General features: G+C 43.1%; 2 protein-coding genes across 3 annotated transcripts; both read left to right on the forward strand.

Annotated features, from left to right (window-relative positions):
- The first annotated feature begins 23,736 nt into the window (after positions 1–23,736).
- Positions 23,737–28,135, forward strand: gsx2 (GS homeobox 2). Its single transcript, XM_061779394.1, has 2 exons — positions 23,737–24,177; positions 26,155–28,135. The coding sequence occupies exons 1-2, from the start codon at positions 23,811–23,813 to the stop codon at positions 26,511–26,513; spliced, it is 726 nt and encodes a 241-aa protein (XP_061635378.1). The 5' UTR covers positions 23,737–23,810; the 3' UTR covers positions 26,514–28,135.
- Positions 28,136–34,165: 6,030 nt separating this feature from the next.
- pdgfra (platelet-derived growth factor receptor, alpha polypeptide) lies at positions 34,166–56,858 on the forward strand. 2 transcript variants are annotated; one of them, XM_061778341.1, is made up of 29 exons: positions 34,166–34,370; positions 37,401–37,474; positions 37,851–38,144; positions 38,917–39,177; positions 41,909–42,048; positions 42,687–42,849; positions 43,051–43,243; positions 43,895–44,010; positions 44,662–44,958; positions 45,041–45,307; positions 45,385–45,515; positions 45,594–45,762; positions 45,858–46,047; positions 46,171–46,286; positions 46,396–46,522; positions 46,595–46,791; positions 47,138–47,232; positions 47,348–47,480; positions 47,843–47,947; positions 48,071–48,181; positions 48,350–48,503; positions 49,911–50,080; positions 50,346–50,461; positions 51,290–51,412; positions 51,484–51,595; positions 52,111–52,210; positions 52,314–52,419; positions 53,762–53,997; positions 55,519–56,858. In XM_061778341.1, exons 2-29 carry the CDS (start codon positions 37,414–37,416, stop codon positions 55,664–55,666), a joined length of 4,431 nt encoding a protein of 1,476 aa, XP_061634325.1. In that variant the 5' UTR covers positions 34,166–34,370; positions 37,401–37,413; the 3' UTR covers positions 55,667–56,858. The 2 variants fall into 2 exon arrangements, with proteins under 2 accessions (XP_061634325.1, XP_061634326.1); XM_061778342.1 differs by lacking the exons at positions 34,166–34,370; positions 37,401–37,474; positions 37,851–38,144; ... (3 more) ...; positions 43,051–43,243; positions 43,895–44,010 and adding an exon at positions 44,171–44,547.
- Positions 56,859–68,190: the final 11,332 nt, after the last annotated feature.

Genomic DNA, 68,190 nt, shown 5'->3' on the forward strand with positions numbered 1-68,190 from the left:
CCCTCATTTGCAACACAAAGCCGGTCTTGAAAGCATCATTTGAAAGCCTAACCCACACTTCTGACACGGATATGAAATCTTAACACAGGCTTGTAACCCTCAAATAAGTCTTGTAACCCCTTATTTGAAAGCCCAAGCCAGACTTGAAACCATAACCAAAAGATTGAAACCTTGACTTGAAACCCGAACCCCGGCTTGAGACCTTATTTTCAACCATTACAATTGCTTGTCTTTCACCGCAGACAGGCTCTGTTTGAGTGGTCGTCATCCTCTGACACAACATGTCTCAAGTGACCGGGGGCCGACACAAGTGGACGGCGAGGTCCCGCCGCTTACAGAACGGACACTCCGCCTTCTTCAGTCAGAGGCCATTGAGAGGATCAGCAGCTGGGAGTGTTTGTCTCCTCATCGCAAACGGGGGGGGGGGGGTCACGGTTGGGGTCAACGCACCCAATGGGTTTAATTGACACGGAGCTGGCCGTCACCTGTGACATCCCCGACAAAAAAGACAAGAAAGCTACTCTAGTCTTTTAATGAGCAAACACGCGCACAATGGCGGCCTTGTGGGCGGAGGATACGACGTGAGGGACAAAAGTATTGGTACGGCCTGCCATTATGCGGACAGGAAGTGAAGAAACGGCCTCCATTCTCAATCGAGACTTTCTACAAGATGTCAGAGTGTGTCGAAACTCATTTAAGCATGCCTCTATTCAAGCCCTAACCCAGACTTGACACCCTAATTTGAATCCCTAACTCAGGCTTGATACCTTAACCCTGCCTCTAAACCCTACTTTGAAAACCCGATGCCTGACTTGAAACCCTATTATGAAACCGTAACTATAGATCAAAACCCCAACCCTGGCTTAAAAAGCTCATTTGAAACTTGAACCCTTTTTGAAAGCATAACCCTGCCTCAAAATCAGAAATTTAAACCCTAGCACTGTCTGGGAACTAAAAACCCTAATCTAAAACCCTGGCTTGAAACCCTAACCTTCCTGTTGAAACTGAGCCAGTTTCAAAACCGTTCTTTGAAACCCTAATTTAATTTCATTTCATTTAATTGAACCACTGTTTGAAAGCCTCCTTCGAAAACCCTAACCATTCCCCAGAACTCTACTGTGCTTGAAAACCCCAACCCTGATTTGCTAATTTATGAATTACAGGGCTTGCACTTGAACGAAAATCCACTACAGATTTCGCCCAAATGAGCCCTAAGTAGAAGAGGTACTGAAGGTATCCCAGTTAGAAGGTTTTTTTTGGACAATTATTCTCGTGTATTTGTTTGATTTGAATGAATGAATCGATTTGACCTGCCTGCAACATATCAGGAGGTTTGAGATGGTTTTGATCTCGTCTCGGAGCATTTTGGATTTTGTTTTGCTGGCGGCGAAGACTGACAGCGCACCTGTGAAGGAGCAGGGCCTGAAAAGAAGCTTCCTCAGCTCAGCAAACCACTTCAGTTCTCACTTGAGTGCCTCTCTTTAGGCCCAGACCCCCGTAGCCCCCCATCACCACTTCCCCAATCTAGCCACTGCTTCTGAAATTCCTCCACTGGCCGAGTACTGCGGACCCCCCCCGACATCGAGGGGCATTCAAAACGAATTAACACCCAATCAATGGGGGAACGGTGAAAAAAGGGCAAAAAGAGAAACAGGGAGAAAGGGAGAAATCTCCTTAGCAACATAATCTAGGCGGTCTGGCGAGAGAGGAGCGCTGAAAGGAGGAGAAAAGGAGTCTTGTGGGCCGCGCCGCTGTTTGGGGAGGCGCGAGGAATCGGACACAAAGGCGGCGGCCACAAAATGGAAAATGAACACATAAGAAACTGTTCCCTTTTTACTCTCCCAGGAAAAGGAGCACAATTGGGCACATTCAAACCGAGGCAGGCCTCCATCTCGTCTCCTCCTGCTACGCCTGCGGATCAAACCACTAACAGTCAAAGTCACAACTCGCTCAAGAAAATAATACTGTAGCTCATTGAAAGTTCCCCTTAAACAAAAATAAAGTCCGTCATTAAAATTCACCAAAACGTTCTGGGAAAACATGATGACTTCAGTTCTATTTTTGTAATCGTTATCTATTGATCTTGCACTTCCCTAAAAAGAAGACAAACTACAGTATTGAAGTTGCACTTTCCTAAAAAGAACGGGAAAAAAGGAGCGGTTATGCATCCATCAATCAATTTTCTCTTCCGCTTATCCTGCTGCAGCCTATCCCAGCTATCTCCGGGCGGTTAGCTGTTTTATACGTTGAAATACTTCTTTTTTCATTTTATTGCATACATTATTTTGTTTGTTTAAGAATCTTTTATTTATTGAAGAGTTTCCTGCTAGCAGTTTGCAGTTTTTTTTCATATTTCATTCTAAATATCAATAAATGTGATACGGTTTACACAAAATAAAACAATAAAAAAAGCACTATTATGCTTTGCATTTCCTTCCCCTACATTACCCAAAGTGAACCGAACCGCAATTTAAGGCTGTTTAAAAATGTGCTTGAAATGTGTTTGTACATTTTTAACATAAATCATATATTAACTAAAAAGTCAAATAACTCCAAATATGACCTGTAAAAATACCCTAGTCCGTTTTTGGGCATTTTCTTTAACAGTGATATCAGTGACAATTAGCCAAATGGGAAAATGGCAGCGGATCCCTCCCAAAAAAGGAATTTATCGCAGCAAGCGGTGGGAAAATGAACTCAAAATAGGAACAAATCAAAGGTGGAAGAGATTGTAGTCACCGTATTTGCACTTACCTAAGCCTTATCTTCAAGTGACTTGTGGGGGGCGTTTACGGCGTCTCGTCTAGCCTTTAGACAAACAGAGTCTGATTTCAACATCTCCGACTCGGAGTCTGCTGCAGGACAATGTAAACGCTCCCACGCGGGGATCCAACAAGCCGTTAAGGTGCAGAGTACGTTATCCCCCAGCGGTGTTATGATATTGTTTCCATATCGAAGCACAATTAGCGCGGGGGGCAAGCCCCATGGCCACCAGCCGCCCCCCGTAAGCGGCCTTTGACCTCCCCTACATGATCAGCCCATTGAGAGGAGGGTGGGCTTTAATTAGAAGGCCAATAGCCCGCCTGTTCTGTTCCTTTCTCAGGAACAGCAATCATGCCACTGGGTCAGTTTGACCCGGGGCATGTTTAGCTATGAAAATGTGCCACAAATGACCCAAACAAAAAAATGATTGGAAAGATCTAAATGCACAATTTGTAATTATTTATTTTAAAAAATGATCACGCGACACCTCTTCTGTTCAGGGTCAAATTGACCCGCTGAATTGGAATCAAGATAAACGAAAATTTGTATTGAAGCTAGGGACCACTTTTGAACAACAATTAAGTTAATTACAAGTTTCCTGCAAAACACTTTATTTTAAACTATTTACTACTAACTACTTACTATTAACTTTAAACAAGGGTCAATTTGACCCACCACATGATGCAAATGAGCCATGAAATGTTTCGTTTTCAACAATGAAAAATAGTATTAATTAGGCTTTATACGATCAGGATTTTTGGGCCCGATCACAGATCACCGATCAGCGAGTTTAAAAAAACAATAACCGATCACCAATCCGATCACAAGATGGAGGAATGAGTCTATTTAAATAACCTGTTCATTTACTGTATATACGTGTGCACTTAATTGCTCAAAAAATTCTATTTACAATAAATAATGTATCTTTGTTCCTCTATTTATGCCAGTGAGGCATAGTGACAGACAGAACAAATTATAAATGGTCTTCTATTAGATGGCAGGAAGTAAATACAGTAATTAACGTATCCACTTTTTGTGCCATTTTTGTTTGTTGGTGTGCCGTGAGATTTTTCAATTGTAAAATATGATCAACCAACATTACAACGTGACAGAAATAATAGGTGCTAACTTACTGGAATGAAATGACTTTATTTTTAATTCAACGACTTCACCCACACCGAAACTTTAGAGCACGATTCGACAGAACGGCGGCATGTTTACGTCCAACAGCTCGTGCTACCGCGAGCTTGCTAGGCTACATAACATTTTATTGCCTGCTTGTGAGCCGTATCGTATTCAAAGTACGGGAACGTACCTCAAGCGAGCCTTAAAGGAACGTCCTCTCCTGTCCTGACCACTAACACACGTTTTTCCCCAATTCTGTCCTTATAATACAGTTGACGCGATCCACTCTTGTCGTCGTAGCCACGGTAACGAGTGTATCCGGTCGCATTTGAGTTGACAAGATAAAGCCCAATGATCGTAAAAAAACGGGATGCGTTGGTATCGGAATACAAGATTTTATTGCAGTCGTCTGACACAGTGCAATCATGAAAGAGCATTTACGTGTTGTCTGTCTCAGACGTGTTGTCTGTTCCACACCGCCGACATGTTTTTTTTATTTTATAAATAATTTCTTTGGCCGTCAGATATTTACAGTACCATGTCAAAAGACACGCGACAAGGCTAAAAATAAACTAGCTTTTGGATTCAAATATACTGTGCACGGAGTTGGCGGCACGGTGGCCGACTGGTTAGAGCGTCAGCCTCACAGTTCTGAGGTGCGGGGTTCAATCCCCGTCCCCGCCTGTGTGGAGTTTGCATGTTCTCCCCGTGCCTGCGTGGGTTTTCTCCGGGCACTCCGGTTTCCTCCCACATCCCAAAAACATGCATGAATTGGAGACTCTAAATTGCCCGTAGGCATGACTGTGAGTGCGAATGGTTGTTTGTTCCTATGTGCCCTGCGATTGGCTGGCAACCAGTTCAGGGTGTACCCCGCCTCCTGCCCAATGACAGCTGGGATAGGCTCCAGCACCCCCGCGACCCTAGTGAGGAGAAGCGGCTTAGAAAATGGATGGATGGATGTGCACGGAGTTAATGTCTTTTGCGGAGCCGATCAATCGGCGAATTATGACATTATGCCTAAATATCGGCCGATACCGATCAAATCGGTGTAAAGTCTAGTCTAGACGACTGGTTAGAGCGTCTGCCTCACAGTTCTGAGGACCCGGGTTCAATCCCCGACCCCGCCTGTGTGGAGTTTGCATGTTCTCCCTGTGCCTCTGTGGCTTTTCTCCGGGCACTCCGGTTTCCTCCCACATCCCAAAAACATACATGGTAGGTTCATTGACAACTCTAAATTGCCCGTAGGTGTGAATGTGAGTGCAAATGGTTGTTTGTTTCGATCTGCCCTGCGATTGGCTGGCAACCGGTTCAGGGTGAACCCCACCTCCTGCCCAATGACAGCTGGGATAGGCTCCAGCACGCCCGCGACCCTACTGAGGAGAAGCGGCTCAGAAAATGTATGGATGGATTGATAGATAAATTGACAACTTCAATCTGGAATTTTTTTCCCAAAAAGATTTCCAACAAAAAACATAAATTTAACATGGGTCGATTTGACCCGCCACATAATATGAGGCTCCCTGCGACCCTTGTGAGGATAAGCGGCTCAGAAAATGGATGGATGGATGGATAATATGAGGCTTATGAGCAGAGATCCATACACTGGACAGGAGTTTGCTTTGCTGTACAACATTGAATTAATGGTATTTGAGGGAAGCAAATTTACAATTTGCATTCTTCAAATCTACTCTTAAGAAAAAAATATTGCCTTTAAATGGGTCAATTTGACCCGGTGCATAACAGGAGAGTTATGAGCCAGCCTCCACACATTGGACCAAAATTGGCATTGATAAACTACTTTGAAAACTAGTTTTAAGGGATCAAAAAATAACTTTAAGCATGGGGTCAATTTGACCCGCAACAGAACAGGATTAAGACCAACCTGCCCACTTCAGACTATTGAGAAGGTAAATTAATGCATGAGAGTGGAGTGAATTGAAAATTTGCATTCGGCAAATCTACTTTTAACCAAAAGTATGAACTTGAAACATGGGTCAATTTGACCCGCCACATAAAACTAGGGCCAAAAATTCAAGACAATGGACAGGGGTTTGCTGTTATACGACATTGAGAAAGAGCATTAATAGAGTGGCGTAAAGTGGCATCTCTTTTTACAAAAAATAACTTTAAGTGTGGGTCAATTTGACCCGCAACATAAGAGCCAACCTCCACAGCCCACACAGTGTTTGCTTTGCTAAGCTACATTAAAAAGGAGAAATAATGCATTAGAGAGGAGTAAACTCACAACTTTCATACTGAAAAAGTACTTTGAACTATTTTTGACCCAAAAAAATAACTAAATACAACTTTGTACATGGGTCAATTTGACCCGCCGGGAAACAAGAGGACTGTAAGCAACACTCACACATGGGACAGGCGTTTTCTTTGATTCGCAACATTAAGAACGACTATTAATGCATGCATTAAGTTTTATACACTAAAACCACTTCAACTTTTTAAACAAACAATAACTTGGGGGCAATTTGACTTGCCGCATAACAGGATAGTTACGAGGCAAACTCCACACACTGGATAGGAGGTTCCTTTGTTAAAGGATGAATGAATGCACTGGAGTGCAGTAAATGTGACGGGAAATGTCAACTGTGACCTGACAGTGAGGAAAATCCACCTATTTTTCCTGTTTTTCCTCCATGTTCTACATGCGTGATGTGAAGGTCACGCATTAATAAAAAAAGAATATGAAGGGCAGGTCAGCACCAGATCAGAGCAAAGCGTCTAAAGAGGTGAGACGAAGTCAAAAGGTGGAGAAAAAAAATAGACGACAAGAGTGATTCTTCGCATTCAAGCGGCTGATTTCACACTGGCACAAAGACGCTTTGGGGACGTTTCATCCTTTTCACATTTCCTGCGCGTTTATTCAGCGTTTATTCGTCGGGCGCGGCGTCCGCTGGAAGGAGTTAGCTCCATTCACAGCGCTCTTTTATAAATGGCCCCAGCATGCAGTAGTAGACCGCGGCCAATCGGCCAATTACGCCCCCCCTCGGCACACCGGGGCCGCAAAAGAAGGCGGCACACAATGGGATCACAGGCCAGATAAACGACCCTTTAATGGAGTCGCCCCGCAAACAGGCCCAAACCGCGCGCCCCACTTACGTATTCCATCACGCCGCTGCCCCTCGCGTTTCCTCTTGCAGCAGGCACAGCTGGGGAGAAGCTAGCACCAGGAAAAATGACTCTTTCCCCTGGGCCCCCCCTGCCCCACACACCCACGGCCTCTTTCAGACTTTTGGCCGAACAAAAGCATCTGTTGCAATACTGTGCCGCTCCCCCTCCACCCCATCCTAATTCTTTTCGTAAGTTGTGGGGCAAATTGACCTGTTTAAAATGGGAAAAAAATGGGCGGGTAAATGCTCATTTTTGTTCTTTTCTTTTATTACATTTTTTTGTGTAACTTTTTCGATAAATTGTACTTGTCAGAGTAGTTTCAATGCATACATTGGAGAGACTAAGCAGCCGGTGCACAGGCGAATGGCGCAGCATCAACGGGAGTTTTTCTTTGGGTCCAAAATCAGCGGTTCATTTGCATCTCAAGAATAAGGGACATTCCTTCGAGGACAACAACGTCCAATTTCTGGATAGGGAAGAAACCTGATTTGAAAGAGGTGTGAAAGAAGCCATCGATGTCAAACTAGAAAAGCCGTCTCTAAACGGACGTTTGAGGCGTCGCTTATCGTCCGCCGATAACAATGTCCTGACATCTTTCCCCACAAAGATCGCCTCATTCAATGGCAAGAGTGGCCCTGACGCGCTGTTTTGCCACAAGGTGAGTGAACGACTGATAGGTACGCTGGACGGTGGTCTCGCAAAAAATGTTTTCAAAGTAATTCATTGACGTGAAACCTGGCAGAAATCTCACCAGTTACTCAGTACTTGAGTATTTTTTGGGAGAATCAGCGTCTTAGATAACCCATTCGGTAATTGAATAGGCAGACCTTTGCCAGTAAATTCATTTTTTGCCACCAATCAGCAATGTTGCTACCTTGAATAGTGTCTAAAATATACATCATGAGAATGTGTCCCGAATAAACCTGTCACTCTGTGACACTTACATGAATTTTGCTGTCCATAATGCACTCAACATGTCAACCAAAAATGGTTTTGAGAAAAAATATAATTTCAACATAGATTACCCATGATGTGGGTAATTTAAAGGACCATTCGAATTGCATCAACCATACTGCAAAAACAGAAATTCTGAAATGAAGGTACCAACTTTGTGACAGGCCCAGTTCAGTGGAACATCCAGTATAAATATGTTTATGCTATCAAATTAAAGTTTTAAAGGATCACTTTTGTTTTATCATGAGACTGATAACGTAAGAGTTCTTCGCCTTTCATGAAAAAATGTCACCCTATGACACAGAACACGGCTGTCACTTTCGAATCTTTTTAGAACCGATTCGCTGATAGAAATGTAGTCGCGTACTCGCCCCCCCGCCAAAATTTCTTCCTCTTTTATTTTTTTACTACTAACGTATTTTATTCTCATTTATGAGGGCTGGACTTCTATCTATCTGAACTGCATATGCTGGTACTGAGTGTATGGTAAATTGCACAGAATTTGAGACAACAAAATCAGCCTTTGCTAAAAGGCTAGCATTCGCGATTAGCATTAGCGCACTAGCGATTACCATTTTAGGCTAAAAAAACAAAACAAAACGCAAACTACCATTCAGCTCACTTACATCATGTTATATGTACTGTACATTACAATTCTAATAGTGTCTTAAAAATCACTTCCAGACACTCCTCTGTCTGTTTATCAGTGGCCCAACACTGCGTCCGTCTGCAATACATTTCCGTGTGAAACATTGGTTCCGGTGGCGCAAACGTGGTTCCGGGTGCAAGTTTTTCTTTTTCTTCTTTGGTCGAGGCAGAAATTCTGGACAAGGCAGAAATTCTCCGTTGACCTATTTTTGTAGTCGAGTTAGCAAAGTTATTCGTTTTTTTTTTTTTTTTTTTACCCTTCCCTAGTCATATGCTGATTTAACTTGTGTATTTAAGTTGTGCTTGTGCCCATTATAGTTTGAATTTTTGTCGAATACTCAATGTATTTTGCAGAAGTGTTTTTTGTTTTTCCAAAAAACATTTAGATAGCAATTTTGCCTTCATATTTTTCTAAATAAAGTCTATATTGTTTAGAAATGTAAGTAAAGAATGGCGTAAGAAAGAAGATGGCCTTGAAAAGGGACGAAGAAATAAATCCCAAAAGTCTTTATTTCTTTATCGATGATTAAACATATGCAGTGTGTCACTTTGACCCATGAACGAGCATAGCGGGAGGGCCACGATGCAGCACGGGGCCGAACGCAGCTGAGGCTCGCTCACCTTGCGCCACTCGCTATTGTGCGCCATCCCAGGAGTTTCTCATCTATCTTTGTGTCGCAAGCTCAAATAGATAGAAGTGAGAGAAAAAGGGATGGATTCCGAAAAGAGAGAGAGGAGTACAGCTGCGGGATGAATAGGAATGGGAACGAAGGGATGAGTTGGGAAGGGGGCAGCTGCAGGGTGGTCCCCCCTGCCCCCCCACACTTCTGGCCCCATGCCGCTCCGGCAGCGCTGCACTTTGTTTGGATTCACACGTCGTCGTACGACATTATTTAGTCATCACGCTACTAAATGGGAGTGTTAAAATGCTCGAATGCACAAGCAAACAGGATTGTTCATAAGCTTTCTTTTGACTCTCAGGTTTTACGATGTCTAATGTTGCCTTGTTGAATACTCTGCTTATTAGAAGACGTTTGATTGGCTGTCATTGTGATAAGCGTAGAATCAGAAATGGGACTTAGCGGGTGAATTTCTAACAAGTCTATGTCCTACTTTGGGCAACAATCTCCCATTGTAAGCTCGCCACTGCACTCGTTGTCTGGCAAGTCTGGCCAAATATCACGACAGGTTGCATAAGTGGAAATAAGACCCAAATTTGTGTCCTACATGTGACAATAATGTTCGATTAACGACACGTGTTTTGCTTTTTCATCGGCTTTTGGGGGGAGGGTGGGTGTGAGACAACACTCTAATATTCTTAGCATTATAAGTGTGAAAAGAAGTGAACCATCAAGAGTGCACGCTCCCTTCGTTGATGAATTTGGTGAAGAACAGCAAGAAAACGAGCAAGAGAAGTTCTTGAAATATTTGCAGAGAGAATATAGACTCGTGAGTATTGTTGAACGCTCCATTTGTATGTGCTGCTGCTCCTTGTGTGTTAAAGTAGTAATTGTTTGAAGGTCTATAACTGTGTGCTGATTGCTTTTAGCCTGTCTATGGCGTTTCACATTATATGTTAGCGTTAAGCTCGTGGAATTTGGTTTGGAGGAACATGTTGGTGTTGAAATAGCAATTATTATTTGTTTTTAAATCTCTTGTTTTATGTTACGGTTTAGTTTCAGTTTATTCAAGCAATAACAGCTGCACACACATCAGCAGCAGGATACTCAAAGCTTATTGGGTGGGAGCTTCAAACATAGAAGACAAACTCAACATAATGTAAGATACACCTACAATTAATATTTTATAAAAAAAAAAAATAAATAAATAAAAAAAGACATTGATCCCAGTCGGTAGATTCGAGCAAGTACATGGACAATAATTCCGTTTTGAATATCCTCTTGAAGATGGATTTTTTTTTAGATGAGCCATGTGCCAGTTTTACAGTCAACTTCAACTGGCAATGACAAATAAAACAGCGTGCGGCAAGCGAGCTTTGCCTCTTATTTGAAGACCTGTGAGAGCGAGTCTTCTTTTCATTTCTTTAAATTGACTTGATACCATAGACTCACATTTCTTGACGGCAAGAGACTAGAGGCGCTTAGTAATCATTTAACAAGTCTGTTTTCATAAGTTTAAATGTGTTTTCATTATTTGGGTGTTTTAATACGTTTCAGTTTGTTTAAGGCATGTGGGAAGGGTAAAACAAATCAAATCCAATGTTTTTTATAGAGTCTTTCTTTATTGCAGATTGTCACCTGCTTGGGGCGGGACTGGAACATATCCCCGATAATAAATGGGGGTTCCGAAAAGAACAGAACACTTTAATGAATGAATAAAGTGACAAAAGCTGCAGGTGCATATAAAAAGTGTCAGCAAGTTCAAATCCCTCCTCCACCACCCTCTCCCATGTCCGGCGGGTCGCACTCATCAGCCGAACCTCCAGCCTTCCTTCCACCTGCCGGTGGCCCCGAACACACCTCTCGGCTTCGACTGCGCCAAACATAAAGTCGAATTAAAAAGATCTTCTCGCTGGGGGAGGTCCGAGGCTCATTTTGAATGCGGGCCGCGTCCAACTCTACAGTACGAGATATCTCCATGTCGCACTTAAAACAAATTTACTCCTGGGGCCATTGTGGAGCTTCTTTTTCAAGAGCGTTTAGCATTCATCGAGTCTTTGTCCGGCTCGCTTGCTCTTCAAATCTCCCGAGTGTCGCCAATGGGCGTGAGGGGGTTCTGGCGGGATGGGGTGTGGGGGGGATCGATTTGATTCTAATCGGAGCATGAAAAGAACATGATCTAACTGCTTTCACAGGCGAGTATATTTAGGCCCCAGTCCTCGAGGCCGCCGCCCCTCCTAGGGCTCAACGCGGGGGCACAATGAAGCTGAGCCAATTTAAAAAAGCTTTGAATGTCTTGTCAATGACTTTGTGAATGCAAAGGAGAGAGATTTGGAGAGAAAGAGTGGTGACAGGGTGGAGGGACAGGGGGGTTTCAAAAAAATTAATGAAATAAAAAGGCCAGAGAGCAAACATAAAAATTCCAAGAGTTGTTTAAGGCGTGGGTGGGTTCATTTGCATGACAGCGCCTGCTGAATACGACTGACTCCTCTCGGACCGCCCCGGTGCTCGGGGCCGAGCCGCGGCCCGATGCGCACGCTTTGACCCGGCTCATTGACTCTGAATGGAAACTCTGTACGAATGAGAAGGGTGGGACGTGTGCACCCAGTTTGAGGTGGAAATCATTGAGTAACTTATGATAATACAGTGGAACCTCTCAGGTCGGACACAAGAAGTATCGGGATGGTGGTAGATCTCCCATTTGTCTGTCAGACTCAATTTTGCCTTAGAAATACAGGATAATGTGCAAAGGGTGATTGTTGTCACATGTAGGAAACAGCCAATATATACAGGAAGCGAATATGCATAAGAAGATTGTTGTCATATGTAGGATTCCAAATTAAGCTACATGAAGAGCTTTCGACTTTGGCAAAATATCCTCACAGAGAAGAACCAAACTTCGATGGAGAACGTGGCAGTCCACGTGCACAGGGAGACTGTTGTCCCATGTAGGACAAACATTTCGTTTGAATTCCAAATTATACAACCAGAAGAGCATTTGAGTTTGCCAAATTATGGTTATTCAGAGGAACCTCTAAACTTTGATGACGAACCTGGCGGTGCACTGGGACATTAGGAGATTGGGATAAGGGAGATTGTTGTCACGTGTAGGACAAAGTGAGTTCCGTTTTTCTAATTATTACTCTCACTTTAGATGTTTTGAGCAACCACTGGTGCCCTTCTGAGGCGACACCCCTACTTGCTCGCCAGGCCAGTGGGAAGATCTCCAAAAACGTTCTTATCACCGACCCCCAGGCCTGTTGTGAAGTTATTGAAGCCCGCTAACATTAATCACACTCCATAACCCCGCTCCCAACACACACACACACACACGTACATACGCTCGACAGGTGCAGCCGAGCTCTTGCACGTGCACAACTCGGTGCTTGTGTCTATGATTTAATGCAAACAAGCAGGTGAGACCGGGACATAAAGTGGAACCCCCGAGTGACGCGGCCCGCATACAAATCACCCCTTCGCTCACCCTCGCCCGCGAGCCCCGTCCCCTCGCCCTCATGCGAAGCGGTGACAAAGCTCAGACAGGGGCGCAAACACTCGCTCCATTCATGTGGACTGCGACAGCGCAGACAGGGGAGATCCTGACCTCGACCCCAGCTGTCTCCGGAATGCTAAATTCATGTACTGTCGTGACACAAACAAAAAAGCGACGGTCACCAGAAAAACGGCCCGCTGGCCAAAATACACGCAAGGAAAAGATGCACAATCGAATCGGATACAAAAAGCTTGAGAAGCTACATTTTCATGAATACAATGGAACAAGCTAAGCGGAGAACACATGTACCGATAATCGGGCCTAATTTGTCCCCTCTTCCGATCAAAGTCAGCAAAGGCATGTTTGTCGGATCTCTCTAAAAGATTATCATGAGCGATTATCCTGCGGGGTGTGTGTGTGATGTATTAAGAGTGAATTTCCTTCTCAGATTTGTAAGGTGGAAGACACATATACCGATAATCGGACCTAATTTGAGCATTTTATCTCCCTTCCGATCAAAGCTACTTTAGGGTCTTCAAATGATTATTCTTAGCGATCATCCTGTGGTGTGGGGTGTGTTAACAGTGAATTTCCCTCCCAGATTTGCTCTGAAAATGATTGGCCCGACAATCATAAAGCGGGGTACACACATATCAATAATCGGACCTAATCTGAGCATTTTCTATCGCTCTTCCAACCAAATTCAGCAAAATGTTGATGATCAGAGGTCTTTGAAAGATTATTCTTAGTGATTATCCTGTGGTGTGGGGTGTGTTAAGAGTGATTTTACCTTGACAATGGCTAAAGTAGGGTACACCCATACCGATAATTGGGCCGAATTTGATTATTTTCCTCTCCTCAGATCTGAGTTAGTAAAAGTTCCGATCGTCGCATATCTCTAAAATATTATCCTGCGCTGTAGGGTGCGTTAAGAGCAATGATCCCTGATCTGCTCGGAAAACGGGTGGGCTGATAATCGTAAAGCCGGTTACTCATATACTAATAATCAAGCCTAATTTGAACATTTTTATTCTCTTCCAAACAAAGTAAAGGGCCAACTATCGGATTTCTCTAAAAATTATCGTGAGTGATTATCCTGTGGTGTGCTGCTGCTTGGAAAACGGACTGGCTGACAATCGTAAAGCAGGGGAATTACATACCAATATCAGGCCGAATTTGAAAATGTTTCATCTTATCTGATAAAAGTCAGCAAAAAAGCAGATTATCAGATCGCTCTAAAATATTATCCTGAGCGATTATCCTGTGGTATGGGCCGTTTTAAGAGTGATTTCCCCCGCATCCCCAGCCCCAGCCCCATCCCGATCTAGAGCAGGGACCACCCTTATCGATAATCGGACGAATTTGTGTATCTCTCCTCTTTTCAGATCCAATTTAGTGAAGGGTCATATTGTCGCAAGTCTCCAAAAAATTATCCTGTTGTGTGTGTGAAGAGTTTTACCTCTCCGATCTTGACATTGGTTAAAGCCGGGTACACACATACCAATAAATGATAATAGTTTGAGATATCGTTATGTGTGTTGTGTTGGTCATCTGAAGCACACCATAAACGAAAAGAGCAGTTAGAACATATTGTATTTTTTTTTATTTTTTTATTTTTATTTTTTACCTGGCATGCGTGGGGTCTCTCACATTAAAAAAAATCGTTTTGGATGTTAAAAATCGTCATGGTTGAACAGATTTTTGGGGTAATTTGGTGGAACTTTATGAAAGTTTGCCTGTCCATCTCGTAGGCGCAAGCTCACAAAAACACAAAACGCTCAATTTTCATCAAATTCACATCTGATGATGGTCCGATTCTGGAATGTTAATGAGGAGGAATCCGTGTCAAAGAAGAAATGGAATGCCACCAAGTCAAAACCCTCCATCAAAATTGGAGCGATTGTCCCTTCATTGTCCAAATGAGCTGATGGACTCCACTTTTTTTCCTTCTTCTTTTTGAGCTTCTCCATCAGAGGAACACAAGATGAGCGATAGAGAGAGCAGCGCACCGTTTATCTGACCTCCGACGCAGGGTGAAGTGATAACAAGCGACCATGAAAATCAACATAATGACCCGCTCAATAGAACGTGACACTTGACCACATTCTATTCCATTGTGCGGTGTCATTTGCTTGAGTCACTGCAGTAAACACAGCAATACAACTGTACACTGTTACCTGTTACTTCTGTTTGAGTCAGGGACCCTAGAAATGCCAGAACAATGGCGGTTGGAACAGGCTCTTTAAAGGATCTTGGAACTGCCTGAGTGCCCTTGAGCAAGGCACCGAACACCCCACTGTTGCTGCCTGTGGGAATTGTTGAATTGTTGTTGTCGGCTTGATGTGATTGACAGGTGCGTGATGCCGATTGCACGACTGTTTGCTCGCTGTCTGATGAACAAGCGTGGCAGAGAGTCATCTATTCAAAACAAAAGACCGCGGACGCGACATTGCAGTCTGATTCTGCGCCAGCAAACACGTTCCATCGCAAGAATCTACAGCCACACCCCCACCCCAATCCCTGCCTCCGTCCCACTAGAACATCTCAGCTCCTTACGACTGTCGAACCTAAAATCCGTACTGGTACATAGTGTTCAGGTTAAATTTGAGAGCAATAAAAATACCCCAAATGTCATTCTTTCACCCTGAAATTGGAAGAATTTCCCTAAAGTGACCAAAACACATCAAAATGAAAACTATTTTAGAATGTCATTCTTTTGTACAGGTCCTACCACGTTTGTGTACACTGAGGCTATTCCAGGTCTACTAAAATGGATTTTAGATTTACCTTTCACTCAAGAAAAATGGTGCTAATGGTGGCAATCTTGAAACTCTGAAACTACACTAGCCATAAATGTGTTTAAATGTTGAAATGTGTGTGAAGACGCCGCTTGAAACAGTTCTGAGAACTGTCTGTGTTCCCACCACATTTGAACAGGTTCTCCAAGAAACACGTACCCGTTGGTCTTTAAAGGGTCACACAGCGAAAACAGTAAAAGAGACCAAGTCGTGTATTTCTCAGGAACAGCGGGGACGGTACCGTGTTCACGGGGGAGTTTGAAACAGTCGCGAGAACTGTCCATGTTCCCATCACATTTGCACAGAAAAACAGACTTGTTGCTCTTCGAAGGGACATGGGGAATCTTGAAATACTGAAAGAGGATACATCATACATACAAGATACTAAAAACTACTCGTTGATGTTTTTTTCCCCAAAAACAACTTGTGTTCAACAGAAAAGCAGTCCCTATTTTCTCTGAAACATTGATTAAGGATCAATTATCCATTTATTCATGTCATACAGGCTATTACTCAATTTTGAAAAGATTTGTAGTTCATAATTTGATAAATAGATAAAGATAGATCCAAACAGAAGAAGGGCGAGAGGCATTCGGGGTTAGTGGTGAACTCAAAGATGGACGTTTTATGCAGATGTTGAAAGATGAAGATTTAAGCAAAATGCCGCTCATTAACGAAGCTAAACTGGTAGCTTGAACCAGCAGGGAGCCCAATAGCGAGTCCTAGCAAGAGCTTCTCATTACGACGAAGGCCGGAAATTTTGGCGCGTTTGACAAGTGGAGCAAGAAAAAATTGAAATAAGGGCTGTTTTTCTTGCCGTAATTGCGTTTGCTTGCTCTGCCGGAAACAACCGAGGAGGCGGCGACGGGGGTGCGCAGCGCGACAATAAGCTTTAATGGCGACGCATTCTCGTGGGAACTTGACCGTGATCCGCCGCCATCGCCATCACTCGCCGTTTATCCTTGGATTTTTGTTGTTGTTTTTTATTTTTGCTAGGGCCTCGTTTAATTGCTAGCGATATGGGGGGGGGGACATTGCAGACGGTGTTGCGGGGTAGAGAGGGCACACTTCAGTCTGGAGCGTCGGGAACGTCCGAGCGGCTCGAGGAGGCTGAGGAGAGTCGTCCTAATTAGCGGGGAGGCCGATGCAAGACGTCTGTATGGGTCGCCCTTTGTTCGGCAGCCTCTTCTTCCTCTCGGGCTGTCACTTTACTTTTCTATGAGAATGAGAGACGGGCCCTCCAACCATCCTCCAGCTTACAAACACTACGTTTGCCAGGCATAACAATCTTTCAGGACGGCCCGCTACCCGATCTGTTTTCATCTATAGAAGCTAAACGATGAGCCGAGAGCTCAGGACACAATTGAAGAGTTCAAAGGCTCTCCATTTTTTGGTCCTAAATTATTCACATAACAATTAAATTACACTTATGGTAAATATGATGCTTTGTAAATGAATATTAATAACAGGTAAGTATGACAAGCCTTCATATCATTTAACCACTGTGCGTTGCAGATATCTAGAATTCAGTTTTGCCAAATCCAAAAGGACATTTTGGATATCGGTAACTACGTTCTTCCTATTCACATTGAGCATTTAAGATATCTGCTACATCATTTTGCCAAGGACAAATGACGCAACTTTTTCCATTCATGTGTATGGCCTTTGTCATTACGGATTCATTTGAAGATATCGTCTTTGTAAATTACGGAATTGTAGCTATCTCACACTCCAGTTTGAGATATGAACTCTATGTATGTTTTAATTCATTTCATCATAAGCCCATAACTTCATTTACTAACATAGCAAATTAATTTCCCTCAGTGAAATTAACTAAAAAGCCATTAATCTGTTTTGGCCCGCCAAAAATACTCTGTTGTTTTTACGCCGGGATTTGAACCCTGGTCGCCAGAACTGTGAGGCAGATGTGCTAACCAGTCGTCCACAGTGCCGCCTAGCACTATATTGTGAAACATAATATAAATCACATAACATATAACAAAACTCGACTAAAGTTTGCAAAAGTCACACACACACTGCACCACATCGTGTGTTGATGTGTACCTTTAAGGGGCGTGCCTAAGTGAGTGATGCCATCGGCCCGTAGTCAGTCCGGTTGTTCATTTTGAGCATTTCCTCCATGCTCCTTGTGAGTGTAGTCGTTTTGCATTTGTGTGTTTGACTATTTGACTGAAAGTGCGGCAACGACCGTGGCGCTCCTCGCCCAGACGTGAGGGCATCACAGTACCTTCAAGTAACTTATATGGATGGGAGGCCAAGCAAGCTATCATTCCAAACGGAATCATGGCAAACTGAAGGCTAACTTTTGGTGGAATTGGGGCGGGGATTCTTGTACAACGTTCGACAATGGGGGGGGGGAATAATGTGCTTACTTTCCAGACTGCTCCTGCCTGTGACTATAAACTCCTGTTGCGCTTCTCTTTGTCTCTGCCTTGGCTTGTCACTTGCATTTTTTGCAACGGACGCAATTATTTCCAACTCATTTTTGCATAGAAACCTAATTATTCACTGAGAACTAAATGAGATTTTGTACCCATGAAGCCATTCACCGTCACTCCCCCACCACCCCAACTCCTTCAATCCCCCCCCCCCCCCCTTTTTGGAAACCATGAGATGGAGAACGGCCACTGCAGCTGCTATTCACAGCGACGAGATAATTGTCAATGAAAAGTCATCGCGCGGCATTATGTTGTCGGCAGGGTCATTGTTCATCTCATTGAAGTCTATATGGCAGAGCAGAGTGTTTTCCTTTGAGTCGGGGGCATTGAGGATCTGTTGCCCGGTAACTAATAAAGGGCCCAATCACGCACTGTATTGGCCAAAGATGGGCCGCAGACTGGCCCCGCCTCGACAATGCCACGTTTGTAAAAAGGCGGTGATACAAGTTAATGATACTTGTTCAACAAAACATTAATGGGCTTCTTCACGCTCTAATATGGCATGGGATGGGCGGTGAATGAGGCGGAGAGGGGGCAAAGGGCGGGAGAGAGGGGTTTCACTTTAACACTTTAACAACTTTGTGTTTTTACTACTGGGAGGAGCTGCAAACACATAACGTGATCCACACAAATGCAGACAAAAAAGGTAAAAATGATGCTTTTTTTTGAGTTAGCTAACTTGGGTCCTGAATCATCTTTTCCTTAAAGCCCCCCACCCCGTTTAAATTGAATTTTCATTCGATTGAATGGGACGGTGATTAATTACCCATCACAAAGTGAAAGGGGTGAATAGTGGCGGCTAACCACTGCACTCCAAAGTTTAAGAGAAAAAAAAGGCGCACAACAGTGAAAGCGAAAAAGGAGGCAAATAAACGATGACTACGACTACCACGATGTGCAAACAAGAATTCATAGAATTATCGAAATTTAATAAATAACTATGAGAATATAGTCAAACAAAACCATCATATTGTGAGGAAAAGATTACAGGGTTAATAAAAAATTAGGACGTAAAAATTAGGACGTAAAAGAATGATGTCGTAATGTTATGGTAAAAGAGTGGCAGTGTTACGAGAAAAGTCAATGTTACATGAAAAAATTTTGGGGGGAAAGTTGTGATGTTACGAGAATAAAGTCTCGTAATGAAACGTCAGAATATGAAGTCCTTATTGGAGTTATCAGTATTGAATCTTTTTAGAATCGATTATCCTATAGCTATTTTGTCGAGTATTCAAGTAATCGCCTCACCCCCACCCAAAAAAATTAATAATCTAAATTAAAATAAATCTTTTTAATGCTCAAATGTTTTTTATTCCAATTTATGTATGCTATAAACAGAATTTGAGAAAAAAATAGACTTTGCTAAACCGTTAGGATTCACGATTAGCATTAGCGCCCTAGCGATTACCATTTTAGGTTAAAAAAAAATGCTAAGTACCATTCGGCTCACTCATACATTATGTTATATGAACAACACACATCTAACAGTGTCTTAAAAATCACTTACAGACGCTCTTCCGCCATTTTTGGTAATGCTTTTCCACTGCTTCTACAGTGCGTCCGTCTGCAACAAATGTCCCCGCTGTAAACATGGACATTGGCTAAATAGTTCCGGGAGGCGCAAATATGCTTTTATGTATTTTATTTATTGCATCGAGGTATACGTTTTTGCGTCGACCATTTTTTTTTTGTGGTTGACTTAGAGCCGAGTTAGACGTGTTTTTTTTTCATAGCTTTAGTTGTAATACGAAGAGCATATTGCCGGCATTTTTTAAAAAAGTTGTAGATAATTATAGCCTGCCAAGTCCCTTTGCATATTCCTGTACAGTAGGTGGCGGTACGCACCAAAGAGATGTAATTTAATTAAACTAAAGAAGAAGAAGAAGAAGAAGAAGAAGAAGGTGAAAGTTCGCTTTCAGTTCACGCAATTTGCGGCACATGAATATATCAAATTTGGATGAAACGCACGAATTGGAAAAACGAGTCCTTATCCATTTTTTTCATTTTGGTTTTACGAACGAATATTAAGAAAACAAGTCATTATTTCGTTTTTGTTTCTGTTTTGTTTTGAGAAATGAATGATACATGGATTTCTTTCATACGAGACACAATTCAAAACTATTTTTGTTTTTTAAACATGAGTACACACACAATCAGGAATGGATCTCGATTTTGAAATAAAGAAGGGCAGCCATGTCCCCCCGAGCAGAATAAAAAGGAATCATAGGATATATTCTTTCTTGCCCTTAAATGGACTAATTTTCTCCTTGAATTATGAAAGTAATGGCGAGGTAACAGCCTGTGCAGCTCGGTACCCGGCGGCTTAATGCCTCCTAAACCCTTCCACGTGGCTCCACTCGCCCTGGCAATTAGGCCTCATTATAGCCTCATAAAGGGCCTAGTTTGGGGGATTACTTAATAGACAATGAAATTTTATCGTGCAGAATTATGGAAAAATAATATCGTGTGTGATGGAAGGGGGGCGTGCGCCACGCATCATTCTGCATGGTCGGAGCGCTGCTCTCTCACACCGAAACACACGCACACTGTTCGCTTTGCAACAATAGCCATGTGTGTGTGGTGGTGTGTGCGTGCATGTGTGTGCATACATGTCACACACGGGCCTCGCTTTATTATAGCAATTATGTTCTGTGTGTGATGTGACAGTCGGATTTGAAAGGATTTTAGAGAAAGTTAGACGCAACATGAGTGCTTTCAAAATAATAATAAAGGACAGTTCTACATTTTAATAAGAAAAAGAAAAATCATGAAATATGCTAAATAGGGGTTGCCTTTTTCAAGGCGAATCCTTGAAATGATCATCACATCATGTTGTCAACGTTTCATGGCCTAGGCAGAAAAAAAATAAAAATAAAGGAATTTAGTATTGCATATCTGTCTCGGAGACTTCCTTGAGACTGCGGCTCGTTTGGGGGAATTCCCCAGTAGAATAACCCAAAATGGTGGTTTCAAACCAAAATGGATGACTTCCTTTTCAATTTTGGGCATGGGTTTTTCAGGTCCGGTTCTGACAGACACGTCCACCCAATTCCGTGTCAATCGCTGAAACAAGTGGCAGCGTCTGATTTTTTTTCTAACTTTTGGGGCTCGCTGGAGTGAGAAATCATTGATATGAACCAAAATAGCTGACTTCCTGTTCAATTTGGAGCATGGGTCCTTGAGACTTTTTCGTGCCTCCTGTTATGACAAACATGTCTACCTAATTTTGCGTGCATCGCTGAAACTGGTGGCAGAGGTGAGAAATAGCTGCTTCAAACCAAAATGGCCGACTTCCTGTTGACTTCCTCGAGACTTTTCCGTGCATCCCATTATGACAAACGTGACCACCGAATTCCGTGTAGATTGGTGAAAGAGGTGGTGGAAGCCAATTTTTTCCCCTAACTTTTCAGGGGTCGCTAATGAATGCGAAATGGTGAATTCAAACTCAAATTGATGACTTTCTGCTCAATTTCCAATATGGATCTTAATACTTTTTTGTGTGCATCCTTTTAAGACACACACGATTCAAACAAAAATGGTTGACTCCCTGTTCAATTCCGAGCACGGGTCCTTGAGACTTTTTCCTTTTAGGACAAACGTGTCCACCAAATTTCGTGGCGATCGGTGAAACAGGTGGCGGAGGCCAATTTTTTTTTCCAACTTTTCAGGGCTCGCTACTGAATGGGATTTTATTTTATTTGTTTTTTTTTTTTTTTTTACCGGGATACACTTCGTTGCAAAAACTGGTGAGTTTCCGGGCGCGATGAATCCTTCACAACGGCCATTAGAATAACAAATACACACAGAGTCCAAGCGGGCCCTGACAAAAATGTTACGAAATCAGACACGCAGAGGGTCCGAGTGGCTACTTGGCAGATGAAAGCAGAAGCCAAAGCCAGCAGTGACCCACCCGCCCCGGCTGCCTGCTGCAAGGAGTGGGTGGGTGTGGGTGTGGGTGGGTGAGGTGGGGGATCAAACCCGCTAATTATCGTCACAAGACGAGGGATTAACGCATTTCTGGAATAACTGCCTGTTTACCCCCAGTGCCGGCCCACCTTTATAAACACTTTCTAATTTAATCCTAATCGCTATCCAATAGCCCCAAGCAGACGCACCGGGCACGGCGCCACAAAGCCGGCAATGCTGGAAGTGACCCCCCCCCCCCCAAAAAAAAGTGCGATCAGAGGGCAGGTTAAAGCAATTCTGAAAATCGCATTTGTAATAATATCTCACATTCTCGAATTTTGGAGTGCTCGGTACAAATGCTTGGAATTACGATTTACATTCTTTACGGGACACTTCATTAGGTACGCCGTCGTAATGAGAACCAACGAGAACGGTCAAACTTTGCAAAGATGCTAATACTTTTCATTCCAAATCATTAAGGCCAACATGCTAATAAATACTCACTTTTAATTCAAATTCATTATTGGAGATGTTTCCAATATGTTTGCACCTCTCACGTGGCAATAAAAAAGGGGACCAGAATACTAGTAACGGTGTTGTTGTACACCACAGCAAACTACAACCATATTAATAAGCATATTGTCCAATGACATTTGGAAATTTAGATGTGCACATAAATTACAACCATACATTAATAATAATGGCTTGAGAAGTGATAGACGGACATACAGTATGATGTGGTATGCTTTGGATTATTCGCTTTTCCTTACCCGTAGACAATTCACTTGTTAAATGTGTCGGCAATCCAAGCTTCTCTTTTCCTTCAACAGACATTTTTCATGACACTCTTGTTAAAACATAGATTTGTACAGTAGACACAAAGAAATACATAAAGAAATGAAAAATGATGTGGTATGCTGTGGATCGTGAGCTTTTCCTTGCCATGGATGGATGATGCAATACAGTGTAACTGCAAATTTGACAGTGGCCTTTCATTGCGGGCAGCCGAAGGCACACCTGTGCAATCGGCAGGCTGGCTAATGAGCATCTGGATGCGGCATCCGCCTGTGAGGTGGATGCCGCATCTGGGCAAAGGAGCGGTGCTCACTAGCACACGTTCGGGCACATTTCGGAACCCCATCGAGAGAAAAACACGCGTTGCATTTCGATTTTGATGCGCTTCCATTTTTGGTTGGATGTGATTAAAATGTGGTGGACTGACAAAAGAAAAACAATCAAATCATGTATGTTTGTTTAACACATTTGAATCATGTGCAACCGATTAATTGAAGTCAATTCAAAGGACTTTTTTTTTTTTTTTTTATTCCAGTATGGTTCACTTACTTCTTTACAATGTATGTCGACAATTCCAGCGTAGTCTCTTTTTTTTTCTTGTCTGGGATAACCTGCAAAGGGGAAACATATTTGAATTAGGCTACTTCATTTCAATATAATAATAATTTTAAAAAATGTGTTTTTAAAAAAAACATACCTTGTTGTTTTCTATGTCAACTGTCATTTGTTCAACACACACAAAATTCACAATTCAATAATTGGGTTTAACAACAACAATACAATTGAGTTTGATATGACTATTGAATGCTGGGAGTAACAAACGTCGATTTTGATACATTTGACAGACAAAGACTTGGGGGGGGGGGGGGTAAAAAAGTGCAAGTTATGATGGTCGACTGGGGGTAATGAGGGCTGTCATGTTATGTATGCAGCAGTCTTGGGTGGGTGACGCTGCGCCCAAGGCCCACCCACACCACCCACACCCCCCTACCCCCCCCCCCCCCCCCCCCCACCCCCCCACCCCCCTCGTGCTCCCTTTTGTTGCGCCATCAAACATAAAGCACCTTTGCGAGCTCCCGAGGGGCATCACACGCAAGCGAGGAGCGCGCTCAACTCTGTCGCCATGTCCAGATCCTTCTACGTGGATTCGCTCATCGTCAAGGACGCCCGACCGGCCGAACACCCGGCGGCGGCGGCCCACGACTTCCTGCTGCCCATCAGCGTGCACACGCCGGGCGTGGTGCCGGCGTGCCCGTCCAGGAAGAGCGGCGCGTTCTGCGTGTGCCCGCTGTGCGTCAGCACGCACCTGCACTCCAACTCCAGGCCGGCCCTGAAAGGCCACTTCGCCACGGGCTCCGAGGCGGCGCAGTACTGCCACCGGCTCGCCCACCACCAGCACCAGAGTGCCGCCTTGGCGCACCCGGGACATGCACCTGTTTGCACGGCGTCCGTTTTCACAGACCCGCGGAGATACCACTGCATCTCCATGGGTGAGACTGGAACTTTTGGTTTTTGCTTGTTGTTGACTAAGCTACTTTTCGGATGCCATATGACAGACCTTAACAAACCTTTATATATATATATATATAGATAGATATAGATTTATTTATTGAAACTTATGAAAGTATCAAAATGTGTTGCCATTCATGCATCCATGCACGAATTTGCTAATAAAACAATTAAAAAATTGCTTTTTGACTTCTAAAGCATCTTCCCAAGACACTGAACACTGACACAAAACAGGGGTTCACAAACTGTGGGTGGCGGCCCAAAATGGGACCCAGGTCAGTTTTGAACATAACCCTTTAATGATCCCCAGAGTGGAAATTCAGGTGTCACAGCAACATACGGCATTGTTTCAATAAAAAGAATAAAATGACTGTTGTATACAGCAACTTTTTGGAAGGCTGAATAAGGATAATACGATTGATTGAGGTTGCTTTGCTTTATTGACATTTAAAAGCAACACAGTTGACCTAAGTGCTGAACAACTCAAACAAAAAATGGTAACATTTCCGAAATTTAAAACAATACAAAATAATAGCAATCATCAATAAGGCCCAATTTTTTTTCAATCGTTGCCGTTATGGCAAAACATATCGTTACCGTAATAGCATAATTGCCTGTATCCTTTTCGAACATTTTCAATCAACAAGAAAAAAAGCGCAACAAAGCTTCATGTTTAACCCCCCAAAAATGGGTTAACCAGAAAATATGGACCCAATCTAATACAAATTTCATTTTAGAGAACATATAGAAATGACACATTTGAACCAAGTGCTGTATATTTCAAAACAAAACAACAGAAGATTTTTTTTTTTTACTTCTTCCTACTCCTATACTGAATATGTACATTTCTTTTCTCAAGCAGAATTACATTTTTAAACCTCATTTTATGTTTGTTTCTTGGGTATATGCTAAAAACATTCATGGGTCAGTGTGACCCGCTGCATGTTTAACCATAAAAAAACATTTGTTTGTGTCTTAAACTGATTAAAAAAATTATATATATATATATGTGTGTGTGTGTGTGTGTGTGCCCTACTAAAATGTGTTTACATAAGAAAAAACATATTTTAAACTTTAATCCCCCTTTTACTTGTGTTTCTCAGGAAGAGAAAATAGTTTCCCTGGGTCGATTTGACCCACTATCCAGAAATGATCCCAATAAACTTTGCTTGTATCTCATCATTAATTCCATTCCTCACAAATTGTAATCAATATATAGACTTGATAACACTTATTAAGACACAAACTACTTACAAGATAAACAATCCATCCTGACAATGGGTCCAAATGGTCTGTTTCAACCTCTTGTTATATTGGTCATATTACCCATTATTAAGGTATTGCTTTAAAAAAAGTCACTTAATAAATGTAATCAACTCAACACTACAGGAGGGTTAAATGGGTCCATTTGACCCGTGATCCAAAAGTGTCAGAAAGGGAAGAAATCCCAATCAAAGTTGTTTATATCGGATTGCTTCATTTCAGTGTGTATTTATCTGTGACTATCCTACAATGACTAGCACTTTACAATGGGTCAATTTGACCCGTGATCCAAAAGTGTCAGAAATGAATAAACGCCCAATAAACATTGTTTGTATCTAATTGTTACCTCCTTACTCACTATTTAAAGCAATATGTAGAATTGATTAGACTTACTGCAGTTGCTGCTTTTGTATCTTTACAATGGGTCAAACTGACCCGCTTAATCCACCTGTGATGCTGCAGATGCTGCAAATCAACATAAGTCTTAAAAAGTGTAATCGACTACAAATATGGATTTGTTTGCTGGTGCTTTTGGATAACGGGTCAAATTGACCTCTTGTTAAGTTGTGGGTCAAATTGACCCATGGTAAAGTTGTTGTTTTTTGAAGTCAAAGTTGCTGAATCCAGTAAGTGAACTCAACTCAACATACAGGTAAATCCGCGGCCTAAAGCTCCACTTTCCCCTCCCCCGACAGGCGCCTCGGAGAGCAGCCACATCCAGAACGGCAAGCGCATGCGCACGGCCTTCACCAGCACGCAACTGCTGGAGCTGGAGCGCGAGTTCTCCAGCAACATGTACCTGTCCCGCCTGCGCCGCATCGAGATCGCCACCTACCTGAGCCTGTCCGAGAAGCAGGTGAAGATCTGGTTCCAGAACCGCCGCGTCAAGCACAAGAAGGAGGGCAAGGCGGCGCAGAGGAGTTCCCACGCCGCCGGCGGCGGCGGCGGCGGGTGCAAGTGCTCGGGCGCGCACTACCCTCGCTCAGAGGACGAGGAATCGCTCTCTCCCGTCTCGGCTTCGGAGGAGAAGGACGGCGCGCTGGTCATCATGTGACTACCGCCGGTTTGGACCGAGTGACCTCCCTCCACCTGCATGAAAACTGTTGACGAGGAAAACTTTATTGATAATGTGAATGCACGTTTTTGACCAAAATGAATTTATAGGACTTGTCGTGCATCCCTTATAACAGGGGTTCTCAAACTGGGGTCCACGGGCCGTAACTTGGGGCTCCGCATAATTCTTTGGGCGTAGTCGTATTGTTTGATAAAAGTGTGTGCTTACATACCGTATGGCGCCAACTAAACAAACAGTAGAAACCAATTACTCCTGCCTACCGATTGTGACATGTCACAAAAATCTGACAGTCCTAACTAAATAAGTAAGAAAAAATACATTTGAACAAAATGTGTATCATTACAGGACATTTTCCTTTTTTTTTTTTATAACGCCATATTTTTCCCAAGAATTGAGTGTTAGGCAAAAATCTGTGCATAAGTGACGAGCCCCTAATAAGTTTCGATAAGTTTTACAGAGGCCACGAGATACCTCAACTCACTTCCCGGGCACCGAAATTCCAAAAGATGGCGGCAAAGCACTACTTGTGTCTAAAGGAAACTCCTCAATTCACTTCGACATCCTTCCTTTGGCTCCCTGGCACCAAAGTAATACTTCCATGTCACAGAGGAGAGGTGAGATTTCAGCAAATAACGGAAAATAGGTTTCACAAAAGAATTGACAAAATCGCTGAATTTGCAAATCCCGAACCCCGACTATGCGGAGGTTCACTGTATAGCCCTATTTTTATTGTTTTACTTTTGATAATAGAGGTGTCTCTTCCATACTTAAAGGTGTAACATTCTGAGAATAAAGTCGTCGTGTTTTTAAAAGTCTAAAGATTGTGACTTTTCATCCCGACAAAATACCTTTTTGTTCTTGTTTTTGTAACATTGCAACTTTTGAATTCCTCTGGCATGTAAGGGCGCACGTGGCGGTGATGGATTATGAGGTTCCCTTGAAAAAGATTTCTCCCCAGTAAGAGGAAGAGGAAGAGGTCCCTGGACCCAGAACGTTTGAGAACTCTTGTCCCATACAGTCTGGAAGTCCTCCGCTGTGGACCCTTCACTGTGAGTGTGCGTGCGTGTTGATGAAAAGGTCTTAGAAGCAATATATAAAAAAGAAAACAAAATAGCATATAGGACAACCTGTGTGTGGAACCCGTAAGCAACATGTGTTTGCAAGCTATGTGTACATGATGTCTATTTATTGCAATAAACAATTTCATTTGAATTTGTCCATTTTTTTTTGCCACCCAGACAGTGTGCATTTGTGCGACCGAGTCGTAGAAACACACGTATGGCACACTTCGTTAAGTACGCCAGCACAATGACAATGAGACCCAAATATAAGGCCTTTGCAAACAATGTGTGTGTTTTTTTTTTTAAATTATTATTTATTGACAGTGTTGGTTGTAGAATATGATTACAGTATTTCTAAATATCGAAACAAAAACCCCATTGTCCCAACCAAATTCTCAGTGTCAACCTCGAACCTTAAGCACTTTTCACGGCGTCCACCATATTTTTTTTTTTTAGATTCTTACGTACATTTTTACAGTCTGAGTCTATACAGTGCTGTGCACAAAAAAAGGTTTCAATGTATCCATTTTACACACATATAAGTGCTAAAACGATTTTTTTATGTATTCATTACATCTTTAATCAGATACTGTATGTTTATATATAATTAATAGATTTTTTACAAATATTTTACAATACATAGAAATACTGTATAGATTTATGGATTTATTTACTGAAATGCATGCCATTTTTTTCTTGGCATTTAAAATGTGGATTCATAATGAATTTGTTGTATATTTCTGTTAATCTTTGTATATATTTTCGCACATCATTTCTTACAACAATTGTAAATATGATGCGTTATTTTTTTATATTTAAAATGCATTGTAATGTTTTTATTTATATTAAAACATGTTTACATATAAATGTGTTTTATATGTTTGCATATCATAACGAAAATGACATATTCCGTATGAACACACAGAATCAAATGTATCTTATTATATCCTTTCTTTTTCACGTATTTTTTTTTCTTTGAATATTGTAACTTTTTGTTCAACTCCCAGTCACTCAAAAGCCATTTTACAGTATTTATCAAAGAGCAATTGACATGATATAAGCTCTCGTTAATTCCGAGTGGAGCTGACGAACCTTTGTGATAAGGGTCCCTTTTGAACAACAACAACAAGAAAGAAATAACGATTTTTTTTGTCTTTCTTTTTCCTGTGTGGTTCTAAAAAAAACCGAGTTGAATTGCGTTTGGGGGTCCCACGTCGTTCGATTGTATCCTGGCATTTGGGGCAGCGCGAGCGAGGGACAGGATATATAGAAGCGGCCAAAGGCTTTGACAGGTTAGATTGTCCCGAGGGGGAGACCCCCTGATGTGGGGGGGGGGGGGGGCGCTCACACCGCTTTTGAGGGTGGGGGCGGGGGGTGGTATCGACAGGGTTCCACACGGGGACCCACACAAGGCGAGTTTTAGTCACTGTTTCATTAGGGCCCATTTGAACCTTTCAACTTGGGGGGACGAATGGGAAAAGACCTCTGAGAAGGGGATTAGGGTAAAGGGGGGTGGGGCCCCTGGCTGGGGGGCTGAAAAATTAGCTGACGCCTAATTTAACTGGTTTCTCTCAGAGTTTGGGATACACTCCTAATTGAGAGGGGAAGCAGGTGAACTTTTTTTGGGGTTCCCATTCATCGCGGACGTAAATGGCCGCCTTTCACACTCTGCTGCTGATCATATATTATTATTGGGTGATAGGGGAGGGGGCACCTAATGAATTTAGACACTGAAGTTCCTATGAAGTGAATTTGTGTTGCCTTGCAGGTGCTAGAGCAGGGGCGTCCAAACGTTTTCCTCTGAGGGTCGCATGGAGAAAAACTCAAGGATGCAAGAGCCATCGTGCACCCTGAAAACTGTTGGGTTGAAAATAACCCAATATGGGTCATTTGAGTACCCCAACTTCCGACCCAAGTGTCAACCCAGCAGTTGAACGACAAAATTGACCCGGCACTTTCTATGGTGCGACATTCTTCGACACAAGCTAAAACCAGCAATTACATATCATAGTTATTTTTGAGAAACTGCTACATCACAGCTTTAGGTTCAAGGTGAGAAGGTTTGGGATTGACTTGCGAGTGGCCAGCGGCCCTTTATTCCACTAGAATAGATCTGCCCCTGCCCTGAGCAGATCTCCATATTCAGAACCAAAACGAGAGCAATCGGTAACAAGGATGACAAGGTTACTTGACGATCATAATCCGTCATGAATGCGATGCGATCAGAAATCTGAGCAGAAAGAGAAGAAAGCATTTTTAGTTCTGAAATTCACGAGGCATTATACAACGAATGTTTCATGTTAATCATATTTAATGAGCATACACTTTTCCACCAGAGGCAACATTTACCTGCCAAAACGAGAGGTTTTGAGAGAGGCCCCCCTCCAACCCCGAAAAAAATACCCCTCCCAAATGGCCATTTGAAGGTGCTCCAATGAAGCCCCCGTGCGCCATGAAAAAGTGGCCAATTACGCATGACAAAAGATAATTAATACGAGAGTCCTTTGAGTCGCAAGTGCAGCTGCCGTTTGACGAGGAAGAGGAGGAGGAGGATGAGGAGGATGAGGAGGATGAGGAGGGGACTTGCATTGGATCGCCGGGTGACGTCTTCATCTGCGGCAATGCCGCGCGCGACGAACTCCATTGGGAAATGCGTGACATTTCCAATCTCCGCGGGTGACGTCAGGAACTAAACTTTCACGTGACACAAATTCGCACTAGATGTTGACTAGCAAATGTCTGCGAGCTATCGGCGTCTATTATTCATCAATAGGCTCTTTTTTTTTCTTCTTCAGAAAGCTCGTTCCTGATTTAAAACGGCCACTCGGGGGTGGAGTCTGACGTGGGAAAAGTTGAACTATTGTCAACGGGGTTCCCAAAGGGGGGATTGGGAAACCATGTTTAGGTTATCAGCTCTTTTGCGTAAATTACATAAGTGTTTGTGTTTTATATATGTAAAAAAAAAAAAAAAAACATGTAAAAAAATTATTTACTTACTTATTTAATTAATTTTGCGCTTCAGCACGCTGGACAGCTCCCGCGCGTGGGGGGGGGGGGGACTAATTGATGGCAGTGACGTCACGTCCACCGAGCCAATCGCGACATATCTCTATAACTGTCACATTAAGAAACATATATATTGTTACATTGTACATTAAATATATAGCTTAAAAATTGAGTTAAAAACGGCATGTCTATCCAAAGTTAATACGTAATTATACATTAATGACATTGTCTTCTAATTCCTTCAATTAAAATTCAGCAAATGAGATTTCCCCCGAAAACCACCTCGCCCCCCCCCCCCCCCCCAAAAAATAAAAACACTGCAGCAGAGACCTCTAGTGGACAGTCAAGAATGAGCAAACAGTTTGAAGTCGAAATAGAAGTATTTATTACTAACATTGAATAATTCTATTTTTCGACCTCCACTTTGAATAGCATGAGAATAGTAAGTTTCACACTACCCTCCAAGGACACTTGATTAGGTACAACAGCACAACCTACAAGAGGTCTCGAAGTGGCATTGAGGGCCAATTGAACAATTTGTGTCGGTGCAGGTGTACCTAATAAAGTGGCCAGCGTGTGGGAACTTTGACGTCAGTGTTCAACGCACTCTCTGGATCTTCATCACACAAAGTTTCCAAACTCACAATATGTACTTTTCGTTGTGTTATTTTAAGAGAGAGAGAGAGAAAAAAAAGAAAGTTACATAAATAAAACACTTGGTTTAAAATGTGCAAAGTTCGGCCATTTTGCGGTGGAAATCTTCCAGGATCCTTTTGTTTGGAGAACAAGGACAGTGTTCTTTTCGCCAACATGTGGAAGCCATTGGGTCCAGGCAAAGTCTGCCTGCATGTTGTGATGGGGTGGTGGAGACGGGGGGGGGTGTTGGTGAGTGCGAGGACCCCATTTCTCCTCATCACGACCCGCTAGGAGACGCTCAGTTCGGGCGAAGGGGGGGGGGTTCCAAATCGTGGTATCTATACAGTAAACAGCTGACGCATGCGTGCCACTTGCGTGCACTTTGCCAGGCTGCGCGTGTGCGTGCGCGTGCGCGTGTGCGTTTGGAGGCTGGGGATTAAGATGGTATTGGAGCGCCCTCTACGAGCTCAGCGCGCCACTGCACCCCTGCAACTTCCAAATGCCAACGACTGACTGGGTGGCGGGGGGAGGACACTCGAAATTTGTTTTGATTGCTCCTCTCGCTCGCTCGCTCACTCTCACGATATTTACAACGTTAGTTAATCGTACCGCGTAAAGGAGAGGGAGCAGGAAGCCACGATTGTGAACTGCAATCTTTGCAAGTGCAAAGAATTAAGTAGCACGAGCAGTCACTCGCGAGTACTCGCAGATACCGAGTACCGATAACACTGGTACTTTTGATTCATAAAATCTCACGTGGTCAACGCAACGCAGTTTAGCGCCAACTACCGGCGAGGAGGACTTGATGTCCGATTTTTTTATTGAATTGGATTTACTTTCTGCCTTAAGTATCGGTGGCTGGTATCGGCAGTACTTCACAAGTACCCGATAAATTGAAATAAGATCATGTTGGGGAAAACGCTACAAAATTGGTTCTAAAAAAAAAAAATACAAATTCAATTCAAAAAATGAAGAAATGCATTGGGTGAAAAATGCCCGAAAACTCATTGGGAAATTGTGGATTAAAAAAAATCCTGGGTGGTACAAATTTTCAAATAAAACCTTATCGTATTAAAGATAAAAGCAAAATAGTCGTACTTGTGTTGAGCGCCATGCGGCAGAAGGAATGAAATAGTTTTGAGGGTCGGTTAGTCCTCACGGTAACGCCTGCCGCAGGCCATCAAGAGGAATTCTTCTTTTTTGGCTTGATCATTTTTATGAGCGCCTGTTTCTCCTAATGACAGTCAAGCCTCTTCGCTTGACCCGAATTACCTCGGCGCAAACTTTGACGATGCCGTTTAAGCAGGTTTGCGCTTTGACTGACATCCCGTCGACTAACACACAAACGGCTTTCAATAAGAACATGGATAAGAATTAGCATAAAACAGCATCACAGATGGGAAAGGGGTTGCGCTTTTGCAATCGATGACTTATTTGTTGACCTCGCTTTACGACCGCATCTGTGTTCAAGTCGAACTTGAACTTGGAATCAAACCCAACGCCAGAGTATTTACAGGATTCAACGAGCCCGACTTCTTTATTATGAATAATCCTTCCTTTTGAAATATGTTTACTCCTCCATTTGCTTCCCTGTCAATGCAACACACTCATTTCCCCCCTGGGATCCACAAAGCATTCGAATTGAGAAACTATAGCAACATTTCTATTGTTACAGTACTGTTGTGGGTTTTTTCTTTCAAATATGTAATATTTGAAAATATATATTTTTTTAAAGTTGGTAAAAATGCCCTGCAAAAACTCCACACCACCTTGCTATTTAAGAGTACAGACTTCCCCCAATAAGATTTGGATTTATGTTTTTAACAGAGGTCCGCTAGCGTAATGCTAACACACAATGCAAAACGCTATAGAAGGGCTAACGAAACTAGCGTCAATGTTGCGGTGGCTGTAACCCTTTAAGCGACAGGTATTTCAACTTCCAACAATGCAGCAACAAATGTAGCCAGACAGTATAACAACACTCGCAGGCATGTATTATTTATCCTCTGCAAAAAAAAAGTACGAATATTTCCGCATCTTACTGAGTCACTTTGTTGTGAGAACTCTTCTTCGTGTATTAAGTCTGTATTATACTGCTCCCTGGTGGCCAAGGCAAGCACACAAGATGAGCACAATATCAACGGGCATTGACGCACGAAATCACGATGCCCAAACTGTTTGAAGTCTTTACATTCTATTTATTTATGTTATTAAGCACAATACTGTGGGGAGTGCTATTTTTTTTTTTATTGAATTTTTTTTTAAAAACATGACCATTTTTTCAAATAATAAACTAAAAAAAAGCAAGTTTTAGTGTTACTGAGTAAAAAGAATGCAAATATTTAGTTTTTCTGCAATACAGTAATCCCTCGTTTATTGCGGGGGTTAGGTTCCGGACCCCCCGCAGTACGTGAAATCTGCAAAGTAATCCCCGTTATTTATACATATTTTAAAGCTGTATGAACCTCTTCAGACTCCTATTAACCTCTACCACTCTAACATACAATTATAAACACTTTCTCTACTCTTTTTAAAACACCTTCCAAACTTCTAAAAATACAGTAATGCACAGTAGAATTATACACTATTTACATTTTATTCTTTGTAATGTGTTTTGTAATGATTTTTTGTTTTGTTTTACAGTTTTGATGTTTTAGGCGAGGAAACGTTGATCCCCACCCCAAATACAGCATACACTCAAAATCCTGCCAAATGGTGAATATGGGGGGGGGGGGGGGGTCTGAAATACATTGAATCCGCAATAGGTGAACCGCAATATAGCGAGGGACGACTACTCTGGAAGGTGCAAGAAGTGGGGCATTCAGAGTGGGGAAAAGGGGGAGAGATTGTGTGGGTGGGTGGGGAGGGGGGTCTCATTTCCTGAGAGTGACTTTACTTGGAGCCAGATGATGACTTTGCTTAGGGGAGGGAGGAAGAGGAGGAGGCAGGACTCGCAAGTTGGACCCACTCACAGGTCGTCCTCGCTCAGTCACACAGTGGACGTGGACACACACACACACACACACACACACACTCCGTGGACTATTAAGCGCCTTTTTGGAGTCAACTTTTTCTTTTTTTTGCGCTGTGGATGTACTCACTTTGACGGATTGTAACGAGAGGATTACGCAAGGTAAATTGAAAGTGAAGAAGGAAAGAAGCGCTCGCGCTCTCTCTCTCTCTTTGTCGGGGCTTCGTTCGTTAAAATAGTGCGGTTGATGTACATGTGATGCAAATGCGTTTATCTAGTTGCAAGTTAAGAGTGTATTTGGCTATAAGGTATTCCCCCCCCCCCCCACCCCCACCCCACGCCACCCCCCCCCCCCCCGTCATCCCACGCACACTCACACCGTTGGAGGTGAGGCGCACCCGGCTGGACAGAAGCTCCGCGCAGCTGGAGGTATCACCTCAAAAGTCCTGGAAGTCATTCTGATCCACCGGTGGGATTCTCTTTTTTTTTTTTTTCTCCCCCCCCCCCCCACACCTCCCACTTTGGAATTTCACTGCAGCTTGTTTTGTTTCCTGTGGAATGCGAGGAATTAATTAATTAAACAAAACAAAAAGCGGGGGTAAGCATCATTAGGAGAAGATTGGACTGTGCACGACAAACGGACTGCAGGCTACTCCATAAGCATTTTTGCTTTGCACGTATTTTGAGTCAATCTAGCAATTGTATGCGCGTGCGTGGAAAAGGGGGGACAAAATGGATTAAGTCGTGTTTACGCGGAAAATGAGCGCAAGCAACAAACTTGCGCACTTTTACGCATTGCGTGCAAGCTCGGGGATCATTGCACAGACAAGGAGCGCTTTCAATCCAGCTGGCCGTGCAAAAAACGGATAGACACAATTACATTTTTGCACAAAAAAATAACTCGAATATACGTGGAGAAATACGCTTTAACGAAAAAGGCAACGAATTAGCATTTGCCCCCCCCCCCCCCCCTCACATTAACGCACGCAGCGACTCAAAAACCTAAAAAACAAACATTCAAACATGACTCAAAAATTCAAAAAAACTATTTATTTAGGGTTTAAACTAGTACTGCCTTGCAGAAAATGACTGGACCCCTAAATGTGACCCCTAAACTGCAAAACAACCTCCCCCCCCCCCCCCCCCCCCCCATGCTTAAACTGACCAAGCATGTCAAAAAAGACACAGACAAAGAAAAACAAACGTCAAATGAACCAAAAAGTTACAAATAATCACGTAGACAATCAGGTATTATCAATCAGCAGCAGTTTGACATGTAAAAAAAAAAAAAAAGAGCAGGAACAATTAACTTTTCAGTGGGGGAAACGGGAACGAAGGAGGGTGAGGGGCGAGAAGAGGGGGGTATTTTACAAGAGGTGGGCTATGTCTCCCTCTAGCGGCGGTCTCGTGAACTACAACAGCCGGATGATTAAACCACTGACTGAAAGCAGAAAGGGGGAGGGGGGAATGAGTTTAGGAAAGGAGAAGCAGGAGGAGGAAAAGTACGCACACTCTGTACTTAACTAGAAGTACTCGTGTGAAATGTCACTTTGGTTAGAAGTACTTATGCAAATACTTCTGTACTTTTATTTAAAAGTAAACCTGAATCTTTACTGTCGATAATCTATACAATACCCATTTGGATAACTGGATACGACGACAACAGAAAATGCACGCAAAATAGTTTCCTTCTTTTATTAACTTGCATATTTATTTGAACTTATAACTATAATACCTTATAACTTGCAAATTTCCCCATTGTGCGACTAATAAATGGTATCTTATCATAGTGCTTATACTGTGATGAAATATGCTTATGTCTTGAACTGACAAAAAAAAATGCTAAATTAGTTCATAAAAACTGAAGACAAAAAAAAAAAAAAAAAAAAAAAACTTACTAGCTGTATGTTTTTTTTTGTTTCTTCAGATTCAACAGAGAATTTTTGAGCACCGGAAGCTTTTGGTTTTTAGGCTGGCACAAGAAACAACGCATTCGCCACAAATCATTCATCGAGCCGACAACCCAAAAAATCTTAAGAGCACAGATGAGGAATATCTTGCTTCTCCGATATGTTGCGTCATTTTCTTCGTCTTCCTGACGTCGTGTCGTTGGAAAAGTCATGGGCCTCTTTTGACCAAAAAATCAGGGGTAGAAAGTACACATATCTGTTTTCAAAAAGTTAAAAGTCGTCAGAAAACTAAATATTAAATACTTAACTCTCATCAGTACTGCACATTAAGAAAGCAAATAATCCGTTTTCAGGACTCAACATGTTTCTTTGAAGGAATCAAATGTAGTTCACATTTTCTGCAATGTTTCCAAGCAGTGAAAAAAAAAACAGTAAAGGAAAAAAAAAAAAAAAAAAAAGGGGTTTTGTAAACCATCCGAATATATCAAGAATCCAATATCCGCAAACCTCAAAACTGCACGTCTTCGAAGAAAGAAAAACTGTTTTTGTCATTATTTGCCCTCTGGGGATTGCAGCGAATCTCAATTTGCCGAACGTGTACCACTAATGATACATGGCCTCCCTCTAGTGGCACCCGAAAGAATTGCTGAATGAAATGTTCAAACTGTGCATCATTTTTTCATTAATCCAGTCCAGTACATTTGTTAAGTACAGTTCAGTTCTATTTAACATTTTTTTTTAGTACATTTGCATTCAATCTTTTTGAACTGTCTGTTTTCAAACATTTCTGTACATTATCATTGAGTCATTTAAGTACAGTTTCTCTTACTTGTTAATATTCAAACTGTGCATAATGTTACAGTGGCTTACAATAATATTTCATATACTGTTTAGAATAACAGCTTCGTTTTTTCCCCCGGCGCTATTTGGTGTAAAAAGTTCGACAATCGCTGTTTTAAATGCTTATTGTATAATTATGCTCTCAATATACATCACATCGATTGATCGAGGCTAGTATTTAAAAATGATTGATTTTAATTATTATCATTATTATGATTATTTTGGTATTTGTTGTTAAACGTTAAGTAGAGTAACAAAGTATTTGTGGCTGGAAACAAAGTGTCAGGATGTTTTTGTACCTCGTAATAGAATATTTGTACTTAGTAACAAAGTATTTGTAGTAACTAAGTATTTCACTGATGAAAACAGACAATTGTGACATGGTAAAAGTCTTAATTGGGGAATTTCAAGATTTATTTATTTTTTCCCCCACATGTCCCAGAACGTCCATAAACATGGATGGTTCCAGAACATTCCGTGTGTTCTTTGGGTCCATCATGGCGCTGGCCATCACAGGTATGTTACAGTTTGATTTCACAGTTCCAAACTTTGAGCGTTCCAACCAGGCCGATATCGACCTGATTGCAAGGTACTTCAAGTAGAGAGAAAAAAACCCAATAATAAATAATTTTAAAAAATCTGGCATTGAGTAAGTCCTCCTCGCCAGTAGTTGGCGCTACACTGCGGCAGTTTGACACATCGGCGAATATCCACGTGCGTCGGAAAGAAATGATTGTGTTAATTGAAATTGTATGTATAAAAAGTACTAGTGGTATCGGTACTCAGTATGGGTACTTGTGAGTACTCAAGACCGAAGACCGGTATCAGTCTGACAAAAAAGTGATATGGAACATGTCGAGTTGAAACTAAAGCGACAATCTTGATGTCGCAGTTAAGTGCAGGCTGCCGCCACCCACCATCATCTCCGACGAGACCGAGTTCGTCTTGCGGCCGGATTCGGTGTTCAACATCAGCTGCGCCGGCAAAGGCGCCGTCGTCTGGGCCGAGCCTCTCCCCCGGAATACGTTCGTGTTGCCGGGCTACATGACGGCCACGCTGTTCATCTACAACGCAACCGTGGCTAACACGGGCTACTACGTTTGCGTCAACGAGGATTTGGCGGAAAACCCGGCGGCGGGCGACCCGGAAGTGGAGCACAAAGCTGAGATTTATGTTTTTGTTCCAGGTGTGGTTCTTTTTTTATTTACATTTTATGTTTTTCATTTTTGAGTCAACATGTTGGACTACACGTAAATACTGTAATATAGCTAATATAATTATATAAATGAGACTTTATTGTTTGTGATAAAATTGGACAAAATGTCACCAATTTGTTTAGAAGGGGCGGAGCTAGGACAAAGAACCCATTCCATTCTGAATTTCTGAAAAGTTTGTCTTTCACTTTTGTTAACATCGGTTTTTCTTTGAGTGTTTTCTTCCCTTTTTAATATCCCAATAGAGTGCTTTTTTTTGGGGGGGGGGGGGGGGTGTTTCATTATTTGGGTTTATTTGTGTTTCCACGGGAAGAGGGTATTTATTTTCTGTTTCAAATTTATTTGTGTCTTCCAGTTTTGTTAACGTTGCGTCAGAGGGCATTTATTTAAGATTTTTCAATGTATATTTAATTTCTTTTGCTTTTATGAACACTGCAAGACAGGAAATGTATCCAACTTTTTTTACCCCGTCATTTGTCGAAAGACTGCTTAGCTCTTGTCAACAAAATGTGTTTATAGTATTTAATACCAAGGCGTACAATTTGGTGCAGAGGTCTGGAATTTTGGTTGATTATTGAGGTTGTGGTTAGTGTTGGCATTGCAGTTCATTTGTCAGAATGGAGCATTATTAACTTGAATACCGCTCGTGTGCACGTGTACCTAACCAAATGTCCCGTGAGTCTGTGTCATAACAAACCGACAAACCAAACAAGATGTTCAATTGTCCCTCGTCTGCACGCCCAGATCCCCGGGTTCCTTTCGTCCCGGAGACCCCCGCCAACCTGATCGTCGCCACGGACGCCACGGCAGCGTCCATCTCCTGCCGCGTGTCTGACCCCCACTCCCACGTCACTCTGCGGAGCGTCCCCGGCGGAGAGAAGATGTCCGCCTTCTACGACAACAAGCTGGGCTTCTTCGGAAGCCTCCCCGCAGGCCAGTACCAGTGTGAGACCGGCGTTGAGGGGCGAGTGCTCACCAGCGCCATCTACACTGTCAAAGACGACGGTAAGTGGACTCTAAAATCGGTTCATGGCCATAATTGTCGAGAAATTCATGCTGTCGACTGCGTGGGATGCTTGCTGTTCGTATATTAAGGGCAACTGAGTCAAAATGGTGCGCGCTACTTGGCTGCAACCAGCAGAGGCGCTGTTGATTCGGTATCGACCAGACTAAAGAAGTCAACACAACGTCGCTACAGTTAAGCTACGTCCACGCAGGCTACCGACTATAGCGCGAACGACTCCGTATCGTTATTCCAGTCAATACGACAAACAGGAGTTCAGAACATTTAGAGAGAGATACTGCCATCTCATTGGAAACACTAGTTTGAAATTAAGTAATCAGTTAATTGATCGTACATTTTCCAGATAGTCAAGCAGTTGCCTGTTCCGTAATAAGATTTTGAATGGTGTGAAATTTCAAACTATGAAGTGAGTCCGGATAACATTTTTGCAAAATGATCACACTTTGAAACAAAATTATTTCATTTTAAATAGGTCATGATTTTCAGTGTTTTTCACCGATGATAAATCGTATACCTCACAGCTGAACTATTAGCATTAAATATTCTGTTTACGCTTTCAATACGAGCCTCGAAACAGGAGTTCAGAACATTTAGAGATCCATCCCATTAAAAAAAAAAAAATTCAAGCTAATCGTTGTTTCTTCATATTCAAGCGAAGAAATTTAGTCAATTGCCTATCGCGAAAAAATATTCTATATAAAAATGGAATGTGTAATTGGACTGCTGAACGTACAAGCCCAATTCCAATGAAGTTGGGATGTTGTGTTAAACATAAATAAAAACAGAATACAATCATTTGCAAATCGAGTTCGACCTATATTTCATTGAATACACTACAACGACAAGATATTTCATGTTCAAACTGATCAACTTGATTGTTTTGAGCAAATAATCATGAACTTAGAATTTGATGGTTGCAACACGTTCCCAAAAAGCTGCGACGGACGGGCTCATGTTTGCCACTGCGTTTGTTACATCACCTTTCCTTTGAGCGACATTCAAGAAACGTTTGGGAACTGAGGACACTCATTGTTGAAGCTTTGGAGGTGGAATTCTTTCCCATTCTTGCTTGATGTACAGCTTCAGCTGTTCAACAGTCCGGGGTCTCCGTTGTGGTATTTTACGCTTCATAATGCGCCACACATTTTCAATGGGAGACAGGTCTAGTACCCGCACTCTTTTACTACAAAGCCACGCTGTTGTAACACGTGGAGAATGTGGTTTGGCATTGTCTTGCTGAAATAAGCGGTGGCGTCCGTGAAAAAGACGTTGCTTGGATGGCAGCATACATTTCTCCAAAACCTGTATGTACCTTTCAGCATGAATGGTGCCTTGACAGATGTGTAAGCTACCCATTCCATTGGCACTAACACAGCCCCTACATACAATCACAGATGCTGGCTTTTCAACTTTGCGTCCATAACAGTCCGGATGGTTCTTTTCCTCTTTGGCCCGGAGGACACGACGTCCACAATTTCCAAAAACTATTTGAAATGTGGACTCGTCAGACCACAGAACACTTTTCCACTTTGCAACCGTCCATCTTCGATGAGCTCGGGCCCAGAGAAGCTGGCGGCGTTTCTGGGTGTTGGTGATAAATGGCTTTTGCTTTGCATAGTCGAGTTTCAAGTTGCACTTACGGACTGTATTTACTGACATTGCTTTTCCGAAGTGTTCCTGAGCCCACGCGGTGATATCCTTTACACATCGATGTCAGTTTTTGATGCAGTGCCGCCTGAGGGATCGAAGGTCACGGGCATTCAATGTTGGTTTTCGGCCTTGCCGCTTACCTGCAGTGATTTCTTCACATTCTCTGAACCTTTTGGACCGTAGCTGATGAAATCCCTCAATTCCTTGCAATTGTACGTTGAGGAACATTGTCCTTAAACTGTTGGACTATTTTCTCATGCACTTGTTCACAAAGAGGTGAACCTCGCCCCATCTTTATTTGTGAATGACTGAGCAATTCAGGGAAGCTCCTTTTCTAGCCAATCACGGCACCCGCCTGTTCCCACTGAGCCTGTTCACCTGTGGGATGTTCCAACCAGGTGTTTGATGAGCATTCCTCCACTTTTTTGCCACCTGTCCCAGCTTTTTTGGAACGTGTTGCAGTCGTAAAATTCTAAGTTCATAATTATTTGCTCAAAACAATCAAGTTGATCAGTTTGAACATTAAGTATCTTGTCTTTGTAGTGTATTCAATGAAATATAGGTTGAACAAACATGATTTGCAAATCATTGCATTCTGTTTTGATTTCTGTTTAACACAACGTCCCAACTTCATTGGAATTGGGCTTGTACAATCTGGATCAAATCTGGAATGCCAAAGTATCAATGATATGTTGTAATATTTCTTCAGTCAATACGAGAAGCACAGAAATAAGTCCATCCCATAAAAAAACCATGAATATTGTTTCATAGTGATGTCATCAGTGTACATCAGGGACACTGTCCAAGATGAAATGGAAACAAGCTAAATAATGTACTTAAAGTAAGGGCAAGCAGTCACCCAAAATGAGAGCACTGCCATCTGATCTCACGGCATGAGAGCCATTATATTCGGTCATTATCACAATGGGGGAAATGACCTAACAGGCCTGTTTTTACTCATTCAGTGCATGTGTGTGCTGTCAGCGCTTCACGATAAATGACTTGACGTGCTCAAGAGGTCAGAAGATGCTCTAACGTTTGCCTGTCCTCTGGTTCTTCCAGTCGAGGCGGAGGCGGAGGACTTTGACGTGCACGTAAAAGTCAGCACGGAGGCCTTGAGGGCGGGTCAGCCCCTCAACATCACGTGCGTGGCCCCCGCCGGCTCCGCCTTTCAGCAGCAGTGGCTCCACCCCAAAACACAGGCGAGCTGGTTTGCATTTTTTGTCTCATAAGATCGAAAACCTTCAGGCTTTGCTCCGCGTCCATCTTGTGCTCTATTTCCCTTCAGACTGCGGGTTACGCCTCTGTGTTGTTGTCCTCCTCAGGAGCGCAGAGTCTCAAATTAGCCGAGCGTTGGTTTTGGCTCTCCTTTTAGGCTTTAAGGCTCCAAGCAAACGCCTTAAGAAAAACAGAGGCCGGCCGACGGATGTTCTTGTGCGCTTACGATGAAGACATCGGTGCTAACTGTTCATGCGTAACAGTCACGGGAAAGTCCGAGTGCAGGACAAACGGCCCGGGAGAAGGAAGAAGTTCAATGTGTTGTAAATCCTTTGACCCCCCCACCCCCATCTTCAGACTTGTAGGGCAGATGTTGTCTTGCTCACGACAGCGAGGGTTTGGTGTTCTTCTTGTGCAGACTGGTTTAATCTCAACAGCACATTGTAGGATCATGAGCTCGGGGGTTCCCCTGAGCTCTTTTCCAGTGAGTTAGATTCTTTTAACTTCATGTTTTAGACTCCGTCGTGATTCATCTGTCGCCGTCTATCAAGTGTGTTAACCATTAGCCGCTACTGTAAACTTCAGTCCTCGGAATAATTCCTAAATTGCTCTGTTCTTGTAGGCTGTCAATGCAGTTCAGAAGAAACAGAGTTTCCCCGACAGGGTCGTCTACACCCTGGAAATCCAACGAGCCAGCCCACAGGATGGCGGCACCTACGAGTGCTCTGTCACCCATCATGTCAGTGGAAAGGTCCGGGTGAGCACCGTGGCTGTCACCATCTTCGGTAAGACCCTTTGCCACATCGTGGTGCTTGCAAGTCCTTTTCTCGGGGGGGAAATGTGGAGGTTTAGCTCTGTGTTCAACATCGGACTCGTTTATGTGATGGCTTCAGCAGATGTGTGCCAGAGCCTCTCCTTCGCCACACTTCCTTCCCAGCCACCTCTGAATTGTCCCATTTGAACCACTTTTCCCCCATTCTCTGCAGAAGAGAGTTCCTTTGTGGCCCTGGACCACAGCGGGATCCTAGCGACTGAGTTTGTCAGCCTTCTGGAGGAGACCGAGTTCACCATCCTCATTGATGCATCCCCCTCGCCCAAAGTGACCTGGCAGCGAGATGGCAAGGACATACCAGAGGGTTACTACACTCTCACCGAAACGAGCCACCTCCAAGGCAACCGGTAAGAAAATACTGTTTGGTCCATCCATCCATCCATCCAAACATGGAACGAGTTAACTTGGCCTAAAGTAAAGCGTGCCAGTATGTTTCTGACAATTTGCTGCCCAAAAAGGCCTCTCCTAAACATGTCATAATATACAGTATCTCCAAACAAGCACTGAGGAGTTCTGTGCCAGACTATCTTGGCTTGGCCACGATCCCCGAGGCTTTAGGCTTCTTTGGCTCCAGCCAAGCACTTAACCACCTGCAGAGCTACATTGTTGATTTTTTTTTTTTTTCATGCAGATCAAATAAACCACCTGAGCTCTAAGAGCTCCGGCTGATGCGTGCTGTTATGTTTGGACGGATCCAAGCTTTTTTTTTTTCCATTTTTTTCTTTTTTAATGGCACATCTGTTTCTGTTTTTAGGCTTTGTGCTGAACTAAAATAACCACTAGTGAAAATGTAAAGATTTCAATATTTAAACTTAATTACACGAATACCAAGACATTGGCATTCACTCTGCTGTTGCGCATCTGGAAAATATTTTCAATTTTTTTTCGTAGTACTTAAACAGGTTCAAATCAACCACAGACACCCCGCATGTTGCATGTTTTCTGGGCATTGCCATGATATCGCTGACAAAGGCATGTGTTCATCGATCTTGTGGCAGGTACCAGAGCATTCTGACATTGCGGCAACCTCTGGAAAGAGACAGCGGGATGTACACCATCACGGCTGTGAGTGGCTCTCGCACGGCCCGGTTCTCTTTCGCTCTCCAAGTCAAAGGTAAGGCCCTTAAGGTAAACCAGCAACTAAGAGTTACAACGATTACAACAAAAACTTGGAATGTATCTACACGTGGACTGGGAAGGGGGGCAGTATTGTGGGATAGCGATTAGGACATCTGCCTCACAGTTTAGAGGTTAGGGGTTCGAATCTCAGGTCCTGCCTTCCTGTGAGGAAGTGAGGTCCTGCCTCTATCCTAAAGTCAGCTGGGACAGACTCCAGCTCACTCCAGACCCTAACGAGGACAAGCAGTAGAGAAAATGGATGGATAGATGCACTGGAGAAGGTAGTGCTCCAACCTGGGAGAAGGAGAGTGATGAGATGTTCCAGGACAGCAGAGGGATAGTGAGTCAGGCAGTGTGTGGTGTGGTGAGGACGGCTCTGCATTGCCAAATACCCCTGTAAAGAATTTGAATGCAAATACGAGGCCAGTCCAGAAGTTTCCATCATCGGAACGGCTGTGTCAACCAATTAGAGTGGCCCGACACCAAGCGACGACATCACTTTTTAAGAATTGCCAAGAATTTGAGTGCAAATGTAAGGACAATCCAGGGAAATTACATAATCTTAAAGACTGTGTAAAATCAATTCCAGTGACTCAACACCAAGCGACATAATCCATTTTTTGGATTCCCGTTTTTTCCCCTTCAGCCTCCACTGCCTTGACCTTCCCGCCGTCCTCGGGCCCGGTGCTGCTGCCACAGATGGAGGAGATGGTGGTGACCTTACACACTCCCTTCACGCTGACCTGCCGGGGCGAAGCGAGACTGGCCTGGGACGTGCCGCTCGACGTGCCTGAAGAGACACGGGAGGACAACGGCGGTCTGTTTGTCACTACCATCACCGTGGACCAAGCCTTGGCCATGCACACGGGCTTCTACACTTGCTTCTACAGCCAAAACGTCACTGACGAGGTGGAGGAGAGCAGCATCTATGTCTACGTGCCAGGTCTGCTCCGCACAGCATCTCTTTGGCATTTTGGTCGGTCCATTCCTTACCTGGTCTGAGCGACTCTTCTTTTTTTACTCAGATCCTGACGTTCCTTTTGTTCCATCACCGGTGCCCTTCGGGAATCATGTCCTGTCCGGCCACGAGGAGATGGAGATTCAGTGTAGAGTGTCTGATCCCAGCGCTAATGTGACCCTGCTTAACGTGGACAGCCAACAACCAGTCCCAAGTGTCTATGACAGCAAGAGGGGCGCCCTGGGGGTGTTCACCGCCGGAACATACGTCTGCAAGGCTGTCATAAATGGAGTAGTCCACTACAGTGAAGAGTACATCGTCCATGGCTGGACTGGTGGGTATTTAGAAGGCTCGGGGGAGCAAATCAGCCCTTCAGCTGCAGGTTTGACCTTCTTCATTGTTCCATGTCAGGTGGTGGCGCTCTGCACGTCGACCTGGCCGCCAAACGGACCGCTCTGTTGGTCGGTGACCCCGTAACAGTCACATGTTTGGCTCGCGGGTCGGAAATCCTGGAGGACCACTGGAAATACCCCGGCAAAGTGGTAAGTGATGTAAAACAAGTTGCGGCCAAGTCATCAAATGTAACGGCGGCTCTGAAGTGCGTACTTTGCGCTCGGCAGGCTAACCGTGCCATGAAGACAGTGCAGGAGAATAAGCGGGATCAGGAGATTCTTTACACCCTGACCATCCCACAAGCCTCAGCCAAAGACAGCGGCATCTACGCCTGCTCCATCACTGACATCATGAGTAATGAGAGCCAAACCAAACAACTAGCCATCACAGTTTATGGTATAAAAATACTCAGTGTTGTAATTTGCAAGAGGCACTGTTAAGCACTCGTAAAAAAAGCATCTCATAAACTGCTGGCCTCTGTTCCTGAACAGAACACGAGTTTCTGTTTCTGCGGCCGGAGTTTGGCAGCCAGGAATCAGCAGAGCTGGATGAGGTCCGTGAGTTCAGGGCCGAAATCGACTCGTTCCCCGGCGCTCGGGTCACCTGGCTCAAAGACGGCCTCCCGCTGAGCGACGTCACTGCCGAGATCTCCGCCAGTATGCGTCAGGTCAGCGAGACCAGGTGAGACTCTCATTCTGACTCCGCTAATTAGAATGGCTCATGTTCAATGGAACATTCCAGCAATGTGGGCTGTCATTATGCTTGAGAGCGAACCTCAGCTTATGGTCCTGTTTTCCTGTGTAGGTACTCAGGCGTCCTAACCCTGATCCGTGCCAAGGAGGAGGACAGTGGGAACTACACCATGAGGGTGGAGAATGGAAACCAAACTCACAGTGTCAGCTTTAACCTCAAAGTCAAAGGTCAGCAAAAGGAATGCTCAAACCCCTCTTAGTGTGATTTTAATGTTATCACCTTCCTGCACTATCAGGCCTTTAGAGGTGTTATCTCACATACTTGCGACTCTTCCAGTCCCTGCAGTTATTGTGGACCTAATGGACATCCACCACGGGTCAGCCTCGGGCCAGTCTGTGGTGTGCATCGCCGGGGGGCAGCCCACTCCGGAAGTGGAGTGGTTCATCTGTAAAAACATAAAACAGTAAGCCCCCATCGCTTTGCAATTCAACCTGGAAGACTTTTGGGATGTTTCAGTATGTTGTCTCTTGTTCAGCTGTGCCAACGACTCGTCATACTGGGTGCCGCTCCCCGCCAACTCCACGGACGTCGAGGTCGAGTCGCACGTGGACGAGGACGACAACCTGGAGAGCCAGGTCCTGTTTGGCCATCTGCAGAATACGTTAGCGGTGCGCTGCTTGGCTCGCAACGAAATGGCCGCCGTCAGCCGGGAAGTGAAGCTTGTGTCCAGCGGTAAGAATAAACAGCATTTTCACATCCTCGTCAAGTCCCTTCCGCTTCCTGTACGACAGGGCTAGTAAAGTCTGTGTCAAAGCAGTTGTTCAGATCCCAGCCTGGTTTTGACAGCTAATGCAGTTGTTAAACCACGTGGTCCTTCCACATGAGCTTTATAACCTACAATCATCCTTAATCAGTAAACTCCTCCCCTCGTTTCCAGAATAGCTTTTGACCCGAGTCATGAAAACAGCCTTTAAGTGCCTCTTAAGGCCTAATGGATTTTTCTCATGTCACATCTCATCAAAGTAATCATACGAGTCATCGCTAAATGCGTTTCACCCCCGACTGTCATCCCGAACAGGCCCTCACCGGGAGCTGACGGTAGCTGCCGCCGTGCTGGTGCTGCTGGTCATTGTCATCATCTCACTCATTGTCTTGGTTGTTATCTGGAAACAGGTACTAAAGTCATTAATTCATTCTCGTGTATTCACCAGACCATCTCCTAGTTTGCAGCTCTCCCCATCAAACTCCATCACCCGTGAAAGCCTAACAAGCGGTGATGTGTTTTCAGAAACCACGCTACGAGATCCGCTGGAGGGTGATCGAGTCTGTGAGCCCTGACGGTCACGAGTACATCTATGTGGACCCCATGCAGCTGCCCTACGATTCCAGATGGGAGTTCCCACGCGACAGGCTTGTGCTGGGTGAGCCACGAGGCACATCGCCACTATTTGTACAAAATTTGTAGGACACCTACGAAGAAGTGACAATGTACAGAAATATACATTCAGTCAATCCTCTTGGAAGACATTCGACTATTTGATTGCATTCCTCCAGATGATCCTCTGTTTTTGCATTTGGCTGTGCCAGAACAGAAAAGGGCCTTTCTACAAAGTTGGAAGTATACAATTGTCTAAAGGTGGGAGGTGTGTCCAGGACTTTTGTCCGTATAGTGTAACTGCTTGTGCCCAGTGATACAGCATCACAGATGATAAAGCAGAGACATCCAGTCTGTGTTTGTGCGCATGTTCTAGCTTGATAGCTGACCTTGTGACTTTGTCCCCAGGTCGTATCCTGGGTTCTGGAGCCTTTGGGAAGGTTGTGGAGGGCACCGCCTATGGACTCAGTCGCTCCCAACCTGTCATGAAAGTGGCGGTGAAGATGTTAAAGCGTGAGTTAACCTAGTTTCTACCGAATTCAAAAACCCCAAAATCTGGTTAGCTCAAACTGAAGATATCAAAGCATAGAAGTCATTGGGGTTGTTCTCGGTAATAAGTAAGTCGCCTTCTTGTAGCCACGGCCCGATCCAGCGAGAAGCAAGCCCTGATGTCAGAACTGAAGATCATGACTCACCTCGGACCTCATCTCAACATCGTTAACCTCCTGGGAGCGTGCACCAAGTCAGGTAGAGATGTCAAGATGAGGGTTCAAATGAAAAGCCTTCAGAGCTGTGTGAATTGAGTGGAATCATAACAGGCTTTCGTGGAACTCTTGTCCATCCATGCCTGTTTTTAACAAGCCTCTGATAAGATGAGTCCACCGGCTGACTTTTTATCTGCCATTTCCTTCCCAGGCCCAATCTACATTATCACCGAATACTGCTTCTATGGTGATCTGGTCAACTATCTGCACAAGAATAGAGAAAGCTTCCTGAGCCTGAGCCCAGAGAAACAGAAGAAAGACTTGGACATCTTTGGAATCAACCCAGCAGACGAGAGCAGCAGAAGGTAGGGCTTGGCTGGGTTACTTGAATGTAATTTATTCATCAGAAGTGAGTCAGACACTCGCAAAACCACGTAATATTGATTTATTCCATTTCTTGACACACATACACACACATTCCCCCAAAAGCGCAGATCAGTAACTGTATCTCCATTCTCCCCCGCGAGTTGAGGAGATTGTCTGGCGTCTCCACCAAATCAAATCGCAGACCTTAAGTGGTCTCCGCTTTCACGCTAACATCATTGTGACAGAGTTACAGTACAGCTGTCAATCCCAACGCGGCCAATCAGCAGCCATCTCTCCCATCTGAGGGTCGACGGATGACTCACAGTGGCTGCTCCTCACGGTGACCGCAATGCTTTCTAAATGTGGCGCCTGCGTTAGCCTCGACCGCTAAGCCCAGCCGCAGGCGCATGCCGACATCAAGGAACGGTTTGCACACCCGAGAGATACGTGAATACGATGCAGTGTCAAAAGGGAACAACAAAACCACTGAATAAATTAAACAATGGCAGGACAGCTGGTTAAACTATAGGTTAAAGTAACCCAAGAACTGTAACCTTAAACTGGGAACAGTAACTTTAGCCCAGATGCTAGCTTGAAAATACTGTAGTTTGGAATAAAGATTGTCTGATCATTTCAGTGTGCAGAAAAATTCCAACAAGCACTGCGCACAATTCTGAACACTTAGCGCAGATGCTAGCACTAATATAATAATATTATAAATCATTCAATTAGGAGTTTCAATTATGCTATTCTCCTTATTACAAACCAGTGTACCATCCAAATTACTTAAAGCTGATATTTTTTGACAAACCTGTATTGTTGCTTTATATAAGCAAAACAGCAAGAATGTAGTCGGTTGATGGAGGGATGGCTGACTTAGCATTAGCATATAAATGCTAACCAAAAAAAAATAACACTAAAAGCAACCAGGGACTAATGCATTCTTCCGAGAAGTTGGAAAAGCCCCACTTGGAGCTTAGGAAGTCCAAACTCAAAACGTTCAGATCAAAACATTGACAGAAAACATGGCTGACGGCCACAAAAAGCTAGTGTTAGCTTCCTTGGTGAATACAGCAAACACTTTGGGCATTAGTGAATTCTCCTTTTTACCGAATTTTTAGAATACATCGCCACATGACACAAGAGGCCATGTTCAGTTACTGGCGTACGTGCCGTTTTATATTTTGTCAGCTGCAACAATGTTTAGGATAAGAGGTACAGAAAGTGGATAAATGGGTGGACTATAACCAGTAGACACAGATAAATCCAGTTTTATTATTATTGACGACCGGGTACACAGATTTGCGTTGAAATTCCCCACCCTTTTCTGGAACGCAGCAATCGATGACAGTCAACGCAGGCCGGTGAACTCGGCCTTGACACTGGTCCCTCGTCTTTGCCCACAGCTATGTGATCCTGTCTTTTGAGAGCAAAGGCGACTACATGGACATGAAGCAGGCGGACACCACTCAGCAGTACGTGCCCATGCTGGAGATGCCCATGCCCAACACCTCCAAATATTCCGACATCCAACGCTCGGACTACGACCACCCTCCCTCCCAGAAAGGCTCGAGCGGTGAGTGCATTTCTTGGTGTGGCTCATTTTTGCCCTCTGCCCTCTGTTGTCGCTCCACGTCTGCTCGGCTTGTTAGTCCAAGGGTACACCCTTCTCGGAATTTAGGATGGGTAAAGCCCTGTAATTACGTGGAGGGGAGAGGATAATTGCAGAACTTGCGTATTATTGCCCAGTTTCTCCCTGCCATTAACCAAAGCCAGGTCGGCACAGCCAGCGCTATATTTACGACGAGTACTTTTTTTGTGTGCGTTGCTGTCTCAAGCAGAAATGGAAAGGGACAACCTGCTGTCGGACGACGTGGACGAGGGTCTCAGCACGACGGACCTGCTCAGCTTCACCTACCAGGTGGCCAAGGGCATGGAGTTCTTGGCTTCCAAAAATGTGAGTGTGGGGGGGGGGGGGGGGGGGGGAAAAGAATTAAGTCAGCAATAGCAAGCCTAAAAAAAAAAAAAAACCCCTGCTGATGTCTTCAAACTACTGTATGTATACTAACTACACTACACCTATAGAATTATATTCTTTTTATTGTAAGGAAAACTTTCACATAACCAGTAATAAAATCTCAATAACAAGTCCTAATCCCTTATTGAAAATGTTAATGTTCCAAAAACATTTTCCTCGGTTGTAACTCGTAGTACAGTGGTGCCTTAAGATACACGTGACCCAACTTAAGAGTTTTTGGAATACATTGGATTTTATGTTTCGACTTAAAATACAACATTTAAACGTGAATGACATCATCGCTGAAGTTCAACCAGCAGGAGGCTGACTGCTCGTGCTCAAAAACGAGTTGGAAACAAGTGCAATCCACTGCAAGAAGAATGATCTGGGCATACAAATATTTCACCAAGCATATTTTGCCTTGACTGAAGACATTTCATTGTGATTGTTGTGCGACGACAGCCCAAACCCTTCGAGCGAGCGTTGTCTGATAAGCGGTCGCAGGCGAACTCGCTCCAAAGCCCAATATAGCAGCAGCACAGCCAGTCTAGAATTACCAAGCCAGCCTCCCCGCTTCATAGTTATTATCCCTAAATAAAATCAGCGGTCACATCCATCCATTCCACTGGCATGTTTATCCAGGGATCATGCTGTGTGAGGCATTATTGTATTATCATTAAACATGAACTGGGTTTGAATGCAGAAATAGAAGTCCTGGGAAGCAAAGGAACGAGGAAAGGCCGCTAATTCGCTTGTTCTTTTTCGCAGTGCGTGCACCGCGACCTCGCCGCCAGGAACGTTCTCCTCTCTCAGGGCAAGATTGTGAAGATCTGCGACTTCGGGCTGGCCAGAGACATCATGCACGACAATAACTACGTGTCCAAAGGCAGCGTAAGTCTGCAAAATGTTCGCTGGCTTTCTCTTAAGACCTTCCCCCGTAAGACACGTTTCTGCGCCTGCAGACCTTCCTTCCTGTCAAGTGGATGGCGCCGGAGAGCATCTTCGACAACATGTACACCACCCTGAGCGACGTTTGGTCTTACGGGATCCTCCTTTGGGAGATATTTTCCTTAGGTGAGCCAACCTGCATATGCTAACGCTAAATATGCTAGCAAACAGGGATGGCCAGGTGGCATTCTGGCTACAAAATTAATTCCTTGACCATGGCTAACTTATTGACCTTGGATGCTCCACCAAAATGTTTGAGGAAGACTGGTTGAGAATTTTGACAAAGATCCGAAGAGAAGCGTGTTCCGATTGACATCCATTTGGGTCATTTTGGGTTCAACAGCCATTAACATCGCGACAATTCCGGCTTTGATATGATCAAATTCAAAAACAATCTATGAAGCGAGAAAGATGGAACTGACATCGGTTCATAATCCTCGAAAGTATGTAGTGTACGTTCAAAAAATAGTAACTGGGGAGAGAAGTATGGAGCCATTTCACCTTTGACCTTTCCCTCTTGGAATGAAAATACATTCACAAATCAATACGTTTCTTGCTTTGGCATTACCAAATTCAAAATGAAGATAGAAAGATACAATCAGATGCTCAGATTGCATGATGTCTTTTGGTTTCCCGTGAAGGTGGAACCCCGTATCCCGGCATGGTGGTTGACTCGAACTTCTACAACAAGATCAAGAGTGGATACAGGATGTCCAAGCCGGAGCATACGCCTCATGACGTGTACGTCAAAGGGTTCCCTTCTGACCTTTGACCGCCAACGCTGCGATTACAAGCTCAGCCGACACCGTTGCTTTTGTTTTTGTTTTTTTTTCTTTCTTCGCAGCTACGAGCTGATGATGAAGTGCTGGAACAGCGAGCCGGAGAAGAGGCCTTCCTTCTTGGGTTTGAGTGACACCGTATCATCTCTGCTGCCTTCCAGCTACAAAAGAGTGAGTCCCCCCTCGCGACCTTTTCAGACCCTCACTGACGCTTGTTGTTCCATCTGCTTTCTGACGTAGCGCCTTTTATTTTTGACCCTGTGCTTCGACCTGCGCATTCTCCTCATGCCATCTTTCCCCGGGGGCTTTAATCGCGCTTGCCTTTGTTTTCGAAGTGTATTGCTAAGCCGCGAGTCTCAGGGTACATCGACAACGACAACAAAAGCAACAACCTTGTAAAAACCGAGCGCACGGTTCATGTCAAGACGTCGTCGAAACAATCGCGCGAAGCTCATCGGACTTTTAGCGGCATTTCAACTGGCTCTTCGGTTGAAGCCAAAGAAATGACCGCCATAGTTTGGTTTTCATTGCATAACAGTGTTACTGTTGCATAGTTGCACTGTTAACTGGCCAAACGTGGTGTTGTTCTTTCCTAAATAGAAAATAAACAATTGATGTTGCACTTTACTAAAAAGAAAGCAAACTACCAATGTTGCACTTTCCTCAAATGAAAATACTGTACTGAGATTCACATCATATTAGATCTAAAATAAACTGTGTGCTACCACAGTGATATTAGACATTTGTGTATCATCACAGAAAATGATAAACTGCCATATTTGTTCCAACGCCTTTGTGTAAATGCCCCCTAAATCCTAAATCTTCTGTGTAAAAGTCCCTTCAACCTCCGCTATCTACAGTGAAACAGCACCAGTTGGTGGGCTTCTCTTGGCCCCAAAGACCCACCCCGTGTCCTCACCGCAACCACCCACACCCTTAATTACCCCGTTAAAGGCCGCACCGCACATGCTACATCAAAACAGCCTCCTTCTCAGACGTTTAACAGCTCAGAGGGGCGGCAAACTCTCGGGATGGCGCCATCTAGCTGTGATCGTATGATCCTGCTGCCACAGACACGATACGTTTATGTAAATCTCAAAAAACGATTGGTGTAAATTTGCCTACATTTGAGCTTTGATGTCTGAAGAAAGAGCAACGTGACGGCGACGGGACGTTGTGCTCCGGACACTGAAGCAGGAGTTCACAACATTCAACATTCCTTTTTCGAAAAAAAATGATCGCTTAATTGTTCATTTTCTCAAAGGCTTTAGTCCAATTCCCATCAAATATTGTAATGTATCGTATGGTTTTCTCTGATGATGCACGACTGAAATCAATATAATGGATATGGATACATATCAGATTTCACAAAGTATTTTGATGACTGCTTCGTCAATTATCCCGGCGATGATATTGTCTCGTGAGTTACTCTTCCCCACAGACAAAGGTCGCAAACGGCCACATTTCGCTACTTGTCGCTCGCTAATCGAAAGCCTCTTGCGTCCGATCGCAGCATTACGAGAGGGTCAACCGCGACTTCTTGAAGAGCGACCACCCCGCCGTGACGCGGGTGTGCGTGGAAAGCGACGACGCGTACATCGGGATCGCCGACAAGAACCAGGGCAAGCTGAAGGACCGGGAGAGCGGCTTCGACGAGCAGCGGCTCAGCTCCGACAGCGGCTACATCATCCCCCTCCCCGACCTGGACCCCATGTCCGACGACGAATACGGAAAGAGGAACAGACACAGGTACTGCAATGGGCGATTCTGTGATCTGGGAACTGGGTTTGCGGTTAGGGGGTTAGGTTAAGGGTTAAGGGTTAAGAATGAAGGTTTGTGGTTCGGGTTAGGTTAAGGTTAGGTTGGATTTTTTTCACTAAAACATAGTTGAACTTTTGTGAAATCAAGTATTTATTTTTTTTTGCAAAAATATATTTTTGGGCTAAAAAAAAATTTGAATTATGGGAAGACTAAAGTCTTATGTTTTTGTAAAACATTTTGTTGGGTTTTTGCCAAAAGAAAGTCATGTTTCAGCAGAAAATAGAGTCAGATTTTTGCAAAGGTATGTCTGATGACTGCATAAAATATGTATTCGTAAAAAATGAAGTCAGATTTTGGTGAAAAATAAAATCATGTTTCAGAGGAAAATGGAATCATAGTTTTGCTTAAAAAAACAAATCTGATAATCACAATAAAATAAGGTCATGTTTTTGTAAAAAAAGATTTTTGCAAAAATAAAGTTGGAAAATTGAGTCCGACTTTTACAAAAATAAATAATTCAAAGATTATGGCAACAAATTAAATCCTGTGTTTTTGTAAAAAAAAAAAAAAAGAATTACAATCTCACAAAAAATAGTCAGTTTAGTAGAAAATAAGACTTTTTCTCAAAAATAGTCACTTTTTTTGCTGAAAATAAATTCACATTTTGTCAAAAAATAAAGTATTGTGCAAAAAAAGTCCGATTTTTCAACATCATCAAATTTTTGTTAAAAATTTAAATTTTGAAAATAAATAGTCATACAGGTATTTTGCAAAAAATGGTCCGATTTTTGAGAAAAATGTCAGATTTGGCGAAATAAGAAACTATTTGGAATCTTAATAAACTACTTAATGTAATTTTATGGGAATCTTAGCTTCAATGTTTTGTCACATCAATGCCATAGTTTTTTTTTTTTTTTTTTTTTTAAATTAGCATTACGTTTCTTTTTGCTGCTCTTGCTATGCATTCTGAGACGTGTACTATCAGCAGCCACCCAGTTTGCAAATTTTTTTGGGTGATAATTGTATTGTACAAAAAACAAAACAATGTTACACAATATCATTACTTCTGTCACTACAGTGAACCCCCATTTATTGTGGGGGATCCATTTCAGACAGGTGAAAATCTGTGATATAGAGACTATATAATGTTTTGATTCTTATAGTTTTACGCCTACCACACACTTTAAAGACATTTCAACTTGTTAAAACTGACTTTTTAAAGTATTCCTGAGTGTCCGTTCTCACTATCTCGCTCGCGCAGTCCTCCAAATTTCAGGCAAAGCGTGCTTGCTTCAAGCTGTTTCATTTGTCACTCCCAGCTGAAGTTTACTGTAAAACTGACACATAAGACGAGAGAGAATTACACGTTCTGTATTTAAACACCAAAACGTTCAACCAAACCATATAGCGAAAGTCTGCTAGCTCAATGCTAACATACAATGCCAAATGCCATAGAGTAGCTAACGTAAATGTTACTGTAACATTGTAAACCTTCGTCTCTCCTTGCAGTTCGCAGACGTCCGAGGAGAGCGCCATCGAGACGGGCTCCAGCAGCTCCACGTTCGTCAAGCGCGAGGGCGAAACCCTGGAGGACATCACGCTTCTGGACGAGATGTGTCTGGACTGTAGCGACCTGGGCGAGGACAGCTTCCTGTGACGTCACCATCGAGGGAGGAAAGGGGGAGTCGGGGAAGTTGCGGAGTAAAAAAAACCACCTGCCGATCGACCAAACACTCCAGCCGTCTCGCCCAAAGTCACCACCCCACCCCTCTCGTGGAGGACAAACCACTCGGACTTTACCTCTCTTGGGACAGCTGCCCCCTTTTGGGCTGGAGGAGCGAGTGACAAGGAAAATGACTTTTTCAGTTGAAGAGCTTTATTTCTCGGGCATTCCTTTAATTTCAAGAAGGGAAGGGAAGGATGAGCAGCTTTAAACCAACCGCCCCTCAGGACACGTTTAACCACTACATCATCTGGTCCAGTCCAGGTGGACCCCCTTGAACCCCCCCCCCACACTCATCTACATACTGTAGCACCTGATGCTGGCACAATCAGTCGCAATACTAGAGCACAAAAATCTGTGCACGTGCATTATATTAACGTGACAACATGAGGGCTGAATATGCGTTTATTTTTTTTACGTCGCCGTTATGTACACATGTATTATTTGTGAATATCGAGTAGATAGATAGCGTGAATGGATTGGACCTTGGACTAGTTAAAAAAAAATGGAGCTCATAAAGGAGTGTGATTGTACTGTAAATAGCACCAGAGCTTTTTTTTTTTTTTTTTTCTAAAAGAGAGAATACATGGAAAATCATATTTTTAATACTAGCACATATTAAGCTTCCAGGACAGCAGGTAATAAAATAAATACAGTGACCCCCTGCGTATTTGTGGTTCGGCATTCGCAAATTTGCTGAAATATCTGAAACTGTTTGCAGTGAGTTGAGGAGCTTCATCTAGACATAAGTAGTCATTTGGTGCCGTCGTGTGGCCTCTATAGCCAATTACTGTATAGTTGAAACCTTTTTGAGGGTGGCTAATTCCTCTCAGATTCTCGCCAATCAAACACCAAATAAACTAAATGTGTTCATTGTTGTTGCATGTTGTCCCCCCAGCTGCACCACTGCCCGTTTTCTGTCAACTGTGACGTCTTTGGCAATCAAATGTTGCACTTTCAATTGTTTTTGTTTGATATTTTTTTCCACCCAGGCTGACGGTACGGAGTCTGCGTCATATTCTTAACAGCTAATCACCCAAATATGATGGTTCACTACTAGCATCGTTGTACATTCAGATGATTTACAGTATATATTGCAATAAATGGTTTATAATGTGGAAGAAAATGACTATTCTTGAACTGAGAACATCATCAATTAAGTGAAAAAGTAAAAAGTCGGAAGAAAAATAAACATTCAAGTTAAACACAGATGAAAAGTTGTATTTACGTGGAAGTATTTGTTCTTTGTTCCTGCACTTAAGCAGGATTAAATGTGTGTACTTCCATTATTTGGCAATGTCTGAGCGAAACAAAAGCGAAAACTGTCACAGGTGCAATTTAAGGGGCTGACGCTAGGGGGCACTACTGAAAAATGACCACACTCAGCTTTGGAGACGTTTGTCCTCTTGAACTGCTCCATGCAGAGAGATGAAAATTTGTCAGAAGGTGTAAACTATCACCTTTCGGCGCAATCAACCACATGGTGGCGCTGTCATCGAGACCCAAACGTTTGATGTGCTTGAAATTTCACACACAGATGAAACCAAGACAAGACCAAGACTTTTGGGAGTCGAGACCAAGACCATAAAAATAAATTTTTGGGGAAGGGAAACATTTTACAGCCAATAGCACTGTCTGCAACTCTTGAGAAGCGCAAAATGCAAAAATCTCAAATCTTCAATTTTTTCCAACTACATTTTTGCAAAAAAATACATTGATCTATATATTTAAAAATGAAATGCGAGTATAAAGCTAGTTTACGACCGCTGCTAACAGTACGAAGAGTGAAACAATAGCCAATTTACCGTAGTTGATTTAATCATCTTAAATGTTAAATGTTAAATAAAGCCAATGTAAGGTGGAATTAAAACATCTTTCGAGAAATATTCATGTCAGAAACTCGATCAGCTGGTGCTACATATGGTTAACGTTAGCTTACCTGTGTTTATCACCTGCGTTAGTAACGTTGAAGGTATTTGTTGTTTTACTATGTGCTTCTCCTTATGAAGTCGAAGAACAGCAGATCAACGCCGGACCAAGACGTTCGGGAGTGCGAGACCTTTTAAATGACCCAGAACGGTCTCGACTGATGCAACACTACTTGGTCAGTGCTTCTGCCGTTGTTCGGAAACTCGGTTACTGTAGCGTGCTCCTCAAATCAGTCCGTTAGAGGGCGCTACAACGCAGCAAATACGGCTTCCTCCCGTCATGCGTCAGGTGGGAGCAACAAGAGCTGCTCAGGAATTGAACCGGGGCAACAAGAGCTGCTCAGGAATTGAACCGGGGCAACAAGAACTGCTCAGGAATTGAACCGGGGCAACTGGAGCTTTGATCCAAATGGTGGAGGAGGTGTTGACCGGTGCGCCTTGAATTGGTCCCACCACTCTTAACCTGTCACTCCTTTTAAAGGTCATCTTTTTGCAGCAATTTTAACATTGCATCCATAACATTTTTGATGATGTTTACCTTTCAGTTTATTGAGGACCATAAAGCACTAACGCACGGTGTGGAGTCGTTTTAGCATTTTGGGATCACTTCAGTTCAACCGTTTTTTTTTTTTTATGTATTCTTTTTGCAGTGTTTGTTCAAATCGTCAGGCCTCGAGGCAGATGGGCCGCCGAAAGAAGAAAAACAAAAGAGATCCGAAGCTTCAAAGCAGCCGGCATCTCAAAGAAACAACTGTACGGGAGGCTCGGGACAAGGATGACTTTGTAAAATATCTCGTCTTATGACAAACACACGTTTGGAGTTTATCTGGAAGCTTAGTTTATTTGCAAAAAATAAAATAAAATCAAGTAACAATGAGTATTCATGTTGCTGTGTGAACAAAATCTCAAATATTCTTAGTCTTAAAATATACAAATATTGGGGGGGAAAATACAAAAATTGGAAATAAATTACAAAAAAAGAATACTAGTTCCACATGAAAATTTATTTGGGGGGGGGGGGAATCAAAAACATTAATAAAGTATTAGATGAAAATGACAAAAATATGACATGAAAAAGAAAAGATATGAGGGGAAAATATCAAAAACATATATCAGATAAAAGTGCAAAAGTGTTGAGAAAAAAACACTACAGGATTAGACCAAAAATACACAAACACCAGGGAAGAAAAATACAAAAAAGCTACACAACAAATTCACAAATATTGAAATATTTTATAAAGTACAATATTATTTTGTGATGTTTATTATTATCAAAACCAAAAATTGGAATGATGGATGAATGGCATTTCCATTCCATTCACTACACCACACCCCTTAAAGGCACACATCATACACACACAAATAATACAGTACACCCAGTATTCACTTTTTAAAACGAGTTAATTTCTTTACATTACCTTTTATTATGTTTGATCATGTTTTGATACAGGTGGCACGGTGGTCGACTGGTTAGAGCGTCAGCCTCACAGTTCTGAGGACCGGGGTTCAATCCCCGACCCCGCCTGTGTGGGTTTTCTCCGGTTTCCTCCCACATCCCAAAAACATACATGGTAGGTTCATTGACAACTCTAAATTGCCCGTAGGTGTGAATGTGAGTGCAAATGGTTGTTTGTTTCGATCTGCCCTGCGATTGGCTGGCAACCAATTCAGGGTGTACCCCGCCTCCCGCCCGATGACAGCTGGGATAGGCTCCGGCACGCCCGCGACCCGCGTGAGGAGGAGCGGCTCAGAAAATGGATGGGTGGATGTTTTGATGCAATCTATTTTATTAAAAAAAATAAAAAAAAAAACACAACAAAAAACAATGTGGGTGTTTTTTGTTTGTTTGTGAGACTGGAAAGAATTAATAGTATTTCAATTAAGTCCAGTGGGGAAAATGATACATTTGATGAAAGACTAAATTCACGGAAAAATTCAAATTGTAAATCAAGACACCGCTGTATACAGATTATGTCTGTTTCGTACTGTCTTAACCAATTATGGCCGACATGATCTCTCAGCACAACTTGCGAGGGAGAAAGGCGAACTTCGTTCACAAACCTTAAGGAGACACTCGTAGTTAATGCTGAGCAATCAGTCGCTCGCCTCACAACCGTACTAATGTGAATAGATCACTGTGTTCCTCGGCCGGGGCTGGGAAAACAAAGAGCCACATTTATTGGCTTCACCAAAACACTCAAGTTTGTTTAGGAAATGATTCAGTTTTGCCGCTGCTAATACAGTAGGTTTCTCGGTATTTGCCTCCTTTCGCGGCCCCGGAGTACGTCACAGTACGGTGTTTGCCTTGGCCGTGACTGGACTCACGGAAGTTCCGACTAAACTCAATCGCCATTCGTCCCGCAGAGCAGAGATAATATATGCCTCAGTATTCTTGTATGCTCTGTTTGGATGTGTTTGTGCTCCATTAACTCATTCACTGCCAGCCTTCCAAGTTAACGGGGATATTTGACTTCTAAAGCCGTCAATGGCACTGAATGTGTTCATGTCAAATTCGCCTTACACCTATGCTTATTATCATCAGCATTAGTTTATGGCATTTCGTAGGAGTTGTCATCGATAGTTGCGGTGTTGTGGCGCTTTAGCCAACTGATATTTGAACACAAAAGGGGAAGCAACACATGGAGACAGACACTATCACAATACCCACAGGCGTACATTCTTCATCCCCTGCAAAAATATTATCGAAGCTTATTGAGTCGCTGAGAGTAGTGGTGACACTTATTGATTTATCTTTATGACTGTCAAATACTGCCCCCAGGCGGCCAAGGCGGAAACACCAGAAGGCGCAGTGCAATGAATTGAATTGACACGTTCATAAAAAACATCACAAAATACTTGCTTTTTTTTGGGCTGTGGACGGAAGGGATGAATGGCATTTCTGTTGATTTCAATTGGAAATATGATTTGCGATAGCAAGCAATGTTTTGAGTTACGAGGATCGTTATGGAACGAATTCAACTCGTATCACAGGGCACCACATTCGTTCAGCAATCTCTTCCCTGTTTTAAATATAACATGCGACGCAGATTCACCACTGAAAGTGAAGATTCTCTTGCGGGATTCGACAACTGGATAATTTGTCTCACATTAGCTCCATTTGTTTCACTCTCAGCTTGAGGCAAATTATAGGATTTTTGTTATCATTTTTGGGGGGCAAAAACTATGTTCCCAATGTTCATTTCTGGCGACAGTGGGCAAATCGTAAACAACAACAAAAAATGACGATTTGCTGTGAATGCAAACAGACGACTGACTTCATTTATTGCGATAAACAAAAAACCTCTTGACCCGCCGGGTCGTTTTGAAAGCGATTGAAGGGAATTGAATCGCGCCTTGTTTTAAGCCAGCAAGAGTGAAGCGGAATCTGATTTGGCTGCCCAAGCGAGTGCGACACAATTGGATTTGTGATCTCCTCGGGAGTGTTTGATACGTCACGTAACATCACCCCCCCCCACATGAAACGTGACGCTTTGTTGCTTCCTCTGAGGTCTTCCCGGTCTGACCCCCGGGGAGACTGAGTCGGTCAGATACCTGTCCTCGAGTCCGGGGTTCTTGCCAAATGGGAGCCTGGAAGAGCTGCTTGGGTGTGGACATGAACACATCATCCTTTGTAACAGATAATCCGGGAATTGCAGGGTTATGAACGATCAAATATCGCATTATTGTGCAAGATATCCCAACTTTCTGTTCAAAGAAACAAGGCAAATAGCAAATAGCAAATAGTTGTGGATTTGTCAGGTTTTCATCACATCTCAATATGAAGAAGTCAAGGAATGATTAACCGAGGTCATTTGAGAAAGAAAGCTGGACGAAATTGAAATGATTTATTGCTCTTTGCAAGTTGTTATGATTAGGATTTTTGCGGCCATGTGTGTGTTCTTGTTCTTCGATGGTACGAGAGTGTAGGTAAGAACCGGCCGTGGTCCGCCCGGATACCTTTCACGACAGTCCCCATCGGAATGTGCTGAAGTCGCTCATATCAGCGAGCGTCTTCAAAAGACGCACAGCACGGTAACAGGTTCGGGACTCGATTCCGAAAACAACCTAAAGGTCACAAATTTGTACAGCTCGAAAAAGAGAAGGACCCGGGATCCATTTTGGGCCTGGACTTGACACAAAGTTTGGGGAACCCTGACCGAGATGGTCCTGTCGCCTTCAGAGAAGCAAAACAGGACGGTGGGGATTTTGGTTTCACTGTCAAACTGTTGAATAATCCCTTTTTGACTAGTTTTCGTCTTATATGTTAACAAGCCCCGAAAGGATCGATGGGAATCGTGAAATGAGATGTTGATGCTGAGAACTCGCCTGCAGGCCAGGAAAAACCAAAAACAAAATGCTAACTCATGACAACGCAGACTTTACACTGAGAATCATATGAGAGGGCTCCGGGCTGGGAGAGTCCTCCAAACAACACTTGACTCACACTTTTCATACTTTCAGTGAGGTTATTCAGTGAGGTTGACTCCTTCCTTGAATTCACAGTTCAAAACAAGAGTGTGTGACACAAAGTCTGCCATTGTCTAATGGCATATGTTTTGTTATTATGCTTCTGAAAAATTGACCATATCCTCTTAAATTGAGCGTGTATAATTCATTCCGGAGGGCTGGTTTAAATCTGTTTATTGCCCCAGATTAAGTCGTATGCTTCGGCACCAATACCTGGTTCAAAGTTTATTAAAGATCACATTGTGTGCGCACTTTGATAATGCTGTCGTGCGGGATACCAGTCAGCGTTAGCACAAAAACTTGAGGCTTCTGTTACAAAGCGGGGGGGAAGTCAGGAAAAGGCTACTAGAACAGCTGGAATTTATTTGGGGTTAAAAATGGAAGGTTATTTGCTAACTCCCATTTACCATGAGTATAAACGTGATTGGTTAATTTTGAACAAAGCCGACTTCCCCTGTTAGAAGGGGGTGTGCATACTTGCGCAACCACATGATCTCAGTTGTTCACTTTGACTTCCCCTCTCGGGAAAAAAGAAAAAGGAAAATTCCAACTGACTAGGTCGCATTCATGTTTAGTCTACTTTATTTGAATTCAAACTCGTTATTAGTATTAACGCTCAAAATAGAAACGCGAGCATAAAATCAAACGTGAAGCGCTGAACAACTCGTATCACTACAAAGGATGTCGGAGCAGCAACGAGCGAATGTTTTTCCTGCTTTTAACAGTCCGTCAAAATGCCGTTCCTTTTTAGCCCTTGATAGAGCGGCTCTTAAACTGTAGCGAGAAAGATGCTTTTATGAGTTGTTTTCCAACTTTCATTCAGCGTTGAAGAAAGCTCCCGTTCTTGTCGTTTGGGATGCTCCGTCGCTTAGCATTCCCACAAGCCACACGGGACTGCGGTCGACTGCTTCTTGGCGTCGGCTCATCGACGTTTCACTGCAATGAAGTTGCATCTTATCGAAAAAAAATTGTACACGATATTACACATGTATAGTTTAAAACGCGTATCGCTTAGGTTTTGCGTTTTTTTGAGATTTTAAATGAGAATAATTCAATTCCTGGATGTAGCTACGCACTTTTTGATTTCAATGATTTTGCACACCGCTGGAGAGAAGAAGAAGAAGACGAAAAATACCCTGGACCACAAATTTGTACAAATCTGCAGACAAATTATTATAAAAAAAGCCTTTAGTCAAGGCTTTTGTTTTGTTGTTTTCCCGAACTGGTGCCGAATAATAAAAACCACACACACACGTCTCTTATCAAGCTGAAGCAATTTGCCCGGACCACTGCATGTGCCGTTGTCAACGGCTAGCTAGGCTCTTGTGCAAAAGAATTTGCCCCAAATGCCATCGCCATCGCTCAGCCAAGCACAGCCGCGATGATTTGAACAGGATGAAGATGACTGCAAGTCAAACCATCGTGACGGCTTCATTTTGATTCCAACATCCTGATCGATTTGGAGCTGAAATGTGCCAAACATTTACTCATTCTTCACTTTTCCATCATATGTCCCCTTTAACCTTGCGGGTCAAATTGACCCATTTTGAGTTGTTTTGAGCTGTTTTTTTTAGAGTCAAAGTTGTTTTTCCGGATGCTGGGCTTAATCGGTGTAACTAACATATACTATGAAAATGGTTCATTTCACATTTATACATTAAAGAACATTTGGACCATTTTTGATTTGAATGAAAAACAAGAGAATGATCCTCCTGGAAGCAAGGCTGTGAGAGTTCATGCAGTCAATATTGATTGAAATGGTTCGTAATGAAGTTATCGATGCATTTTTATTGGGATAGTTTTCATTTCTGAGCATTTTGGACCATTAAACACATCCCGGGTCAAATTGACCCAATGACATTATTGTTGCTCCTGAATGTAATGTAAAGGTAACTGCTATGTTCAAAGTTTGGAATTTGGCTTCCTAAAACTATGAAAGCACGATTTCTGAGATTGAATACAAATACAAATACTGATGGAAATGACTCGTGATGGGGGTCAGTCAATGTTTTCGGGATTGGTTTCTTTTTTTTGACTTGAAAAAAAATTGTCCTCCCCGAAGCCGAATTCGCTGATCACAGCAACAGATTTCCAAACTTACACATACGACGGAAGAAAGAAAAAAAAAACCCCAAACAAAACTGAATGTTATCTGCATCACCCGCTAAATTCGTCTAAATTTATTTCATTTAGATTTTTTTCCCTCCCCCCCCCCCGGCATTTTCTATTCATAGCTTCAAGTTCTGGAACAATTCTCCTGTTGTTGCTTCCTGAGCGCTTGACCACAAAAAGTATGCGTATTGAAGCTTTTTATGTGGGTATGCACGTCTTGTTTTTGTGTGTGCTGTTAAGTTGCGCGGGTGTGTCATGTGCTCTTTGATTTCAGGCCGCGGCCGGCCGGAGGTGCAACACCCCACCGTTCATGTGATCGCCAGCTGTGGGTGTCGCAGGCGCTCCAAAGCCTCGGGCCTCACCGGGGAGATGCTCAGCTTTCATGAGACCAAGCGGCACAAATAAAGTCTCCAAAACAAAGGATCATGAGAAGGAATCTTTTCCCTTTTGGTTACGTTTCCTTTTCGTCAATAAACCGATGTTACAGAAGTAGAAGAGAGTACATCTTCAAAATGCTGTTATTTTCTTTCCCGTGTCCTCTCAACATCATCGAAAATGAGGGCTTGCACTCAAGGATTTTCCTAATGAAAACAGAATGAAGCTTCTGTCAATTGTTCGGCATTGTTGATACAGTTCCCTTTGATTGCCCAATCGAGGGAAACTTGAGTGCATGGAAATACAACAGAATTCCTCTTTCCTAAGCAATAAATGTCGATGAGGTAAGATGAAATAATCCAAAACAGATGCTGATGTCAAATCTTTAAATACCGTTGCACGTCGGCATGGCCATAATCGATCAGTCAAATATGGGATTGCTTGGGCTTCTTTCGATTGTGTGGAATTAGAATCATTATTTGATTCATTCAAATTGGATGAATCGTGTCTTCATTGTGGAACGGAGGCAAAATTCATTGTCTTTTCTATCTGAAAGTCATATCAGGATAATAATTGAACAAGTAACAATTAATGGATCGCAAAAAAAATAAAAAATAAAATCTTTTTTTTAGTTCTGTCGTGGTCCGTGTGTTTATATCGGCGTGTTATGTTTCTCATTTTCAGCATTCGATGATGGTAATGATTACATAACCAGACATAAACGATTAATGCGGTAATGCACGGAATAATTGTCAGGAAATAAAACTGATGGATTGAGGGATGATGATTTAGTTTCATTTGGGGGGGGGGGGGGGGGGGGGGGGCTATAATTAGACAGGATCCATCAGATTACATTCACCATTTACACATTTCCAGATTCTAATCTTTTGGAATGATGTGAGCGCAAAAAAAAAAAAAAAAAAAAAAAAAGGCTGGTGAGCCACTGACAGAGTCCGATTTACAAACTTACGAGCCGAACATTAAGTTAGCAGTTTGACATTCAAAAACTGGCAAACTGCTATTTTCTAAGCTGATGTTTGAAGTACTGTCTTTCTGAAACGAATCCGCATATGCGCGGTAAGAAAATGGACTCAAACATTTGAGCATTTGGGTTAGGGTTCAGGGAGAGCGAGAGTAGTGGATGTGTTACATGAGGGTTAAGGGGAGCTAGGGTTAGGGTTTAGTTAGGTCTGGGTTAAGGTTCGGGTTTGCCACAGTAAAACGGCAACTTCGACCCGAGCAAGAATTTTGAAAGTTGGTTGATGGGTTCCGGAGAAATGTCAACTTTCTGACGAATAATACAAATATATGAACTTATCACTGATGCAAAAAAAGACATCATCGTGAAAAATGTACAGTATCCCTTTGAGTTGCACCAGTTAGAGTTGAAACAAGATTTTTGGAATATTCCCGCTTGCCCAACATTCATTCTCCAGAGGACGCTCGTTTGTCACGCGACGTTTTAGGCAGGGGGCGGAAAAGAACGAGTCGATTCTCCAAATTCTCCAATATTTTCCGTCTACAGTTCACCTCCATAGCAAAGGTGGCCTCGAGTTACCCAAACATCTGAGCGGCGGTCGACAACACATGCTTCACATTTCTGGAGATTGAGAGAACGCAATGAAATCATCAGGTTTAGACTACCGCTGGGATTGTAAACTGTAACAGATGGGGGAGAAAATGGCAAGGATCGTTCGTACGGAAAGCCATTTGGGCCTTTATTCCGTATCAAGTTTAAAGTCTCGTCTATACAAGCAAACGTCTCCCAAAGTTTGTTTGCAGACGTCACCAAACACCGAGTTCGCTTTTGTTTGGGTTGGGCGTCCACAATCTGAAACAAAAACCAACATTTCCAAACAAATGAGTTTTCGCTCAATTGTAGGGAAACAATGGCATCGTTTAAGACAGCTGCAGCAAGATGGACAATTGCTGTTGAAAACAACACAAGCCTCACTTGTCCTGGGCTGGATTTATCGTAGAATACAATTATCATCACGAATCCCCTTTTGAGCATGCACCAATGTGCTCCCCCTTTTCTAAGGGGTGTCACAAAATGTATTTTCCCAAAATGGAACCTCTTTTGAACACATTTCAGGCCTTTTCCCTTTCATTTTCATCCCAAAATACGGAACCATGAGCATCCTGAGGGAGAGCTACAGCGCATGTAGCGACCGGTAAAATGCGCTAAAAGCACACTTGCTATCTGGATCGATGGCGCCGCCTTCTTGTCCCTGCCGTTACTTTGAATCTTTGTCGTAGTCTTCAATTCAAGTTTGGATTTCTTCAAAGGCCCGACTTCTTCCCATGTTCTTGGAAGATGCCATTTTGGCCAGCTCGTGAATCACCTGAATGGCTTGAGGTACTAGTACACTCTTGGTCCTCACTACTAGGACAATTCAGCACACTAGTAGAACAATGAGGGCACACAAGTAGAATGACTGTGTATAACTAGTAACATTTTCTGCCACGACTCGGGGGGCACATTTCGCCTACTAGTATGAGCCTAAGCTGGATACAAACTAAATTGAATACATGTGAATAAATGTAAACTACTAGTACAACTACATGTTACTAGTGAGGCAAAACTGTGCACTAGTTGGGATCTGCAGGCTATTAGTACCAATAGATGTAAACTAGTCGAGTTCTATAATGTTGCACGCAGTTGTCAGTTTCTAGTGCTCTCTCGATCTTCTGTTTATCTATCGCCAACTACCTTTCGTTTTGATGTCAATCTTTTTTTCAAAGGCCAACAACAAAGCAACCCAAAAAAATATGAACGTCCTTCAATACAAATCCAAACTTCAAACTATTAACAGTCCCTGCCTGGGAGTTGATAAAGGGCATTCAAAAAACCATCAATTCAATCGCTCCACACACGACAAACAGGTCGGTCTTTGACTTTAGTGAACAGATAATCTGCCTCCCATCTGTCTTGGAAGTTAACCGTTTTGCATCTTTCGTTTGGCCATTTTGGCGAAGGGGAAGTGTAAATTTGGTAGCATAGTTGCTAACAACTGCAACAGAAATGGAAGGGGCGCTTGGCGGCCAAGACTGATGGGGCAACACACTAGCAAAGCATTCTGGGATTTGGAATATTAGTGGCGCATGTGCTCTATGCAGCTCTAATACACATTTAATATGGTCTTGCGGGCCAAATATAATTACACCGTGGGCCAAATTTGGCCCCCGGGCCTGGGGTTGACACCCTTGTCCTAGAAGGTCATACTAGTAGGCCAAAGGTGGCACTAACTAGATATGGGGGGAAAAACATTACTATGTTTTGCTGGAGTTGTTCTACTAGTGCACTGAATTGTCTTACTATTAAGGAAAAACAGTCAACTTGTACCATAAGGTGGATATCAAGTATACGAAATAAATGCTCAATCAGTTTAGCATACGCACGTTATTTGAACCAGCTCACCTTGAACTTTAATGCACAAAAAGCTTGAGAAAAAATACAAACAATTTCATGACTTGTGTTAAAGTTTGACCGCGACCCAAGCGAGGATAAGCGGTAAAAGAAAACGTTCAAGTTTCAAACTGTTACTGCTGTTACTGAAATGAAGTCACCACTGA

This window comes from Phyllopteryx taeniolatus, chromosome 7, assembly GCF_024500385.1.
Source record: "Phyllopteryx taeniolatus isolate TA_2022b chromosome 7, UOR_Ptae_1.2, whole genome shotgun sequence".
NCBI lineage: Eukaryota > Metazoa > Chordata > Actinopteri > Syngnathiformes > Syngnathidae > Phyllopteryx > Phyllopteryx taeniolatus.

Coding starts and splice junctions, on each gene's coding strand:
- gsx2 (XM_061779394.1), top strand. CDS start 23,811: ATGTCCAGATCCTTCTACGTGGATTCGCTCATCGTCAAGGACGCCCGA. Junction 24,178..26,154: donor ATACCACTGCATCTCCATGG/GTGAGACTGGAA, acceptor CTCCCCCGACAG/GCGCCTCGGAGAGCAGCCAC.
- pdgfra (XM_061778341.1), top strand. CDS start 37,414: ATGGATGGTTCCAGAACATTCCGTGTGTTCTTTGGGTCCATCATGGCG. Junction 45,516..45,593: donor GGAAATACCCCGGCAAAGTG/GTAAGTGATGTA, acceptor TGCGCTCGGCAG/GCTAACCGTGCCATGAAGAC. Junction 46,523..46,594: donor ATCTGTAAAAACATAAAACA/GTAAGCCCCCAT, acceptor TCTCTTGTTCAG/CTGTGCCAACGACTCGTCAT.